The sequence below is a fragment of the Cricetulus griseus genome, chromosome 4, assembly GCF_003668045.3.
Source record: "Cricetulus griseus strain 17A/GY chromosome 4, alternate assembly CriGri-PICRH-1.0, whole genome shotgun sequence".
Lineage (NCBI taxonomy): Eukaryota > Metazoa > Chordata > Mammalia > Rodentia > Cricetidae > Cricetulus > Cricetulus griseus.
Window position 1 is genome coordinate 160,878,197 of NC_048597.1, and position 51,682 is coordinate 160,929,878.

At 45.4% G+C, this 51,682-nt stretch overlaps 1 protein-coding gene across 1 annotated transcript; it reads left to right on the forward strand.

The window, feature by feature from the left end:
* Window positions 1-7,480: 7,480 nt before the first annotated feature.
* Window positions 7,481-17,063, forward strand: LOC100768402 (transmembrane serine protease 5). The gene is made up of 11 exons (XM_035444215.1): window positions 7,481-7,577; window positions 7,884-7,982; window positions 8,483-8,602; window positions 10,490-10,625; window positions 10,824-10,937; window positions 13,162-13,205; window positions 13,845-14,007; window positions 14,918-15,096; window positions 15,923-16,021; window positions 16,462-16,604; window positions 16,893-17,063. The coding sequence occupies exons 1-11, from the start codon at window positions 7,502-7,504 to the stop codon at window positions 17,061-17,063; spliced, it is 1,344 nt and encodes a 447-aa protein (XP_035300106.1). The 5' UTR covers window positions 7,481-7,501.
* Window positions 17,064-51,682: the final 34,619 nt, after the last annotated feature.

Here is a 51,682-nt window from a genome sequence, read left to right on the forward strand (position 1 = left end):
CTGCTGGGCTGCCTTCCTCTGGACATGGGGCTCTTGGAGAGGGACAAAAGCCAGTGAGAATCCCTAACTGACATGCCATCTGGGTGGCAGAGAAGTCAGTCTTTGGTATTGTTTTTATTCACTACTTTCTCATCCTAGGGGAAATTGTCATTGTGGAGTAAATATGGACTTAATGATCCTCTCTTGGAAGGGAATTTCTACCTCCCCCCTTTAAAAAAATAATCATGTACTGAATACCCACCATGATAGTTAGTAGTGTTTATTAGCAGATTGTCAGATTGCATTTTATTTTTGTGGTCTCCTCATGATTGGTGGAGCCATGCGATACTGGAGAAATGAATGGTTTATGGCCAGAGGGAGTACTGAAACCTCTCATCATTGTGACAAGGAACATTCCAGATGGGGGCTGCTCTTTTGACTTGACTTCATGTGTGTCTGTGTGTGTGTGTTCATGTATTGTGCATACATGCATGCTCATATCCATGTTGCATATGTGGAGGCCAGGAGTTGACATTGGATGGCTTCCTCTATCTTCACTTTATTTTTTGAGGCAGGGTATCTCACTGACTCTGAAGCTCACTGCTTCAGCTAGGCTGGCTGAGCAGCAACCCCAGGGGGTCCTCTTTGATTCCACCGTTTGAGTTCTGGGATTACAGTTAGGATTCTCATGGGTGTTGGAATACGAACTCAGGTGTTCATGCTTGTACAGCAAGCAGTTTATTTACTGAGCCAGCTCCCTAGCCCAGCTTGAAGTCTTAATTGAGGATATGTGGAGAGAATGGTGTAGTTTGGCTCCCTGTGGACTTGAAGCATTACTAAGAAATAAACCTTTATTGGATAAGCCAATGAGTATTGTTAGTGTTTCCTACTGCAACACAGCCTGCCTTGAAGCAGACTCTGTGTCAGATGCTGCAGATACTGTGTCTCATTCCAGCATCCTCTGGAGCACCATTAGGTCATGCAACTGCTGATGAAGAAATAGAACTGTCTTGTTTATTTATTTGATTCTTCTGGTGCTGGGGATCAAACCCAAGGTCTCATGCATGCCAAGTAAAGCACTCTTAGCATGTATATCACCACTGAGCTATCTATAGTTCTCTTTGACCACTTTTTTCTCCCAGGAGAGTCTCTGTAGCCCTGGCTGTCATGGAAGTCACTCTGTAGACCAGGCTGGCCTTGAATTCATTGATCCTTCTGCCTCTGCTACTGTGGAGCTGGAGTGAGGGGGATGGGATTCCAGCCAGTTAAAATGCACAATGCTCACTATATATTGCATCTTTTGAATAACACTTTCCAGATTGCTGTAAGTGTCTGAGTAATTTCCAAGACTTTGGAAGACTTGATTCTAACTTGTTTTTTCTTCACCTTTGTTGTCTTACTGCTTTTATGGATGAGAGAATTTTTCTCTTTAAGTTTCATAGACATCACCTGGGACTATTTGAAATGCCCTTTTCTGTAGTTGTCATCTCTTTCCCCCTCAAAACTCAGTCCAAATGTCTCCTCCTTTGAGAAGACTTCTCTGCATCCTCTGGGCAAAAGAATCTACTAGTCCCCCACTCTCCTATACTTCTATGTTCACGTCATTGTAATTTCACTTTTTATAAATAACAGTTATTTTTATCAGTTCCTAGCCTAGCCTATGGATTTTGAGCCTATGACTTATTTGACTCTCATACCAAGGATCATTCATGATGCACAGTAGGTGGTCAAGTTTGTGGGCTGAAGAGTACTGCTCTAGGAGTCTTCAGGAACTATCTAGGGAGTCTCATCTCTGGTCACCCATTGTCTCCTCTATGTCTAAAAATCTCTGTCTCTTCATCATTGGGTGTGGATTCACTGAAGGTTTTAAGAAAAGAAGTGAAACGTGACAGCTTAGCTGGCATGGGTGAATCTAAACAGAAATAATGGTGGGGTAGGCAATAGTTGGGGAGTTGGGAGAGTCTCAAACAGGCAGCTCACAGTTTTTCAGTGATGTAATTTCAGGAAGTGATACTCAAACTGCTTGTCTCTACTTTACCACCCAGGCCAGGTGTGGTAATGCATGCCTTTAATCTCAGTACTCAGGAGGCAGAGGCGGGTGGATCTCTATGACTTCAAACTAGCCTGGTCTAAATAAAGAGCGGCAAGTCATTCAGAACTACATCCCTCAAAAAGCCCCCCCCTAAAAAAAAGAAAGAAAGAAAGAAAGAAAGAGAAAAAAAAAGGAGAGCTAAAAGAGCAGCTGGTGCCCTAAGCTGGCCACAAAGCTAGAGGGTTAAACTGATGATATAAATACAGTCAGCGGACCCTTTGTGACCCCGAGTTAGCAAAATCTAAAAGGAAAATACAGGGAAGAGTACAGTTAGGCACTGGAGAGATGGCTTGGCAGTTAAGAGTACTTGCTGCTCTTGCAGAGGATCCCAGTTCAGTTCCCAGCATCTACACGGTGGGGCTCACAGCCACCTGTAACTCCAGCTTCAGAGGATCTGATGCTCTCTTTTGGCCTCTGAGGCACCTGCATACACAAAGCATTCACTTACACAGACACATATGTGTGCGTAAATCTTAAAAAGAAAGATACACAGTTAGCTATCTCCTATCTCAGATATCCATCCCAAGCTTTGAGCCACAGGAAACAGCCTTTGACTTGCTGTAAAGTATGAAGCAAGAGTAATAAAACACAGCTAATTTACTTCCTTGACTGGCCTGTGGGAATGAAACACAGGTCTACATCACCCTGGGCAGAACGAAGTCTTCATGTCTATTTCAACAAAAGCCCCAACCAGCGAAAGTTCAGGGATATCAGTGTTCTATTCTTTTTCCAGTCTGCCAGCATCAGCCTTTGTTGTAAGGTGTACTGTCTTTCCCCTGAACATTGACTTCTTTAAGTCCCTGAGCTTTCCTTCTCATCTTGGTTGTTTGGTCAGGGAAGGTGCTCTAGGGTAGGTGTCCTTAACCTTAGATCACCTCCCCACAAAAACTCTTCCTTACAGTTTTCTAGCAACTATAATGTCACTAGTCTATCATTTGCTGGGCGTTGGTGGCGCATGCCTTTAATCCCAGCTCTCGGGAGGCAGAGGCAGGCAGATCTTTATGAGTTTGAGGCCAGCCTGGTCTACAGAGCAAGTGCCAGGATAGGCTCCAAAAAGCATAACAAAACAAAACAAAACAAAACAAAAGAGAGTTTTACAGCCAATATCTTATTTGGTTTGGACCTCAATTCTGCAAGGTGAGTAGTATGACCTCTCCTTTCACAGGGAGGCTGCCTGGGGCAAGTGGCAAAACTGTATTCAGGAAAAGCTTGACTCTTAAAGCCTGAATTACTGAACTGGTGCATCTGAGGGATCCTTGAGAGGCAGACGGCAAGAGAGGAAACCACTCCACTCCTTCCTTCACTGCCACCCCTCTGATTCTTTAGAGAGCCATTGCCACAGCCTGGGATCAGCTATGCTACTTTGAACTTTGAAACAAGATATCACCAAGAGACCACTCCTGGATCCCAGCGGTGAACAGGGTGTGGAGGCCTCACTTCTTAACATTCAGGTGAGAGGTGTAGCCATGACTGAGAGGGGTGACAAAGATTCTTTATCATTATCTATCAGCCCCAACATGGTGACAGCCCAAGACTGCTGGGAAGGGCAGCTCCTACCAGAGCTCAGAAAGATTTCCACAAATGCTAATATCCCTCTCTCTAGTGCAGCCCTGTCAGCAAGAAGGGGGAATTGTGCTAGCATATAGGAGGTACATTTTTTGGCACAAGGGAGCTGATTGCTAAGCAACCATAGTCCTGCTCATCCCCCCTCAACCCATTTTTCTGTTTCCAAGCTTCCAGTTAACAGAGAGGAGGGGCTGGGGCTGCCAGGCCCAGCCCAGCCCTTGCCTGATTCTCTATAACAAGAGGCCTATTCATGAGACCTGAGCATAGTTCATTGTCTCTCTGGAGCATGTCTATGTGTGTAGGGGTGGGAGACAAGGGAAGGGGCTGTGTGTGAACCAGGGAGACTTCATCCTCCAACCATGCTGGCTGGGTTGTTGAATCAATCCTAGCATGAGGACAGGAGCCACACCCTGCCCAGCAGACCTTACAGCCTTACATCAATGCGACTAAGTCACACGGTAAGGCTGTGTGTCCCATGCTATCTATCCCTCCATCCTTGCTCACACTCCTCCTCCCCGGGATGCTAGGTTGGTACAAGAGCCTGCTCTGGCAGCTCCAGTGCAGGAATTGTACCCTAGCAGGGGCTGCAGAGCTAGAGTTCTCTCCAGAGACTGCCTTTCATTTTCTTCTCTTGCTGTCCCTACTCTGGGCTGGTGATGCAGTTTGCCCTTGGCTATGCTAAGTAAAGCTTTAAATTAAAGCCTCATACTTAGAGCACCAAAGCAGTGTCTTCCCATTGAAGGTCCATGCTTTCAGGCTATGGTGTGGGTTTGGGCAGGTGCATTTGGAGGCCGGTCAGTGCCTGAGTAAGGTGACTTGTTCAGAGGCTGGCCTAGCTTCTAGGATATGGAGACAAGAGGAAAGACTAGGTATACCTTGGGATTCTTACTATAATGGGCCCTGGATCTCTGACTGGAGGTGGTACCCGTTTAAGAAGAACTGCCTCCCTGGAGAAGAACCACACATGCTGATGGCCACTTCTCCACTTTGACTTTGGTTTTCCCAAGTCTGCTGCCCTTTTTAGGCACAGATAGAGTATGTGTGCTAGGATACACGGTGTGCTACATTTCTCTAGAAGCATGGCCCACTTCTGGTAGGAGGCCCAGTCCTACCTTGACTGTGACTATGTGTGTGTGTGTTGGGGGCGGGGGGGAATGGGCTGGCATCTCACTCTGCAGGAAGGGTTTGGATTGCTGCCCTGGGTGTGCTACCTGAACTGGCATGGGGGCTCCTTGGTAGGTGAGGGAAACCACTTTTAGACAGTATACAGTGTCTGCACTGGGTGAGGCTGATAGGCTTTTCTTATAGATGGAAGGTGAGGAAAGTAAGTTTAGCAGGCCACAAAGGCAGGATCTGGGAGATGTTCCATTGAAAATCACACCTAAGATAATATTGCTTTGGAGTCAGTGGTTCAGGCTTTTGCCATCACTTGGGACAATTCAATGTGTCGAGAGGGAAAGGTGATATGCAGGTAGGAATCACTACAATTTGGTGTGTGTGTGTGCGTGTGCGTGTGCGTGTGCGTGTGCGTGTGTGTGTGTGTGTGTGTGTGTACATGGATGAGTACATTTGTGCATACACATGTGTAGTCCATAGAACAACCCAGGTGTCATTCTTCAGGTGCTATCCATCTTTATTTCTTTCTTTTGAGACAGGGTCTCTTGCTGGCCTGGAAATTACTGGTTTGATAGGCTAACTGGCCATCAAGCCGCTGTCTTTGGGATTAAAATCTTGTGCTACCAGGCCCTGGGTTTACATAGGTTCTGGGGCCAGAATGTAAATCCTCATGCTTGCATAGGAGCACTTTACTGACTGAGCTGTCTTCCCAGACGCCTCCTCTTCTTCCTCCTCTTCTTTTTTTTAAGACAGGGTCTTACTTTGTAGCTGAGGCTTGCCTTGTGATCCTTCTGTTTCATTTCCTAAGTGTTGAGATGCAGGCATACAGCACCACACTCAGCTAGAGTATAATTTCCAGACGTTATGGGATTATAAATTCCTTGAGAAAGGATTTACAGCTTACATGTATTTCATATCAATATTATTATAACTAGCATGTATCTTGTGTTTTATAATTTATAAACCCCATTGAACCACATTGTTTTCCTCCCTCCTTCTCCTTTCCTTCATCCCTTCTTTCTTTTTTTCTTTCTTTCTTCTTTTGTAAGTTTTTGGTGTTTTGAGATAGGCTTTCTCTGTGTGGCTTTGGCTGTCCTGGAACTCATTCTGTAGACCAGGTTGGCTTCGAACTCAGAGATCCACCTGCCTCTGCCTCCTGAGTGCTGGGATTAAAGGCGTGCACCACCACCTCCTAGCTTCCTTCCTTATGTCTATGCACTTTACCAGTATTGCTTTTTGTGCCAGTCTCTGGTATACACAGACCAGTATGAAAGAAAAGAGAAAGAAGTGAGGTCAGTGATAAGTTATCTACAGTTAAAGATGCTCTCCCAAGAAATGACCTCCACACTGAAGGGTCAGTAGGAGACAGCTATGTGGAGTGGGAACAGTAGACACAAAACCTCTGCAAGTGGGAGAGTATTTGAAGGTGCTGTGGAATAGCACAGTGCAAAAGAGTGAGCTGTTGCTGGCAGTGAGGATGGAGAAATGAGGAAGGATAAGATTACAAAACCCTAGTAGTGATGGGATGAAGGCTTATCCTGACACCGAGGCTGCAAAGACTACCAGGCACTTTAAAGATTGGACCACCATGCTCATAACTACATCTTAGAAAGATTGCTCTGGCTTGGTAATATGGAGAATAATGGCCAGGCCAGTGACCTAACCCCTTCCTGTGGGTTGGGATGCACCCCCCCCCACAACTTACCAGCTGCAGCTAGGGGACACTAGGGGAGGGAATTTGCTCATTAGGAAGTAGGAATTATCACTCTTATTTTATAAATGCTAAGATTGAGGTTTGGACTGATGGTCTGAGTTATCGAAGTTCACATGGTAGGTTGTAAATCTAGTTATGAACTGTTCGGTGCTTGCCAATCATGTTATTTCACTGCTCTTCATGGCTCCAGAGCTTTGGGCATACATGTGAGCCACTCTGCTCTTTGATTTCCTGTCTTTGACCACCCTGTCTTTGCTTCATCAGCATCCTTTGTCTGGACTACACAATGCCTGATAGAAACACATTAGCTCCAGCCCTACTCTCCCAGGGGACATTGCCTTAGAGACTGCTCTCCTCTAGAAGCCTTCCTTGATCTTGTTGGTGAGAAGTCACCTCTTAATCTGTTGAATGTGGTGGGAGCTTTAGTCCAACTCTTTGTGGCCATTTAACATGTGCTATGACTTGTCATTGGGACAAGACTGAGAAATCTTTGAGGAATTCCAATCCATGCTGATTTATCCTGAATTTCCTGTAGTGAGTGTCTCCTATGGTGTCTTATATACTTGGGCCAAATATTTTTGGGGAATGAATGATTGTGTGTGTGTGTGTGTGTGTGTGTGTGTGTGTGTGTGTGTGTGTCCTCCTTTTCTGAGATAGAAAGGAATGAAAGTGCCTAGAGTGGGATGCTGACAGACCTCAAGGGTTCCCTTTTGATGCTCTTGGGAACAGGAACAGGCACAGTTAATGAAGAACATAGACTTTGGAGTGTAGCAAGTCTGGGTTCCAGTTTCCTCCTTGCTATTGCCGTCATTTGAGAGTGAAGTAAATAGGGCTAGGGACTCTAGGAGAACAGAAAAAGCCTGGATAGGAATCTCCAAGTTGAATAGAGATTTATAGTTAGCCTCAGGGGCAGGACTGGAATTAGAAACTAGGACTTGGTGAGGGCTGGGTTTTCTTTTGGCAGCCCTGGTGTAGGAATGCTGGATTTCCAACAACTATTTCTTCAGAGTCCAACACTGGATGACCAAGGCCCAATGGCAGTTCGGTGCACAGAAGAGGGTCCTGGACCTGGGATCTTCGGAACAGAGTTGGGAGACCAGCGGCAACCTAGTAGGTCACACTGGGCCATTAGGGAGGGACAGGATGGGGTCAGCAAAGGATCATCTTCCTGCATTCCATATTCTCTTCTTGGGTCAGCGTGAAGACGAAGGAAATCTCATTCTTTATCCCCTATTTGCTCTACTCCCAACACCAGGACCAAGTGGGAGCTGGGCTTCAGGGACCACAACCTGCCTCTACCCCTTTGAGCCCATGGGGCAGGAGCAGGCTCCTGTTAGAACTTACTGGTGCCTCAAGGTTGAGTAAAGCTTGCTGGAAGAGGCAGGAAACCCAGGCAACTCTCTGCTTCTTTCATAGTCTCTCAGTTCCAGCGCTGGTGCTGCCTGCAACGCGGCTGTGCAATACTGGGAGCCCTGGGACTGCTGGCTGGAGCTGGTGTTGGCTCATGGCTCCTAGGTCAGTGCTGGGCCCTTTTGTCTGGAGGGGGGTGGAGGAAAGGATCTGGGGGAAGTTTGGAGACAGAAGCAGGTGCTGAACAGGCACTATATGTAGATGAATAAGCCCCTTCCTCATCTGTGCTGTGTAGACAGCAAGATGGAATGTGTTACCCATGGAACAGGAGGGATTTAGGTGTCAGAGGGAACAGCTTGGTCTTACAGTCCTGTCAAATGTGTGGATGATCCATGGTTTTAGTCAGTTTTTTTCCCCTAGAAATTGTTTCTAGTGAGATAGAGACAGACAGACAGACAAATAGAAACACAGGGTAGTCTGACACAGTCCTGTGCCTCCTTACAGATTGATTGGGATCTGCCTATAGGCAATGCGACTGATAGGGACTCTGTAGGAGGCAGGCCTACCCCTACTGCAGTACTGACTTTCTAGGCATCTTGACCTCCTCTAGGGGGATTTCCCTCCCTACCCCCAGACTCTCTGTGACTCTCTGTGCTTCCCTGAAGTATTGTATTTATGGCCGGCTGCCTCTCTACCCATCTCCGGGACCTTGCAGGAGGAGATGACTCTGAGCTGTCCAGGAGTCAGCAGTGAAGAAGAGCTTCTCCCATTTCTTCCCAAAACAGGTAGGTCACTCACTCAAAGCTACAGGAACAAGCCCTTCACCTAGCTCAGGACCCTTTACAGCTTCAGGACCAAAATGAAGGACTAGCAGTTTGCTAACCACCCATCTGTCTCTTCTACTGGGATGATGGTGGTAACAAGGTCCATCTGGCAGTATTGATCTCAGATCTAGGATTTGTAGGCCTCCCTGAGGAGTGTCCTGATCTTTAGCTGGGATGTGGCTAGGAGGTCAGGCTAGTAGAAAAAGATGGAAGCTTATAATTTAGGGTAGTGTGAGCTAGTATTATGGGGGAAGAGAAGCTATTATGGGTTGGCAGTATGTGAACAATAGGGCCATCTGGACATCTGGAGACATCACTCCATATTGTCCCTTGGCTGTCCCACTATCCCTTATTCCAGGTGAGAGTTGGGGTGTCACACAGTATAATGCTGCCCAAAGACTGGAGGTTAGAAAAAGTTAGAGACATTAGTTAGATCAAGGCTGGGTTTTCTTGTTTTTTCTTTTGCTAGGTGTATGGTCTTTGGTACATTATTTCTTTGTGCTTCCATTTCTTTCTATATACAATGGAAATGGAATGAAAGTATTTACTGCATGAAGTTGTAATTATAATGTGTGCAAATATATAAAAGAAGCTTAGTCCTGGACCTTTGCATTAGCCAGCTGGCCTGCCATAACAAAAAGCTACAGATGGGGGAGCGGAGCACATTTATTTTCTCACAGTCTGGATGTTAGAGATTCGGTTACAAAGATCTGGGCAACTTGGTTCCTGGTGAGGGCTTTCTTCCTGGCTCCCCATAGTGCCTTCTGTTTGCTGGGAGGTGGGGAAGGAAAGAATGATCTTCTATGAGGATGTGACCCTACTGGACCAGCACCCCTTGACCTCATTTCATCTTTTTATTTTTTTGAATTAAGTATCTAATGTCTCCAAACTGGCCTGTAACTCAGTATGTAGCCAGAGGGCTTGAGTGTGGCCTTCTGCCTCCATTTCCAGAGTGTAGGGATTACAGGCAGGTTCCATCACACCCACTTTATGCAGCAGCGGACATCAAGCCCAGGGCTATATGCATGCTAGGCAAACACTGTACCAAACCAAGATGCAGAACAAACCCCTTGTTTGATTTTAATTACCTTCTTCAAGGCTCTATCTACATTCAGTTATACTGAGGGATTGGAGTTTCAGTCTAGGAGAGAGAGAGAGAGAGAGAGAGAGAGAGAGAGAGAGAGAGAGAGGGGGGAGAGAGAGAATGCGTGTGAAAAATTCTATCTGTAACAACATGGACAAAAAGCAGTTGATAAATATTAACTATTATGGTCATAATATTTGAATTCAGGAAACTGGACTTATGTCCTGGATCCATCCATCCTGTGTTGGTCCTATGATCTTGGGCAAATTGCTTTCACCTCTGTGCTATGGTATTCCCTCTGTTGAGGGTGGTAACTGCCTTCTTGTAGAGCTGTTGTGATAAAGAGTATGACAGTATACCCTCATTTATTTACTTTGTGTGTGGTGTGTGTGTGTGTGTGTGTGTGTGTGTGTGTGTGTGTGTGTGTGTGTGTGTATGTGTATGTGTATGTGCATATGCCACTGAATGAATGTGTTGGCTCTCTTTCTATCAAGTGGCTTCTGGTGGTTCAGCCCAGGTTGTCAAGCTTGATAACAAGTGCCTTCACCTGCTGAGACATCTCACTTGCCACATGGCGCCCTTTAAAGCACATGGTCAAAACACAGAACTGCAAACATCTACAGTAAGGTGTTTTGCTGTGCTTTGTACTGACCAGACATGTGGGTAAGCAGGGAAGCTGACCACCTGGGGTGATCCATGTGTCCAGCTCCTCTTGTCTCATCCGTCTCAGCAGCAGCAGGTTGGTTTTCACACTGTGGTTTCAGTATCTTTCAGAATAAGTGGTGAGGATCTCCTGCTTGAAGTGCAAGTAAGGGCTCGGCCAGTCTGGCTCCTGGTCTGCCACGAGGGCTGGAACCCTGCCCTGGGGATTCACATTTGCCAAAGTCTCGGGCACCTCAGGTAACAGCCAGACACTTGCAGGGCTGGCTGGCTTGTAGGGGGACTGGAGTGGGGAGTGTGGATCGAACAAGTTACCATCATGGCCTTGCTCATTCACAATGCTGGCACAGCTCATGTGTGGTGTACTTCTGACTACCGGACCTCATTCATGCTACAGTTTGAAGCTGACTCCCTCCTGTTTTCTCTTCCTCTGCCAAGACTCACTCACCACAAGGCAGTGAATCTGTCTGACATCAAGCTCGCCAGATCCCAGGAGTTTGCTCAGTTGTCTACTAGACTGGGAGGCCGCCTACAGGAGGCATGGCAGCCCAGGTAGGGCTCTGTGGGCTAGGTGAATGGTGAGCAGTCTAGGAAGGTCTTTCTGCAGAGGAGCCTGATGGTGGGGACATGGGCAGTGTAATGAGATCAGAGAAGACTGTTTCCCAGTCATAAGGCACAAACCCGGGTCACATGCTCTGTCACGTAGTATTTATCTCACACAAGAAATGCAAGGCAGTGGGCTGGGCATGTAGCTCAGATGTTGTAGAGTGCTTGCCCAGCACACACAAAGCCCTGGGTTCAATCCCCAGTACTGTATAAATTGTTGTGTTGTTGCTTGAGTTCTAAGCAGGATCAGAAGCAAAGTCATTCGCAACTGTATACAGAGTTTGAGGTCAGCCTGGGATATAGGAGACCTATCTCAACTCAACCCAATCCAACCCCCCAACCCAACCCAAACCAAACTTCCCAACCAACAAAACCCCTAGGTTTTTAGTTACTGGTATACGATTTAGAATGGCCCTCCTACCCCCCCCCCCCCCGCCCCGTGCTAACTACATTGCTGTGACCAAATACACAAGGCAATGTAAAGAAAGACCTCTTTGCTCCATGGTTGTAGATGGTTCGTTCATCCAATGGTTGTTTGGCCCCATGTGCCAGGACAGAACATCATGCTGAAGGAATGGGTACAGGAGGTGGTTCACCTTGCATGGACAGAAAGGCCACGTTTAGGATAAGATACAATTCTTTGTTTGTTTGTTTGTTTTTGTTTTTGTTTTTGTTTTTTCAAGACAGGGTTTCTCTGTGTAGCTTTGGAGCCTATCCTGGCACTCTCTCTGTAGACCAGGCTGGCCTCGAACTCACAGAGATGCGCCTACCTCTGCCTCCTGAGTGCTGAGATTAAACGTGTACCCCACAGATGCCCATCTAAGACACAATTCTTAAGGACATGCCATGCATCCAGTGGCCTACTTCCTCTAGCTAGGCTCTACTACTTAAAATTGTCAGAACTTCTAAAAACAGTGCCATGGGAAAAGGAGCAGGTACCTGTGAACTTTTGGGCGGTCATTTTGTGTTCAAACCATAATTCACTTTTGCAGGTAGGGAAACTGAGGCTCAGTGAAGTTAAAAAGTTTTATTCAGAGCAGTGTGACCAGTAAGCAGCCAACACACGGTTGTGGCCAAGCTCATGAGTCCAAGTCAAGGGACCCGTGTGGCTGTGCTTTGCTTGGATAATTCTGGTATCACAGGAGAAAATCATATAGCATCCAAAAGAAAGGGACTCAAAATGGATCAAGCCTCTTACTATACTCTATGGGCATAAGCTGAGAGGTCTGCCTAACCTGGGGTCCTTCAGACTTCCTGAAGCCTCGGGGATGGAAGCAGGCAGAGGCCCCACCCCTGCTCTGAAGCTATCTTCGCCTACTCCCCTGAACCATTCATTCTTCCAAGTCCCAGATCCATTCTTAGGAATGTACTTGAGACAGAGTGACCCCAGCTGTCCCTTTCCCTCTGTGAGATTCCCAAGACCTCCAAGAGGGTAGAAGGGCTACAGGGTTAGAAAATAGAAACCAAATAGATCAGGTATTGGGCTGCTGAAAGGAAGAGACGAGAAGGGCAAGACAAGAATGTTGGGTCAAAAGGGAGCTGAGGCTTATTATGCTAAAGGGCAGCAGGGAACACAAGAACAAGAGTATGACTCTGTAGGCCCTAGATAAAGGGCCTGAGACAGAGAAGAGGTTGGGCCTGGAAGATGCCTGGGTATAGGGCTCTATTCACCCATTCATGCTGTGGTCATTCATTTACCCACTGAGCATCTGTTTACTCAGAGCACATGGGAACAGCTGGGCTTTCTCATCTGTCAATTCTGAGTTGGAAATATGGACCTTATCCAAACAGATTTTCCAGGATTGTGAAGGCTTTCTGTTTTCCTTTTGGTTGCTGGGGCAGAATGGGCAGGCATTTATTGTAGGATTGGCCTGGGTGTTTGTGAGGGGTGGGAAGAAAATGGCAAAATGGCAGTGTCTTAAGGTTGGGACTACAGCATGACCTTAAGAACTGTGAAGACAGGCTGGGAGTGGCAGAGCATACCTGTAATTCTGGTCCTTGGGAAGTTGTGGCAAGAAGATCAGGTACACAGTCATTCTTGGCTGTGGAGTGAGTTTTTGTCTACCCTGGGCCACACGATACACTCTCTCAAGAACACAAAACAAAACTGTGGTGTACATGGCCTTTGGGTGGCACTGCCTGGCTTCTTAGGGACACCTTTGTTTTACAGTGCTAACTGTCCTTCTGGCCGAATTGTTTCTCTCAAATGTTCTGGTGAGTCATATCCTGTGTCCAGAAAGTTGGTAGTGGGAAGAGAGAGTCTTCCAGTTCTCCTGAGTGTGGAAGAGCTGTATGGAGGGGCTCACTCTGGTTTCTATGTGTGTGCCTGTGAGTTGGGTTGGAGTGTCCTTGCCTAAAGCCTATCTTTCTGCTGACTCCTTGCAGATACAACCTGCCCAAATACAGTTCTTTTAAGTCTCTGTCATGTGCCCCACCAGCCACTGTTCACTACTGCCACCCTGTCCTTTCCTTTTGAAGGGTCCTATAGGTGGAATTAACTCCTGACTGAATATGCCAGTTCTACTAGGAGCTTCAAGAGACTAAGAGTGGATAGTGAATTAGAAGAGCCAAATGATAAACAGCTCACAGGGTCCTTCACCTAGGTTCCCATGCATCTGTCCATCTACTCATCAGTCCCTTCTCACACCTAGACACTTTGACTTGTACAATGGGGTGGGCATTAGAGCTCCACAGACCTGGTCCCAGCTCTCAGCAGGTGCACAGGCTGAAGTAATCAATACATTCATCTTCCTGTCCCCCTACTTAGAATCAGGAATAATAGATGAGATCTGTCTACACAGACTGCCCACACTCAGCACTTTCCCTTTCTATCCTACCCACTTCTGTTGGCAGAGTGTGGAGCAAGACCTCTGGCTTCTCGAATAGTTGGTGGTCAAGCTGTGGCTTCTGGGCAATGGCCATGGCAAGCTAGTGTGATGCTTGGCTCCCGGCACACGTGTGGGGCCTCTGTGCTGGCACCCCACTGGGTAGTGACTGCTGCCCACTGCATGTACAGGTAAGTCTTGGGAGTGAATGGGAGGTGAGTCACCTTTTCTCTTCATTCTTGGTATGTCCTGAATGAAATGTCTGCGGCTAGCTGTCTGTCTTCAAGGAGGCAAGGGTGATGTTCCTGTTTAGTGCCAAGTTCAGTTCTGCATGAAGAGCAGTAGCAACTCAAAGACTGCTGCTTTATGTCCCCCCTCCTCTGTGTGTGTATGCGTGCCCCCTTGTATATGCACAGGTGTGTGTCTACTTGTGGTATGTATGCACATGTGCATACATGATCAGTGTCGGGTGACTTCCTCAGTTGCTTTCCACCTTATACATTTTAAGATTTATTTTATTTTATTATAAATATTCTGCAAGATTCTATTTATTTATTTATCTTATGTGCATTGGTGTGAAGGTGTCAGATCCCCTGGAACTGGAGTTACAGATGGTTATGAGCTGCCATGTGGGTGTTGGGAACTGAACCCAGGTTCTCTGGAAGAGCAGCCAGTGCTCTTAACCGCTGACCATCTCTCCAGCCCTGATTCATTTTTACTTTTAATTACATGTCTGTGTCTGTGTGCAGGTATGTGGGTAAGCCAGAAAGCTCCAGAGATCTGCCTGTCTCTGCCTTCCTAGTGTTAGATTCTATAATGCAATATGGTGCCTGGCTTTTTATGTGAGGGCTGGGGATTCGAACTCAGGTCCTCATGCTCGCCTGGGGAAAACACTTTGCTGACTGAACTATCTTCCAGCCCAGTGTCTTGCCAGCTGCTGGGGATAATATTAAGAGGCATGGTTTTTGGGTCCTGGGAGCTCACAGGTTTGTGACAGTGGCCATTAGTGGTTTCCCTCCAGAGTTCCCTCCACCCACCACCTTCCTTGTGTTAATCTTCCCTGCCTCTGCCTCCCTGGGCTCAGGAGGTTTCTGTGTGCAGTTTCAGACTGTCCCGCCTGTCCAGCTGGCGGGTTCATGTGGGGCTGGTCAGCCACAGTGCTGTCCGACATCACCAGGGAACTATGGTGGAGAAGATCATTCCCCACCCTTTGTACAGCGCCCAGAACCACGACTATGATGTGGCTCTCCTGCAGCTCAGGACTCCACTCAACTTCTCAGGTGAGACTCAGGCCTTGGGATGAGCAGGCTGGGTACAGGAGTGACCAAGAAGCAGAGACCGGTGGGTGTGGGCGGAAGGGTGAACTGATTCCTGAGGCTTCCTGTAGTATTGCAAATCTTAAGCCCTTCAGTGCATCACAGAGTGTATGCATTCTTCTGAGACCGAATTGCAATAAGACTTATAAAGCTCTTTGGAGGAAAAGATTCAGGCTCTTTTCATAGTGGGGCTGCAGAGATGGGATTTGCTTTGAGGTCCCAACCAGAACTTCACTTGTGTCTTCTCTGCCAATAGCTGGTTCCACTCTTGTTCCCAGCCTGGACCCAGGTTCAGCCACTTAGTGATACATTGCAAAAAAGAGATTTGTTATTTGTTTAAATCTTTTCCCTCCTCAACCCTTGTAACAACTGTGATGAGGGAATCATGTTTATGTTGTGGAATGTCAATATGCTACCTAAAAATGTATTTGGTTCCACTCATAGAATATGTCACACACTTCTGGAAATATAATTCCAAGAAGTATCAGACATTCTGGAGAAAAGGACAAATGGGTGTCATTAGAATTTGGTATCCAGTGTCAGAAGAATTTCCCATTCTCCCTCTAGCCCCCACGTTGGGGCAGGGCAGTAAATATACTGCCTACCTCTAGGGGCGCCATACCTTCATCCCCAAGGTGGGACATTGCTCAACCTCTGTTTTTGTCTAGTAAGCTTGGTGGTAGAGGCCAGGTCCCAGGACTCCTGAGAAGGGGATGAGGAGGATCTACACCCAGGCTCTGGAGGAGAGAAGCCCAGCCTGAGTCAGGATCGGAACTGTGTCTCTCCACAGACACTGTGGGCGCTGTGTGCTTGCCGGCCAAGGAGCAGCATTTTCCAAGAGGGTCGCAGTGCTGGGTATCTGGCTGGGGCCACACCGACCCCAGCCATAGTGAGTGAGCTCCCAGGGCCCTCAGTATAAAATGGGGAGGGAGAGGTATTTTCCAAACTACAGCCCTTCCCCTTCCCCTAGTCACCCGACAATAGCACTCTTTTCCCTCCTTGGTAGTCGGGGTATTCAGTCTTTCCTACCTGAGTATTCCTATGCAGAACAACCACTGGACATTCCACCAAGCCCAGGCCCTTTCACTCCCCTGCTCTTGGTCCCAGGAGCACCATTACTTCAGTATTTGGTATACCGTGTCTTTCTCTTCCTCCCCTCGCTCCCAGCTAGGCACTGGGCAGACTCTTATCCTCTGCCCAGGTCCACAATGCTGCCCAAGCTTCCTTCTTAGGGTCTTTGTGTCCTCAGGACCTCTGACTCATCTTTGTTTTGATGCTCTGCCTTCTTGGCCTGGTTTGGTACCCTTCATCTTTTCTCTGTGTCTACAGCTTATAGCTCAGACACACTGCAGGACACAGTGGTACCCCTCCTCAGCACCCACCTCTGCAACAGCTCATGCATGTACAGTGGGGCACTCACACACCGCATGCTGTGTGCCGGCTACCTGGACGGAAGGGCAGATGCATGTCAGGTGTGGCCGGTAGTGGGGGGAGGAGCACGGGACTTGCTGGAGGTAGAAGGTGGGAGCAGGGGACTTGCATCAGCTTGGTTCCCTGGTTAGCGCACATGGGTTGGGGAAGCCAGACTCCCTCGGGAGTTCTTCCTAAGGGGTTGTGGAACATGAGGCCAGTAGGTATGACATCAGGAAGCAGGAGCCTCCCTCTCCACCAGGAGAGTCCATTCCCATGGTGAACTGGTGCTGATCTGCCAGATGGGTCTGATTGCTGTTTCTTTCTGTCTTCACATCTGGATTCCTCAGGGTGACAGTGGGGGACCCCTGGTGTGTCCCAGTGGCGACATGTGGCACCTTGTAGGGGTGGTCAGCTGGGGTCGTGGCTGTGCAGAGCCCAACCGCCCAGGTGTCTATGCCAAGGTGGCTGAGTTCCTGGACTGGATCCATGACACTGTGAGGGTGAGTGTGGAGCAGTAGAGCAGCCCAAGTTTCTGAAGGACCTGCCCCAGGACATTGGGGACCTTCTGAAGATCAGAAATGGGAGTAAGGGATGTTTGCCAGAGTGGGAGGAGAAAGAAAGGACACTTATAACACGAACCCACTGGGTTTCTAGCAATTTAAGCACTAGCTGGGAAAGGGTAGACTGAGTCTGTGACCTTAATCTGCCTTTTAGGAGTGACCTTGGGCAAGTTCCTACCCTTGGTAAACCCAGGCTTTCTGGTCTTAACCACCCTGGCTGTGTTTTACTCTTTGGTGGTGATTAAAAGAGGTAGAACTTGTGTTGAGCCTGGCTAGGCTTGGGGTGAGTAAACACAGTGTGATCTATTATCTGTTCCAGCATCATTCACCTCTGGTCTCTAAAACAGTTACTATTGGCTACATCCATACTCTCCAGAGAGAGTTTCAGCATCTGGCGGTTAAATTCTTGCATGACCCTTGGTTGAATCTGTTTAAGGAGGCGACTGAGTGTGACAGTGCCCATCAAAGCATAGTATTTGGCTGGGCAGGATGGCAAGGTTGGCAAAGTGCTTGCCATGTAATTGTAAGGAGTTCAAATCTTCAGAACTCACATAACCTGTGTGTCTGTGTGTGGGTGCTGGGGAGTGTCATAGGAGAGTGTAGACTGTATCTGTCTCCTACAGCAAGATGGGAGGCAGAGCCTAGTGTAGTCAGCAGCTAATGAGACTGTGTGAATGGTCAAGACTGACACCCGAGGTTGTCCACTGACACTCACACTCATCCCCACATGTCCCAATGTGCACTCATATTCACCCCCCAGCTCCCCCACCACACAAAAGTTTGAAAAAGTAGGGTATTTGTGTTAAGTAGTCTCCCACAAGCTGTGGTAGTAGACAGCATCTTTCCCCAAGGTTGAGTGAAGGGCATTGGCACACTCTACAGCAGCAGTTCTCAACCAGTAGGTCGCAACCCCTTTGGGGCCCCATATCAGATGTCCTGCAATGTATTGAATATTACATTACAACAGTAGCAAAATTGCAGAAGTAGCAACAAAAATAATTTTATGGCTGTGGGGTCACCACAACACAAGGGACCATATTAAAGGGTCACAGCATTAGGAAGGTTGAGGACCACTGCTCTAGAGCTTATGGAGTGTGCATTCATAATCAAATCCTATTTAAAAAGCCTAGAGCAGCAGAAATGTGTAGGTTCATTCGACAGACACAAGTCTACCTTCTGAATGTGATGTGTGAATATGAAGTCATGGGGAGGGGCTAGAGATGTAGCTCAGCTGGGAGAATGCTTGACTAGCATTCAAAAGGTCCTGGGTTTGAGCCCCAGCACTTCATAAGCTGGGCGTGGTGGTGCATACGTATAATCTGAACACTTAGGATATGGAGACAGGAGGATTAGAAGTTTAATGTCATCTTTGGCTAGAGTTCAAGACCAGTCTGAGCTCTTGTCTCAAGGAAAAAAAGTCACCTTGCTGGCATGAGGTAGAGCCATGCTGTGATGCCTGGCTCTAGATGCTGTTGTTTTCCTCAGCCTCTTTACACAGAAGCCTATGTCTCTTGGCTCCCTGGCAGGTCCGCTAGCCACAGGAGAAGCAGCTGCCACCTCCGATGCGGAACTAAGGATCTCCCATGGATCGTCCCAAACTGAGGGCCAGCAGCTGGGTCACTGGGCCTCTCCTAAGGCTCTGATTGCTAGTTATTCTTTCTCATCTGAGAGCCTCCACAGCAGGAGAGAGGCTGGGGCTGGAGTGGGAATGATGGGGAGTGGAGGGGATAAGCGGAGAAGCCACATCAGAGGCTTCTGGAAGCACCTGGGAGACCGTCCCTCTGCCCTCCCCAGACTCCATGTGCATCTATCAGGAGGATGCTGAGGTGCCCGAACCCTGCTTTCTCCCGGGGTCCTCTGGAAGATTAAGTCCAACTGCAGAGGATACCCTATCCCAAGAGTTCCTGGGCAGATGAGGCCAAGGTTGGACCAGCTCAGGTAAAGACATGGAAGTCAGGATCCCTGCCCCCACCTATTCCACTGGGCCTGTTCTGAGCTAACTCTAGTAGCCCTGCATGAGGCAGGAGTCTATGAGGCAAGTAAGATGGAGTTGGACCAAGATGCCATTTTTTCAAATGACAGTTCTGTAAACTGATTGAAAGAGTTTTGTTATTAAATGGAAATTATGTGTAGTCTTGGTCACTTCCTCCCCTCTCTTTGTGTTAGCTACTTTTGTCACCGCTGTGACAAAATACATGACCAAAGGAATGAATTTTGGCTCAGAGACAAAAGATACAGTCCACTGTGCTGAGCAGTGTGAGGCAGCTTGTCCTACAGTGTCAGGAAGTAGGAAGCAGGAAGCAGGAAGCAGGGAGAGATGATGTTGGTACTTTTGTCTTGGACCTCAGCCCATGGCGTAGCGCCACGCACAGACAAGGTAGGTCTCAGTTACACCTCCCTGGAAATTCCCTCCTTCACAGACATACTTAGAGGTGTGCCTCCCAGGTGATTCCAAATCCAGCACACTGTCACACACGTTACAGAACAGAAATACAGTTTTCCTTCTATAAATGTTTCTTGAGCCCTGGATACTGACTCCAACTCATCAACTCCAGAATTTTGGCAGGTCCCTAATTATTAAAGTATTTAAGTTAGCTAAACCTATATATTACCATCTGCAGAAAAAAAGAAAAAAAGACCAATTGTCCAGGGTCTCTGAGACTTTGAGTACCACTGAAGTCAGTGCTCCTAGGAAGGCTGGACTCCCCACGGGGTTCAGCTTTTTCCCTTAGCTCTTTTCTTGGGGATCTGAACCCTTTCAGTTTGGGGAGATTTCTTCCTGAGTTTATTCCCAGTTAGCATTTCCCCAGTGAAACCTCTCTCTTACTCTCTGGTCTCCAACAATTAAAATGCAATGGCTATCTTGTTTCCAAAAACCTCAATGAATTTTTTATGGTGCTTACCCAAGGAAATGCAATTAGCACTGAGCAATAATAAGAACTTTGTGAGTTTATCAGCATATTTGTTGAGGGTTTATCCAAGTAATTATTCTTCCTGGAGGGTCTGTCTTTTTTTACATGCAGTGCACTGAGACTCAAAGGACTCGATTTACTCTTGGCTTCATTACCTGTAGAAAAAATGTCCCTGAGAGTCAGCTTTCACATTGGCAATGTAAAGAGAGTTCTGGTGGGTGGCAAAGTGCCTCCAGCCTGAGCCCAGAATTTTCTATGTGGCTCCTCCCCTAAGGAGGCAGTGAGGGGACAACAGGTCCCTCTGGGAAGGGAGGAGTTAAAAGCAAATCCACAAGCTATGATCATTTTCATATTACCCAACAGCTACAAACATTTGGTTAAATGGAAAAGCATATCATCATTATTATAGCCCCCACGACCTTCCAATTACCAATGACATGTGAGCAGTACTTGGAGGTTTAGAAAGCCTACTGATGTGTGGGATCTCACAGCACCCATGTGGTAAAGACATTATTTTATCCACCTGATTCTGCAGACAAGAAATCTAGCTCAGAAAGACTTCTTGGCTCCTGTATCTACTAGCTCCTAAGTACTAGAGAAGTAGGATGTGATCTTTGGGTCCTTTTACCACCAACCCACATCTTTACCCTGCACGTGGATGAGTGAAATGGTTCCATACTACACAGAAATATCGGACTGGAAGGTACTTTATCAGATCACCTGGCCTAGTCACCTGCCTACCTACAACACCCTGTAGGATCCTGGGGGCCAGCAAGATGGATCACAGGGAAAGGGTACTGAAGACTAACTAAGCCTTATGGCCTGAGTTTGATTCATGGAAGCCATGTGGTGGAAGGGGAGAGCTGATTCCACCAAATCATCCGGTCTCTAACCTCCACATGTACACTATGGCACCTGTAAATGTAATTTTATAAGATTTGTGATGACGACGATGATGAGTGTGTGTGTGTGTGTGTGTGTGTGTGTGTGTGTGTGTGTGTGTGTGTGTGTATGCCTACAGATACCGGAAGACAGCGGATCCCTTGTAGCTGGAGTTGCCTGATATATCTGAGCTGCCTGATGTTGGTAAATGCAAGCATGAGGATCCTAGTTAAATATCTACCACCCACGTACGAAGCTGAGTGAGGAGGCTCATGCGTACTGGGAGGTAGAGATGGGCTCCCTGGGCCTAGCTGATAAGCCAGTCTGGCCTAACCAGTGGGCTCCAGGTGCAGGAAGAGACCTTGTTTAAAAAAAAAACAAGCTGAATAAAGATTGAGATTATCTGATGTCAGATAATCTCCATATGTACACATGAACAATTACATATGCTGGTGTATGTACACGCAGGCATATGGAAAGCTCCTGCCAGAGACCTTTGGAACCAACCCCTGAGTTCAAGATGTGACTTAAACCTTACAAAAGGCCACCTTGCACAGGAAAACTCTGAGGAACATGCAATGGACAGAATTTGCTGCTATTGAAACCCTGCTTATCGACAGAAACTCTGGTGGCTTTTGCCAGGCTGTGAGTCCCATCCATGGATTCAGAAGCTTCCACCCTCCTTTGTTAGCATCTGATAGCCCAGTTCTTGGGAAAGAAAGAGAAGTGAGTAGCCTGGGCCGGCTTTGTTCCCTTGGGCCTCCCTTTGCTAGAGTGCAAGGTGGAGGTGGCTGCAAAGAAGGTTCAAGTCCAGAGAAGGAGTAATGAGGACTACCTGGGAGCCCAGCTGTGCTCTGCTCTGTAAGGAATTCAGAAGCAGAGAAGCCAACTCTCTTTTTGGAGCATTGCGAATTATTTGCAATAAATTATTAGTGACCAGCCAGACAGGAGGCTGAATGGGGAGGACATAATTGCTAAGGGAACACCAAGGGCTTATTGTTGAATAAATTGGGAAACCTGTGCCCTCCTCCCCAGGGATTAGCATACTGCCTGGGCAGAACTTTGGAACCTCCTGAGACCTTTAAAGAAAGTGGGTTCTGGCCACCTTTATAGGGAGGAGTTCACCCATCTACTTCTTCGTGTTTGTGGGATCTCAAGGATGCCATGGCATGCAGAGCAACTCTCCCCTGTCACACTCTCTTTGTCTCTTACCTTTCTAGAATGATTGCTGGGAACAGTTGAGTTCTGCTCTTCCCCAGGGACATTAGTGGGTCCTTCCCTGCCTTTTCCTTTTGGAAGTGCTGGGCTTTTCTGCAATGGAACAAAAGAAGAAATAAAACCCTGGGGCAGCATAGCTGCCAGGAAGCAGGAAGCACCCCTCCTCCATCCTTCTGCTGTCATGTGCTTATGACCCCCTCACTATTTCATGGCTGCCAATCTTCTGCTTCCTCCAGTGTCTCAGCAGCCCAGGGCTGCTGCTCTGTTAGATGTAGCAAACAGTGCTCTCAGGTCTCTGCTCCCTTCTACACAGACCTGGGATAGCTAGGGAACAATATTTCTGCCAGAGTTAGATCTGGATTTCTGACCACATGGGAATGTGCTGACTGGAACTAATGACTTGATCTTCCTAGATTTTGGTCTCCCCCTGTCAGCGTAGCAATCTGAACAAGGTGATCTTCATGGAATTGCCTTTCTCACAATAACTCAAACCTCCCTTGCCTCTTGAACTATTTACCCTACAACTTCCCTTGGAACACCTTTGAATTGAGTCCATTCCTTGGGCAGATCCAAAGAAACCACCAGCTTGCTTATAGCTTGACAGCATTTCAAGACCTCTGACCTTAGGTCTGTTGGACCAGAAGGTACCAAACAAATTCCCCCCCCCGCCCCCTCACCATTTTCAGACCTCTTCTGATCATGTGCCCCAATGCAAAGTATGCAAGGATAGGTGCGACCTTTGACCTGTCCCTTAATGCACTCATTCTCCAGATCACTCCATGATACCCCAGGGGCTCTAGGACCTTCAAAGACAGAAGAATGGGCTTTCTGCATAAAGACCACAAATACTTTCCTTCTCCCTATTTCTGTTAGTCCAGCCATGAGAAGGAGGAAGGGACTTTTGCCCCCATAGGAACCACATGGGACTCTTCCCCAGTCTTCTAGAGATAACCAGAGGGAAGGAAGAAGAGGCTGCTAGACTTTTGGGGCCCACAGGGATTTTTGTGGGGTTTGTTTTTCTCAGCACTGTCTGCAGAGGTGAGGACATGAATAAAAGAACGAGCAAAGATTTACTGTTCTCACGTCTTGGCAGCACGTCTTGTATTTATACAGCACAGCCAGAGAGGAGGCGTGGGTGCAGGTGAGAGGGATGCTGGCCTTCAGGGAGAGTCAGGCCCTGCATAGTGTGTCTGTGGAGACTTGGAGGTGCTGTTGGAGGTGAGTTAGGAGAGGTATATTTAGGCCATCTTTCCAGCTGCATCACCCAGTCTGCCTACAAGGGAGAGGGATTTGGGGCCAGTGGAAACATCAGCAAGCCCCTGGGGTCTGGATTTCAGTGGGCTCGAAGTATGTTGCCAATGAGATCCAAAAAGAAATGATGCCAGGCCAGGAATGTCATTGAAAGTCCTCATAACAGACACGTTTAAGAATGACTTGGTTTTAATTTTTTTCTTTCAGATTTTTTTTTAAATTTGAATTAGAAACAAGATTGTTTTACATGACAATCCCAGTTCCCTTCTCCCTCCCTTCTTCCCCTACCACTTCCCCCCAACTAAAACCCTACCTGTCACATATCCTTTCTGCTCCCCCTGGATGGTGAAGCCTTCCATAGGGTGTCATCAGAGTCTATCATATCCTTTGGGATAGGGCCTAGGCCCATCCCCGTGTGTCTTGGCTCAGGGAGTATTCCTCTATGTGTAATGGGCTCCCAAAGTCCACACCTATGCTAGGGATAAGTACTGAACTACTACAGGAGGTCCTGTAGATTTCCCAGGTTTCCTCAATGAAACCCATGTTCCTGGGGTCTGGATCAGTCCCATGCTGGTATCTTAGCTATCAGTCTGGGGAGCAAGAGTTCCTCGATGTACAGGTCAGTTGTTTCTGTGGGTTTCACCAGCCTGGTCTGGACCCCTTTCCTCTTCCCTCATCCTTCTCTGCATCTGGATTCCAGTTCAGTTCAGTGATAAGTTGTGGGTGTCTGCTTCTACTTCCACCAGCTGCTGGATGAGGGCTATCCAGTGGCATATAAGTCAGTCATCAATCTCATTATCAGGGGATGGCATTTAAGGTATCCTCTCCTCTGTTGCTTAGATTGTTAGCTGGTGTCATCTTTGTAGATCTCCAGACATTCCCCTAGTGCCTGATTTCTCTGTAAACCTAAAATGTCTCCCTCTATTATGGTATCTCCATTCTTGTTATCTTCTATTCTTCCCCTGACTCAACCTTTCTGCTCCCTCATGTCCTCTGCATCCCTCCTCTTCTCCCCTTCTCATTCTCCTAGCTTCCTCCCCCCTCTTCCTGTGCTCTCAATTTGCTCAGGGGATCTTGACCCTTTCCCCTTCTCCAGGGGACAATGTATGTCTCTCTTAGGGTCCTCCTTGTTTACTAGCTTCTCTGGCAGTGTGGATTGTAGGCTGGTAATCCTTTACTCTATGTCTAAAATCCACATATGAGTGAGTACATATCATGTTTGTCTTTTTGTGATTGGGTTACCTCGCTCAGAATGGTTTCTTCGAGTTCCATCCATTTTCCTGCAAATTTCAAGATTCCATTGTTTTTTTCTGCTGAGTACTACTCCATTGTGTGAATGTACCACATTTTCTCTATCCATTCTTTGGTTGAGGGGCATTTAGGCTGCTTCCAGTTTCTGGCTATTACAAATAGTGCTGCTATGAACATCGTTGAACAGATGTCCTGGTTGTATGAATGTTCTTCTTTTGGGTATATGCCTAAGAGTGGAATTGCTGGATCTTGTGGTAGGCTCATTCCCATTTTCTTGAGGAGTTGTCATACTGATTTCCAAAGTGGCTGTACAAGTTGGCATTCCCACCAGGAGTGGAGAAGTGTTCCCCTGTCTCCACATCCTCTCCAGCATAAACTGTCATTGGTGTTTTTGATTTTGGCCATTCTGACAGGAGTAAGATGGTATCTCAGAGTTATTTTGATTTGCATTTCCCTGATGGCTAAGGATGTTGAACACTTTCTTATGTGTCTTTCAGCCATTTTAGATTCCTCTGTTGAGAATTGTCTATTTAGTTCTGTACCCCACTTTTTAATTGGATTGTTTGGTGTTTTCAAGACTAGTTGAGTTCTTTGTATATTTTGAAGATCAGCCCTCTGTCAGATGTGGGGTTGGTGAATATCTTTTCCCAGTCTGTGGGCTGTCGTTTTGTCTTGCTGACTATGTCCTTTGCCTTACAGAAGCTTCTCAGTTTCAGGAGGTCCCATTTATCAATTGTTGCTCTCAGTGTCTGTGCTACTGGTGTTAATGTTCAGGAAGCGGTCTCCTGTACCAATTCGTTCAAAGGTATTTCCTACTTTCTCTTACAATAAGTCTAGTGTGACTGGGTTTATGTTGAGGTCTTTGATCCATTTGGACTTAAGTTTTGTGCATGGTGATAGACAAGGATCTATCTGCAGTCTTCTACATGCCTTGAATCCTTGGCTTTCTGCTACAGAGATGATACACAGGGGAATGCTGGCCTTGGCCATCTTGTCTCAGCAGCCCTTGTCTCACTTGTCTCCTCCAAAGGGCCTCTGTATAATTGTATGGTACCCCATGCTGCTTTGGTGAATGTCCACTGGTTACATCTTCCTTGGGGAAGATCTATATGCAGCCTTGGTAAACAGACTCAGCACATTTTGAATCCCAAGGTCTAGACCACAGACCTAGGTTCTGGGTAGCCACATGATGCCTGAGGTAGGGCTTACTCCCCTCTGCTTGGCAGCGGGGCTGATAATGGCTCCTGCCCAAAGAACAACACAGAATGGCCACAAAGATCTTGCCTGTGACTCCCAGATGCCTAGCACACCATAAAGCATCCCCGATTCCAGGGAGCTGCATTTCCACATGAGCCCCAGCCTCTTAACAGTCCCTGGATTCATTTTCAGTGGAAAAGTACCCAGAGTGATTCATTATGATCTCCACTCACATGGCCGCCCAGAATTTAAATGAGATAAACACAGAGGAAACCTCTAGTGTACAAATAGATTGCAATCCAAAACTCTCACAGAGCAGACTTCAACAAATGCTCGGGTGAGTGAAAGCTAATGAGAAAAAAACAGACATGTAGGGTCCAGGAAGGGGGTTGAGACGAGAAACCACGTGCATTTTGAAGAAGTCTGGGTTAGGGCAAGTCACCAAAGAGGAGAAAAAAAAAGCAGAGAAAATATGAGAGGCAGCCAGAGTCAGGTGGAATGTGGAGGAGGCTGTCACTCATGTACTAGTTGCTCCATGGCTGTGTGTGTGTGTGTGTGTGTGTGTGTGTGTGTGTGTGTGTGTGTGTATGGGGGGGGGGTCAGAGGGTGCTGGTGAGGAGGAGAGAGGGGTGTTGGTGCAGGAGTCTGAAAGCTTGTGTTCCAGCATGGACTCCTTTGCTTACTGACCAGCTCTATGAAGCCCTTAGACTTTGCTGTGGTTCTTAGTTCTCCTTTGTTTAATGACACTAAAAGCACATGCCTTGCCTAACTTACAGAGCCTGTGGAAAAACAAGCCCATTTAGGGTTATTATAACAGTATAACTGAGATTTATATATAAAACTTACAAATAAAAGTAATTCTGGGCTGGAGAGATGGCTCAGCAGTTAAGAGCACTGACTGTTCTTCCAGAGGTCCTGAGTTCAATTCCCGGCAACCACAGGGTGGCTCACCACCACCTTGAATGAGATCTGGTGTCCTCTGCTGACATACAGGCAGAAGACTGTATACATAATAAATAAAAATAAAATCTTTAAAAAAAATTTCTCAAAATAGTAATTTCTTCAGCTCATAGTCATGTCACTGGGAAGTCTAAAACCAAGGGACAAATTTGTCTTTTTCTCTTCGTTTTCCTAAAGACAGGTCTCATGTAGCCTAGGATGGTCTCAAACTTGCTATCTATCTAGTCAAGATTGACCTTGAATTACTGATCCTCCTATCTCATTTTTTGAATGCTGGAATTACAGGCATACTCTACCATGCTTGGTTTATGTGAAACTGAGAATCAATCCTGAGCCTCCTGAAGAGAGATTTCTAGGGGACAATTCTGGCAAGACTGTTCTTGCTATGTCAATCTGTGGCAGAAGCTTGGGAGGCCATAGAATGTGACAGACTGAGATGGACCATACATTCACAACTACTTTTCTGGTAGGCTTTAATCCATTTGTAAGAAAGGAACCTTCTGGACTAAACTCCTCCTTAACATTGCTCATAGAAGATTAAGTTTGACACACATACTTTTGGGAGATTGGGTGGGGGATTCAAACAATACCAAGAGCAAAGTCAAAAGTAACGAGAAAGGTTTAGAAGTAGAGTAAAGCTGGACAAATACAAAATATGGTTGTGTTCAGCCTCTACTAGAAACACTTCCATTTACCTTGTTTATCCTGGAAAACTCGATTTGTTCAATGTGTATATCTTGAGTGTCACATCCCACCTAAGCCTTGAGCACCACAAGTAATAAAGTAGCTCTGCTTTAGGGAGGGCAAAGGGATTGAGAGATGAAATAAATAAAGTATGACATTTATGTAGGAAAGTATCATAGTAAAACCTGTTATTTTGTATGCTAACTTAAAAATTAATTAAAAACTAACCCAGGCATCAGACAACAGAGAGTTGCACAACTGTCAAAGTCCCGAGAAAAAAAGACTAAGTGCCCAACCCTACACAGAACACCTGTGCCAACTCCCTCTCCCCAGGCCCAAGGAGAATTGTGGAAGAGGAGGCAGAACTAATGTAAAAGCTGTAGGGTAGAGAGAAATGCTGTCTTCTGGACATGACATGGCTATTGCATCTTTCACAGCTGCACAAGATGAAGCCAGCCAAAATCTCAGCATAGATGGGGTGAGTAATCTTCAGGGTCCAGCCCTTGCTGAGGAATTATTAGCATTGGCTGTTAGAGTAGGGGGAATCACTCTTTTCTGAGGATGCGACAACTGGTAGACTCCCCATGCTCCAGTGGGTAGCCCCATACATATGGGCAGCACTAACTGGTGTTAGTGGGTTATTTAAAAAAAAGATACAAGGTTGGAGGAGTCTTGAAGAGGTTATAAGGGAGGAGGATAGTAAGACCAGCCTGGCCTTCCCAGGGCTAGCCATCAAGTGGGAGCAGATGCCATGATCACATTGCTTCCTTGCACGAAGAGCATGGCCATGGCTATTTTCAGACTTCATCAGAACTACTTTGCAATTATTTACAGAGAAATGCTTGTTGGCAACAAAGACCCAACACGGTAAATGTGGAAAATTTCCACTTATTATCAGTATGCAATACTTCAAGAAAGCCTATAGAGATAAATAATGTTTCAATCTTAACCTCAGAAGTTTATTTCCACACTGGTATATTTGCACAAAATAAAAATCCCTAAGATAGATTGCTATCTCTAATCCATGACTTTGTTAGCCTAGGTGGGACTGTTTTTAATAAGAAGACTAAAAGCTCCCTCCTGTATTGTGGTTCCTTCCAAAATGTGTTTCTGTGTGTATATGTATGGGCACACACACACACACACACACACACACACACACACACACACACGGAGGTGTGGGGAGAGGAAGACAGGGATAGAGGGACAGGGAAGAGAGAGGGAGAGAGGGGAAGGGGGAGGGGGAGATAAGTTTGGTCCTCAGAGACAAAGGCTCAGACCCTCAGCTGATCCCTAGATGCCAGCCCTGGCCCTGGCTCTTCCCTACATGCCTCTGGGTCTTGGGGTCCTCATCTGTACTATATAGCTAATATTGCCTCTTAAGTATTATTGCTGTTACTTCAAAAGCACAAGGAACAGATAGGTGATTTAGAAATACAATTTAATTTGGAAGGGTGGCCTTTGTGTTTCTGGGAGGTGGGTAGTGATGGCCACCCAGTCCTCGTCCCTCCCTCCCTCCCTCCCTCCCTCCCTCCCTCTTTCCCTCCCTCCCTCCCTGTTCTCCTTCCATTCCTTTTTATATTACTGAATCCTAGTGTGTACCAGAGCATGCAGATGAACTATCTCAACAGGCACTGGCAACCTGCTGAGGAACATGGAGACATATATCAATAACTTCAGTACAAGACCAGGTAAAAGGTACCACAGGGACTTAATAAGCTGTGGAGCTGTTTTGAGACACTCCATTGGATGTGGGCTTTGAGAGATGAAGGTCAGATCTGAGCTGGGTTAGTAAGTACACTAGGGAGGGAAAGACAGAACCAAAGAATTTGGGGACAGCTTGCAAACTCCTGGCATTTTCTGGAAAATAGCAGGCATGGACGACATGGGGCAGAAGACTAGGAATGGGTGTGTGGATGCAGGATTGCTTTGCCCCATCCGCTATGCTGAAGCTTGCTTTCTGTGTTTTATGGGGAGTGAGAGGAGTCCCTGGAAGCTTTTAGGCAGAAGGGAGGCCACGGTGATGGATATAAAATGGACAGCTTGCTTGAGGAGAGGTTCACAGGGCCAGAGGGACACAAACTTGCCATGATCACAGCTACAGAGGGTTTCAAACATCACTCAAAAACAACATCTTTGCTTGGAGTTCTTAATATGTAAGAGATAAATATAATTTTTATTCCTATGCTTTTATTTTGTAATTACTAACTGATGGACTGTCATGTTAGTATATGCTTGTAATCCCAGGACTTGAGAAGTAGAGGCAAGAAAATTCTGAGTTTGAGGCCAACCTAGGCTACACAGATATACTCTATTTCCTTCCTTCCTTCCTTCCTTCCTTCCTTCCTTCCTTTCTTTTTTTTTAAACAGCAACCAAATAAACCAACAACAAAAAAATAAAACCTTAATCAATGATAATTATTTTGTACCAGTGTGAACAATGAGGGTGATATGGAGAGCACAGGAAGTTGTAATTGGGGGTGACAGGGCTATGTATCAAATCCCATAGTTGCATCATCCTTGGTACTCAGTCAGTCTATTTCCTGATTTGGACTCTGGTTGCCAGGCACCAAGAAGTTCTGATTTACAAGTTAGGTAGCTTCTGTAATGGTTTTAGTCTCAGGATACCCTATCATTGAAAGGGAACCCTGTGTTCAAAACCCTGCATAAGGATGAGCTAATTTCTCATCTTAAGCTAATGGCCTGGTGATTTCTATGTATCGTGGTTCAGATGATGAAAACACAAGTTACAGGAAGTTTAAATCAAATAGTTGAGAAGCCCCAAGCCATATATGGAAGCTGAAGATAAGTGAGCTTTGTATTCCTTTTGTATTATTGTGGCAGAATCGCTGACACAGATTTTAGAGAGGAAGATTTATTTCAGTTTCAGATTTCAGAGGAGCTTTAATCCATCATGACTCGGAAGGAAATATGGGTGGGGCAGATCTGTCCACCGAGGCAGATGCTTAAAGCTATTGCAGTGCTCATAGCCACTAAGCCATCTCTTCAATCCTGAGGTGATTGATAGTCTTGATTTTATTTTATTGATGAGAAAATCAAATCACAAAGCAGTTAAGCAGTTGCTGAAGTCACACAGCTTGGGCGTGGTCAAGCTGGAATTTGAATCTAGCAGTTTGCCTGCATCTTAATTGTTGTGCTCTGCCATTCTTTGTCGTGGTTCGAATTAAACCCCCACAGGAGTATCTTGCATTGGGAACGAATACTACATTTATCTTTTATTTTGTCCTACAAATATGACCCCAGAGCTAGTCATAAATTTGTGAATTTTTATGGTAATATGTAGGAGGGGATTCAGTAGAAACTGTACATTCTGTAATAAACAAAATGACCTTCCTGGAGCTGGGTTTGAGCCACCTGTGGCCTAGATGATGCTCTTAGTGTCACGAAGTCAGTAACATCTATGGGTCTGTGAACCAGGTAGTCTTTTTTTCTCTTCTAGCTACAGGATCCAAGGTACTATGAGACAGATCTGGCACACAGAGTAATAGGATGCTCTGGGTGAGGTGTGACCCTGGGTTCTGAATCCTGCTTAGGATTTAGTCTTAGCTGCCATGGGTTCTTCTAAGTTAGAGAAACTTTCCATTGAAGCATCCACTTCAGGAGGATGGGAAGCATAGGGAATGGGAATGAAAGTGAATTAATTAACAGTGTAGCTGAGTAGCTCCTGCTACACAGCAGTATGTTAACAGAAAGTTAAAGTGAGCAGATGGAGTAAATGAAAACATGCCCATCAGGTGAAGGGACCAGCTCCCCATTTCGGCAGCCATAACAGCTGAACACGTGCTTGTCTGACCTTGTCTTAGTCACTAAGAATTCAGATGCCTGCCTCGTGCAAGGAACCAATCAGAAGTTAGCTCGTGGTGCTATGCTTTACGGCTCTGGGTGTGTTTTACGGACAAGCGCACAGCAATGATGCACAGAGCATAGCAACCACCCTGGAAGGGCCTATGGGCCATAACAACCAGTTGACCAATCAACACAGGGCAAACCCTCCAAGCCTGGAGGCACATCAATCCTGAGCCTGTGTGTACTCCTAGACACTCCCCTTACGCTGCCCTATAAGATCTCTATGAAGACGGTTCGAGCTGTCTTTCCTAGCCATCTGCCATGGTGGATGGATGGAAGGCCCAAGCTAACATGGGGTTAGCTCATTAAACAACTATAATAAAGCCTTGTGCTGTTTGCATCAAGCTTTTGACTCCGCATGGTGATTAGGGTGGCCAAGGCCCTGGGCTGAGATCCTGGAGGCCTGAGCTTCCGGGGGTCTTACACAGGAAAGTTCTGACTGGCAGGAACAAGCCATTCTAGAATCAGGTAATGGCTGGGGTGAAGGCTGACTTGGCCACCAAGCCTTTGAAGTTGAAGGAGTTTATTTTCAAAGTTAACAAAAGGAACCTCCTGCTGGGAGCAATTTATGAAGCTTGTTTCTCTGGTGTCGAAGCCATGGAATGAGAACAGTGTGCCAAGAAAAGCTTTAATGAGTTCTTGGAGAATTAAGTCAGACATGATTACTAAAGGAAGTCAGACAGGTGAAGGGAAGTTTCCCCACGTGAGATTTTACAAAGTTCAGTGGGCTTTCCCATCCCTCGGTGCTACTGCATGCCCATGTCTATAAGCCATGATTTCCAAGCAACCTTTAAGGACTTCCTCTTGGTGACAGCCCACTGTGGCCCTTCCCATTCTCACATTTGGGGTTTCATTTGAGTACCATGTCCCCAAATATTATACCCTCATTCACAGCCCAAGGTCTCAATGTCTTTGAAACTGGTGATCCTGCCCAGCTCAGCCTCTCCATAAGTAAGACTCTGGTTTCATGCTGCAACTGCCACGTGGCTCTGGGAATGAGTATTTGGCTTGTATCCCACATGGCCAAACTCTCAGCAATGCACAGAAAAGCAGAGAAGGAAGCAACAATGCTTAGACAGCTTATCTGTATCAGGCTCCAAACAAGTAGTGTTATGGAAATTGGTTGGTAGTGTCTACAAAGACCTTGACAGGGAGGGTGTCGGGGATCAAAATACAAAACAGTTATGGAATGTCTCAAGGTCCAGCCTCCGGTTTCAGTAAACGGGAGCTCCCTCCCGGCCCACTATTGTATTGCTAATGCTAGAAGGTCTGCTATTGTTTACCATAGCCTCAGTATAGAATGCCTCCCAGTTTGCATCTCTACAGGACTAAGCATTTGAATGGGCCAGCACCTGGGCGGGAGGCTAGGTGTGTAAGTAACATGTGAGGACAGAGAGTTAGGAGCGAAGGGGCAGAGAGAGGAGTCAGAAGGAGAGAAACGACCTTGTGGCCATGGAAGCATGGATAAGAAACAGCCAAGAAGATGGTAAATAAACAAGAGACTCTAGTTTTACAACATGGAACTGAGAGCTCTCTAAAGATGACAAGATGCCTGTGTTTGGTCTTTATCGCTGTTGGGTTGCTAGGAGCTTTCAAGTCTGCCTTCCCCCACTCAGGCCGAACCTCATGGCTGCAGTGGCTTAGGGCTGCGATGGCCGGGGACACTACAGGATGGCCTATTTTACATTGTACAAATAAAGTGAAGGACTTTAGAATTAACAAAGAAATAACTAAGAAGAAAAACAATCCTCTCACCCTAAGAACAGGGAGACCTGACTTAAAACCTAACCAAGGTCACAATGACCCAAGCCCCTGGAATTTCTTAGCTGGCAGATATAACTCCCTTACAAGGCCACAAGACAACCTAACTGAATACCAAGAATTCCTAGAGGGCCACCCTGCCCTAGGGTCATGAAGATAGAAACAGACTATCCCACTGAGCCAGGAGACCATCCGGCCCCAAAGATAAGAGATCTCCAAAGGATCTGTGACTCTGGTCACGTACCCAAACCCCTAAAATCCTATGGTTTTTTCTCCTATAAAAGGAGCCTGCTTTAGAGGAACAGGGCTTCTTCTTTGTCTGTCGGACTGGGAAGCCCGTTTGCGCAAACGTCCCATAATAAACTTACCTCTTGTTTTTGCATCAGCTGGACTGGACATTGAGTGTTTTTGGGGGGATCGTCCGATTTGTAGAGACTCCTCGGTCCGAGGGTCTTTCAAAAGAAATGGAGTCTCAGAGAGTTTAATAACACACCCAAAGTCACATAGCTAGTGATGGGAGAGGCAGCATTTTTCTGACGCAGTTTTGTTTTCTTCCATTCTTTCCCTTTCCTAACAGAACATAAAAAGTTCCTCTCTTCTAACCTGAACTCTGGGGTAGTGTTTCCTAGCAGGGTAGAGGCTGTTGTGTAGGCAGTCTCTTCGGTGATGAGCTTTCCATCATGGAGGGAAGCTCTGTAAGATGTTGTATATTCTACCCTTCAGGAAAGTTTAGTAAAACTCAGGAAGTGAACAACTCAATAGCTTCAAGAAGTTACTGAAACTGACTAGATTCACTAAGCCCCTCTCCCATCAAGCATATTAATCAGTAAGGACTGCTAAGAGACACTCTCTCACAAGATAAGCCACCCAGAGGAAGCAGAGATCAGACGAACTGACCAGAAGGGGCAGAAACCAGCCTAGTGTGGGAAGAGAAAGAGACCAGCCAGTTGAGGAATACAAAGAGGCTCAGGCTATCTGAGTTGCCTGGGAGAGATACTCACTAAGCTTTTGAGTTGCCTGCAGGATGAGCAGTGTGCTCCAGGTTTGCAGTTTTTGTGAGATATCTCCCATGCTGGTGTTTGGTGATGCAACTGACTTTGAGTCATTGCTGCTTCTATAAGTAACCCCTCACTCATATTCCTATAACTGACCCCATTAAAACTCATTGGTGCACCAAGTTGGACTTTCTGTGGTATTTTTACTTTGGTCTGTTGTGGGTTCCTATCTGGGATGAGTAGATATTTGTTCCCATATCCCCAGGAAGAGTGTCACACAGCAGGAGCCAAACATCCACCCCCCACCCCATGACTTTCAGAGGCCCTAATCCTGACCTTGGATGATTTATTTGATCTAAGTCTCAATTTTCAACACGGATAAAATGGGAAGAATGCCAAGTATTCTATCAGGGTCTTGAATGTAAGACAAGACAGCATACAAGTGCTTCACCTCAGTCAGGAATATTCTCAATGGCAGAATAATCAGTGTTAAGCTGCCTATTGAGATCGCTCCATCCTTTCTCCTTTGTGGCCCACTCAGGTTTCCTGGGTGAGTTCTGGTCCCAAAGATACCCGGCCTGAACTGACAAAAATTTTATTATGCACTTAAGGGTAAGTCTTTGGTAATTTCTTTGAATCTGGTCATTGTGGGGAAGCATGGAGACAAATCTAGAAAGAATGCACAACTTTCCTTGGTGCCAACTCAAGGAAGGAAGTATTTTTTAGATTTAAGCCCTGGGCTTCCAGCCAAACTCCAGGAATAATGGAAACTGCCAGGGATCGAGGGGAAGTTGGAAGATGAGTCACTCACTTGGGGTGAGTCTGGCAGCCAGAGTTCCAGACATTTCAAGGTGTCTGAGAGATGAAGTGGGGAGAGGCTAGAGACAGGAAGTGCAGGTGATGATGGGATTTTATGGAAGGTCTGTGACCTCCCCTCAGCCCTACAAATAGGCCACATGCCTCTTGAGCCCACACATTCCCTGTGTCACCTTTCTTCTTGTGTGAGGGTCCTCCTGCAATCTCTGCTCTGAAGCTCTGCAACCTATCATTAGAATGCTGCTTTCCCTCTGACTATCTTCCAGACCCATTGTCTGCTACCTTCAGGAATGGAGGAGATTGACTAATGCCCACCTTCGCATCCCTCTGGAGACAAAATCGCTTTTTTCCTCTGTTGCTCCTCATGGCCTTTTTTTTTTTTTCTCTTAAAAAATGTTTAAAATTATATTTATTTATCATGTATTTGCACACATATGTGCTTGTATATGTCTATGTGTGTGAGCCATGCGTGGAAAGATTTTAATTACATTTAATTTATTGTGACTGTGTGCACATGCCATAACATACATGTGGGGATCAATTCTTGCCTTTCACCATATGGGTCTAAGGATTGAACTCAGGTCATCAGGCATGGCAGCAAGCACCTTTATCCTCTGAGCTCTCTCATGACCCCCTCTTGACATTTTTCTACATACAGCCACTGGACTGTGCTAAGTGTACTCTGAATGCAGGGAGAGGAGAGACAAATGAATCGGTACTTCAGTTAAATCATGCCTTTGTTTTCTGTATACTTGACCCTCACCCCTCATATCCAGGAGCATGTGGATGGAGTAATCCAAATAGAGGTTGGAAGTATTGGGAGAAATAAACTTCTATCTGTATTGAACTTGTATAGGCTATCATTTCTTGTTATTATTATCTAATGATATTCTATAACCAACATTTCCACAGCATTTACATTGCACTGGGCATTCTAATTAATATGCAAATGATAACAAAATATACAGGAGAATGTGCCTGACTTCTATATTAACACAATGCCATTGTACATAAGAGAATTGAGCATCTGTGGATTTAGATCTCCATGCAGGTTCTGCAACTAATTACCTGTGGAGACTGAGGGGCAACTGTATTTTCTGTTGTTTTGATACTCAAGGCCTTGCTGATCCTGAAGACTCTGTTCCTAGTAGGGCTATCCAATCCTAGAGTTCAAGAAACATGCTACAAATATTTACTGAATGATTGGCTTGAAAAAAATATTGTTAAATTAGACTCTACTACGGGTTGGGCAGTCTCCCAAAACTCTGTCTATGATCCCTACAGTGAGTCATTGTCATCTAACTGTGGTATTTAGGGGTGGAGGAGAGTTTGGGCGATAATCAGGATTAGATAAAGTCATTAAGGTAGCGCCTCATGATTGAATCTGAGTGGCTTTTAAAGAATACTATGCCCCCTCCATGTCTCTCTCCCTTCATTCTGGTCCTTATCTCTTGTCGATTTGATACTCTGTACCACCTACCTGAGCCCATGGCAGCAAGAAAGCCACCTGCAAATGTGTTTCCTTATTCTTTGTATTCCAGAACTGTCCTACAAAATAATCCTCTTTTCCTTATGGAGTAGCCCATCACTAATATTTTATTACAGTAATGAGAAACAGGCTAGAAGACACTTTTACCTTGGAATAGACTGGGGGAAACTGGGTGTCACAGACGTTACCAGGTCCCCAGGTCCTACAGGTGCTGGCAGCACTCACATCTCAGTGGGTTAGTAGGAGGTTCCCAGGGAGATTCAGAGGGGATGGACTTTGGAAGGGGAGATGTTGAGGGAGGTTCTTAGGGGGAGTTGGAGGTAGGCAGTGAAGGGGTGGATATATTTAATAGACATCGTATACTTGTATGAAATCCTCAAAGAATAAATAAGATTTTAAAGTGCTTGTTATGTGGAGTTTTGCTTTTCTCCCATTTCTGAAGTCCTTCTCTGTCTGCCTTTGTTAATGATTTCAAGCTTCCTAGACTATTTTATTACTTGGATATGACAATGTGAATTCTGGGCCTGGAATGTCCTTCCTGTTATTCTGTCTGGATTTTCTTATTTATTTATTTATTTGCTTCTCTCAGTCCGAAGAAGCAGACGTTCGCTTAATTTAATTTCCTCTTAAAGTTCCCGAGAGAAGCCCGGGAGATCACAGCAACAATCACAAAAAGCACATGGCTCTGATTTCAAGGTGACAAGATGGATACCAAGAGCTGGAATTTGTAGTGTCACTGAGACATCCATCAAATCTGGATGCATGCCTGGTTCCATCTCACTCCCACCGGCTGGGAAGCTGCAGCCCAGCCCAACCCAGCCCTGCCCAGTCCCCCGCAGCCCAGTCCAGCACCTCCCAGCTCAGCCCCGCCCAGGCCGGTTCTACCTGGACCCCAGCCAAGCCCAGTTCCCCCTCAGCCCCGCCTAGCTCCGCCTAGCCCCGCCTGGCCCCACCTGGCCCCGCCTGGCCCAGCCCAGCAATTCTCCATTTGTTGTTCACTTGATGGCTTCTGATTGCTTTTTCTCACTTGACTCAAGAGTCTCTTTTCTTATAACCTTGTCTTGCCATGGCATGGTGTCTATAATACATCATCGGCATTTTTTGGGACAGAACTGCCACTAGAGTATTCAGGGTCCCCTGTTTATATAGACAGTTCAAAGAACCTTTAGAATCACAGCCCATTGACCCGGGGAAATCTTCATAAATATATCAAGAACAGTAGGAAAACCATCAAAACCAACTTTTCCAAAATCATGAGAATTAACCCTAGGCTCACAACAATTTGGGAGTCATTATTCAAGAAATGGTTAAAGGTCAGTGAAAACAGCATATTTTTCCTGCATTTTAACTTGATCTTTCCTCCTAATTAGGCAGTAAGTCTGGCAAACAGCAGCCCCATAACTATGCTACAGAGTTCACCGAGGAGAGCAGTCTGAGTTTAGAACTCTTCTGAAAGCTCTTACCTAACTGATGCTTCCTTGGGAAGATTCATTTTCAAAACTATCATTATTTTATCCACTCAGCACTCTAACCTTTGAGTTATCATCACATTACTAGTCTATGTAAATGGCAGTCCCAGAAGAAGAGGAGTGGGAAAAAATGGTAGAAACAATATTGAAGGAATAATAACTAAAACTCCCCCAAATTTGAGGGAAAATACCCATTAACTTATACATACAAGAAGCTCAAAAAATTCCAAGCAGGATAGACTAAATAAATTTATTCTGGATAAAATGTGGGAAAACTGTCAAAAGGCAAAGAGAATGAGAAAATCTTGAAAGGAGCAAGAGAGGTAATTCTCTCACAGGAGATTATCAGCCAGCATCTTGTCAGAACTCTCACAGGCCAGAAATTAGAGAGATGATGCTTCCAAAGTCCTAAGAGCAAGAGACAATCAACCAAGAATTCTATACCCAGAAAAACTATCCTTTACAAATGAAAGCAAAGTAAGCCCAAGAGCACTACAACGGGACAATATCTTGCAAGCAGATGAATTCTGCAAGAAATACTCGAGGGGAGGGAGTCTTTCAGGCACAAAAAACAAAACACACTAACCCATGAAACAGCTAAATGGCACTGGTGAAGGTACCTACATTAATGTGTAAAAAGAGAGTAAAATATATATCATGTCTCTAGTTCTTTTTCTCACCATCTAATTTAAAGGACATAGCACAAACCAATAATTATAAAACTCTGCTTGATGGTTTTATTACTCAACAAAAACAGGTTGTATTTTTTCATGTTGTATTTTATGCTCTCTCTCTCTCTCTCTCTCTCTCTCTCTCTCTCTCTCTCTGTGTGTGTGTGTGTGTGTGTGTGTGTGTATGCACATGTGTGGAGGTCAGAGAAAACTTCTGGGAGTCAGTTTTCTCCTTCTACCATGTGGAGACTGAACCCAGGTCATCAGGCTTGGCAGCAAGCACCTTTTACCTTTTGAGCCATTTCACCAACCCTGAGCAGTACATTAAGAACATTTGGAATATTTTCCAGGATAGATCACAGCCATGAGACAAGTTTTATTAAAAAAAAAACAGACAATAACAAGTTTTGGTAAGAATATGGGGAAATTGGAATTTCACACACTGTAGGGAAGTAAAATCATGCAGCCATTTTGAAAAATAGTTTAAATTGCCTCAAAAAGCTAAATGGACTTACCAAATGACCTAGAAATGCTACTTCCAGGTATGTATGAACTCAGGAGAGAGAAAATTAGATGTCACAGGAGCTCTTCACATGGTTGTCACAGCAGTATCACTCATTGCCATGCCCAAAACAGGAGAATCCCACACGTTCAGTAGCCAATGAGCAGGTGAATAAACCATGATGGGCAGCTATGCAGTGAAACATGATCTGTCAGAAACAGCAACTAGAAAAAGGCTATTTATTGTGTACTTCCTTTGGCAAGAAATGCACAGCACAGATGAATCATGGAAGGAGACAGTAGGTCAGTGTTTGTTAGTGGCTGGAGGAAAGGACATGGGAGTAACAGTTTTTATTTTTAGCATGGTTAAAATTCTGTAGTTGGTGATAATGGTTGCATGCCTCTGCAGTATGCTTTGAGAACCACTGAACTGCACAGTTTGAAGGATAAACATAATGGGATATGAATTACTTCAAATAAAGCTATTATAAAAAGGCATTATTAGTCAGTATGGTAGCATATACCTGTAGATCTAACAATTAAGAGACAGGAGGATTATGGTTTTGAAGTCACTTATGGCTACAAGAAAGACCTCATTTCAAAAATTATAGTATTATAACATTTATGGGTTCATGTGAGGTGTAGTCATTTATCAATGAAGATTTGTAATAATGAGAAAAATATTTGTTGTCAAATCTTGCAATGTACAAATTCTTCATAGAATTTTTGTTTGTTTGATAAAGTTTGACTATATAACCCTGGTTGGCCTGGAATTTGCTATGTAGAAATTGGCTGGCCTCAAACTCACAGAAATTCACCTGCCTTTGCCTCCGGAGAGCTAGAATCACAGGTATACACTACCATGCCCAAGCTCTTCATAGTATGTTGACACTAACTGTTCTGTTTAGGTCCAGGAACTCTTACTGTTCTTTATTGTTAGGTACCTAGTTGCTGGCTAGTCTGACTGAGAACAAGCTCTCAATGGTCCTGTCACACAGAATGCCATAGGTCTTAGGAATGTGTTCTTTAAAAAAAAAAAAAAACAACCGATACAATCTCACTTCTCTAGTTCTGTAACATGCAGTGAGGGCTGGTGTGTCATCACCACACTGTCATATTTCACACCAACAAGGAGATCCAACTCTACTAACTCTCCCAAAGGATGTTCTTGGTGATGACCACAGATGTAAGTCATAACCATACTATACAAAATATGAACAAAACTATATACCATGACCATAATAAATTGATGCTTTGGAAAGTTGTAGTATGAACATTGAAGGATGCATTTTTCTGCAACATCTCTCTATATACTGCCACCTGCAGGGGAGGTAGATGAAAGACACCCAATGGAGAAGAGGGCAGTATTTGCTTGGAGATGGTTTGAGATTAATGAGGAGGAAGGTTGGGGGTGTGGTTTGGAGGTAGAAAGTGTGCCTGGAATATCCTAGGCCATGAGTTTGATCCATAGAACCATAGTACAGAATGTTAACAAGGAAGAACAGGATGTGGTACTTTTCATAGAATCAAGAGGAGACATTCACCAGGGACTGTTGGCCCAGAGGAGGAGATGATCCAACTGCACTCAGGGATGTCTCACATATGACACAGAGCTTCCAGAGGGGATGGAATGTCATGCGTGAGAGTACTTGAGTATCCATACCACTTTTGAGTACTCTAGAGTGAAGGTTGGACACAGACAGTAGTGGATGCTTAGGTCCATACATATCATTTAAACCAAAAGACAGGTGGTGTGTCTTAGGTAGTCTAGAGTTCTAAATTCACTTTGTATCTGACATGAGTGTCACCAAAGTAAGTGTGAAGACACGGTGCTGTCAGCCCAGTCATGTGTAATCTCTTGAAATATACTGCAACTGTTAGAAGAAGCCATTCACCTGACAGGCGGACTCCCTAGACCCAGGGTCCACTTGTGAGAGCTGTGGGCAACCACATTGGTACAAGTCTTTGGGGCAGCTGGTCAGGGTGAAGCAGAAGAATATCTTGAAGGAGAAACAGGCTTCAGGGGCCCCACTTGGAGGATAGTGCTAGCTGGCCTCAGACACCTGAGAAGATGCGTTGGTCCTCAGAGATGTGTGGGGTTTGAGCCAGGGGGCCTGTGAGTTCTGATCGAGGGGCAGGACTGTGTTCAGGCCCACTTCTCATCACCACTTGTATTAGTTTTCTCATCACTGTGACCAAATACCTGACAAGAAGCAAATCAAGTAAGGAAGGGTTTCCTTTGGCTCACATTATAAGGTACAGTTCACCGGGGTAGGGGAGACATGGTATCAAGGACAGTTCAAAGCTGTGGTGGCAGGAGTGGCTGCTGGTTCACATCTCCACAGAACAGAAAGCAGAGAGAGGACAGGATGTAAGGCTAGACTACACATCTGGAGTCCCACCTCCCACTTCCTCTAGTTAAGCCCTTCTTTAAGGTTACAAATCTACCCAGACAGCACCATCTGTTGGATACCAAGTGTTCAAACCCAACAGTCCATGGGCAACATTTTACAAGACATAACACTACCTTATTGTTGGTAGTGTATTGAGTGTATTGAGTGCAGTGTGTTGAGTATATTGGTTTAACCAGTCTTGTCTGTGGTTTCTCGCTCTGAAGTCAAGCGTCAGGCTCCAGGAAGAGCACTCATGCAGCTGAGCTGTGAGGTAAAGCAGACCCTTCCCCATAAATGTCATTTTACTTGTGAGAATTTTTAGAATAATAAAAAACCCTTGATTATCTTGATTCAGTTTTTATATGATATTTTCCATTAATGCTTGGGGCATTTCATATGTGCATACAAGATTTTTTGATTGCAATCACCCCAATTTCTTCCTCTAATTCCTCCCAACTCTTCCCAACTTCACGCCTTTGTTTGTTTGTTTAAATAAGCTTCTGAGTCCAGTAGTGCTGCTTGTATATATGTGGGTGTAAAGCCATCCACTGGAGCATGGGTAATCTACCAGGGGCCCTAGAGAAAACTGAGTCTTCCTCCTTCAGTAACCATCAACTGTCTATGCATCATCAGCTAGGTAGGGATGGGGGCTCATAAACTGATCCAGTTTTAAAAATAACATAATGTTTTAATTGGTTCTTTGGGAATTTCACATCATGCACCCCAATCCCACTCATTTCCTAGTCCCTCCACATCTGCCCCTCATGGCTGTAGCATCCTCCTCAAAAGGAAACTTAGAAACTGTTAACTAAAAACAAAACAATTCATCCTCTCTCTTCAACAGGACACCCGGAGCTCAGCCCAGTGCTTGGCTGTGGATCTCTGCATCTGCTTCCATCAGTTACTGGATGAATGCTCTCTAATGACAATTAGGATAGTCACCAATCTGATTTCAGATTGTATGAGTCAGCCAGGGGGTCAAGGTCATGACAGGAAAACCCACAGAGACAGCTGACTTGAGCTCATGAGAGCTCACCAACTCTGGACCAACAGCTGGGGAGCTTTTATGGGACCTACCTAGGCCCTCTGCATGTGTGTGACAGTTGTGTAGCTTGTTCTGTTTGTGGGGCCCCTAGCAGTAGGAGGACAAGTCCCTGGCATTTGAGCTGGCTTTTGGGAACTCAATCCCCAAGCTGTGTTGCCTTGCCCAACCTTGATGCAGGGGGAGGAGCTTGGTCCTGCCTCAACTTAATGTGCCATGCTTTGCTGATTCTTGTGGGAGGCTTGCCCCTTTCTGAATGGAGACATAGGAGGAGTAGATTGGGGATAGAGTGGGGTGACAGAGGAGAAGAGGGAGAGGAAACTGTGGTCTGTATGTAAAATAATAAAACAAAATTTAATAAAAAAGTTTAAAGTCATTCTATATTCCAAACAGTTACGCGCGCGCGCGCGCGCACGCGCACGCACACACACACACACACACACACACACACACACACACACACACACTCTATGTTTTACAAATCTTCCTTTCCATTCACTGGCCTATCTTCTTTTCAAAAGTATCTGGAAGAGTAAAACTTCTCAATTTTGTTGAAGTACAATTTGTTAATTGCCTCTTTTATATCAGGTTTAATGCCTAATTTATGAAAGACTTAGTTCTACTGAAATTCATTATTTTTATTTTAAAATAGATTTTGTGGTCTATTCTAAGTATTCTTCTAGCATGTATTGTTAGGATCAAGATTTATTTTTATTTTGCTTTTAGTTCGTGAAACCAGAAAAGGAACAATGAAAAAGGGAAAGAGGACTCTGCAAGACATGAGAGTGGACTCTTGGAGAGGAAAATTACACATGCTGCTGATGGGGAGGGCAGAGCACATTATCAAAAATTATGTATAAAAATGTCATGAGGAAAACTGTTACATTGTTTCTTAATTAAAAAAACAACAACAAACGTTTAAAAGAATAAAAAACTGAGCACCGGCATCCATCTCTCTCTGCTTCCTGAGTGTGATGTCATGTGACCAGCCACCTCATGCTTCTGCCACCGTGCCTCTTCTACCTTTGGACTGTGAACCAAAACAAACCCTGCTTTCCTTAAGTTGCTTTTGACAGGTGTTTTATCATAGCAGCAAGAAAAGTAACATGGCAGAGCTATGGAAGTACAGGGCAGAACTGGATGGGACGAGGGATTTGGTGGGTGTAGGATATACTCTAGGATTGCTGTGAGGGCACTAAGTGAGCAGAAGCTGCCAGGCTCACTGCCAGCCTGAGCAACCGAGGGACTGGAGCACCATTCTCAAAGTGGGACATCTCAGTGAGAAGAAGATCCAAGGACAAGATCAAGTATTCTACTTTCAGCCTGGTGGATGTGAGGCAACCTAGTTGTTGTTTGTTTTCAGCCCTCTTGCTCTTTACTCTTTTGGGGAACCCACCACCCAGCTCCCAAATAAATCACACATGGAGACTTATTCTTTTCATAAATGCCTGGCCTTAGCTTGGTTTATTTCAAACTAGGTTTTCTTAACTTAAATTATCCCATCTATATTTTGCCTCTGGGCTTTTCCCTTTTCTTACTTCTCTACATCTTATTTTCACTCTTACTCTGTGGCTGGCTGTGTGGCTGGCCCCTCGTGTCCTCCTCTCCTTGCTGCTTCCTTCCTTCCCTACCACATTTCTCCTCTATTTGTTCTCTCTGTCTGCCAGCTCTGCCTATCCTTTCTCCTGCCTTGCTATTGGCCGTTTAGCTCTTTATTAGACTATCAGGTGTTTTATACAGGCAAAGAACTACAACTTCACAGAGTTAAACAAATGCAGCATAAACAAAAGCAACATATCTTTACATAGTTAAACAAATGTTCCAGAGCATAAATAAATCTAACACACCTTAAAATAATATTCTACAACACAGCTTTGCTGCAGAGTTCCTTGACTCTAGCTGCTGAAGACATGAGGCTAAACTGTGCCTGGACACACAATCACTTGTGGCCTCTGTCCTTTGAGGAACTGCCCAGTCTATTTCTTCCTGTGGCCTGTGTTTTCTAGATATTTACTCATATTGTCTAACAAGTCTGGACTGGGAAAGCTTAGGAGAGGCTGGTACTTGAGAGTGGACTAAGTATCTCCCCCAGGGCTGGCCACCATATTCTTGGAGATGTTGTCTGTCTTGGAGATGATATCTGAGACTGAGAAGGGATCCTGCCTGTTCTACTTAGTCCCAGTATAACATGCTGATATCATTCGACTATGTTGAGCTCAGAATTCTGGGCTACAGAGAAGCTAGGCTGCCACTCAAAACTCCCTGTAACACACAAGACACCATTCTTTTCAGAAACCCCAGCTGAATCCTGGAAATGCTTCACAAACATCCCAAGCACAGATGTAAGGAAAGACAAAGAAATCTGAAGCTGACACCAACAGAATGAGTGTGTGAATGAGTGAGAGCAAGATATCAAAGTAAAGAGGCCGTGGGCTAGTTCAGTAACCAAATATCCAGAGATGAAAAGGATGTGTCCTGGGCCGGGGCTATGATGAAAGGTCACCTTCAATAGGAGACTTCTTGTTTAACCTTTTTCTGCATATCACATCCACCAGGTGAGGTGGTATAAAGCTTTATGTGGTCACAACAGTACACCCACATTGGTCTGAAAGAAAACTGTGATGAGGTAGTGGGGATGTTGCAGTATAGCATGGAAGGACCATGGATGTTGGTCCAGGGTCCTGTGGAGTTTTGAATGGGAGATTTTTTTGCATGTGAATGGATCATATTTATGTCTGTAGACTCTGCTTAGTGTTGGCTGGTGTAGGCAGCTAGTGATTGGAAAGCATTTGTGGCACCTTCCTGCGAACTGATTTGTGGGGAAAATATAGAGGGGAGGAAGAGAGGCATACAGGGAACCAGCTCCTATAGAGGCTTGGAAGTCTCCAGGTAGACTTTAGAGGGAAGAATGGGGGAGAGAGAAGGGATCATGAATAGAAAGAGAGGACAGGTGATGTCAAAGAATAGCATAGAGATGAGTGGAAGGTCCCCATAAGGATCAGATGGCTGTCCTGACAGGCATTCTGCAGGCCATAAAGAGAAATTAAAGGGCAGCTCTGCGGGTCTATACTCCTCTACCTGCCAAGCTCTTGCATGTGCACATTGATAATTATGGTAGAGATTGTGCCTTGAGCTGGCAACTTTGCCAGCATAATCACACGGCAATCATATGTTCACTGCTGAAGTATGGTCCTTGGACCAGTTAACATCAACATCATTTGATGTGCTAGTTATCTGTGGCTCTACTGAAACTAATCTCTGTATGCCATGACCTGCTATTACCATTCAAGGCTGCTGCAAGCTCTGACTTAGGTTCTGCCATGGAGTGACAGTGGCAATATTGGCAGGGGCTCAGTCATTTGAGTGGTTAGTTAGCTGGGCCTTTGGCTCTGTTGCTGAGGTAGCTCTGTCCCATGGCTTCTGGGAGGAGGATTCAGTTTCCTCCCTAGGGTCTCCCCACAAGGCCGTTTCAGTGTCCTCACAATATGACAGCTATCTTCCCTCCTGCAAAAATAATGATCTCAGAGACAAAACTTCATTTTCCTAGTCTTAGACAGTCATCACTTCCACACAAAGTATGGCCACACCAGTCAACTCTATACAGTGTGGAGGAAAGACTATGAATAGTCTACAATGCTATGAGTTGCAGGAAGCAAGAAAAATTACCAGATCCAAGCGTAAGTCTGAAAAACGTGTTTCACACACAATTTCTCAGGCCTAACCCAAGATCTACAGAATCAGAAGAAACCCTGAGGGGGATATTTTACAATTGGCAGCAGCATAAGCTCTGTGGGTGATTCTGATGGATGTCATGGTTTAAGAATTCGTGTAGTGATGCATGAAACAGTCCCTACCTTCAGATTGCTTGTGGCCTGTCTTAAATGACCAAGCATCATGGAACCGTGCTGGACCAGCATGAGGGGAGAAGGTAATGAAAATTTCCCTGGCTGAGCTCTTCTGGCTCCCTCTTTTTCATTTCTCTCTCACTCAGGCACTCTGCTGTAACCTAGTCTCTTTCTTGTTACTGTTAGCTCCCACCGTGCTTACTCCTGCCAAAGAGTGAGCTGCTAAATGGATATGACAATGTCTAACATGGTCCGGACCTAGGATAGTTGCACAGACAGAAATTCTTCATTTTCCTTTTCCTTGTACTGTGTTTCAAAATTGGAAGACCTAGTCCCTTCACTTAAACAAACTGGAACATTTCTACAAGGCCTGACCCAGGGCCCTGGTTCTCAGGAGCCTCTCCGAACCTTCATCTGCCTTGATGTCTCCCTTCTCTAATTCTCTGGATGCTGATACATTTTGCCTTCTGTTTTTCCTCCAGGTTCTCCACACAGGCTGATATTCATAACTTTCAACACAATGTGAAATTGCCTTGTTAATTAGGGTTGTCTCTGTTGTTTTCTTGTCTCTTCCCATTTTCTCATCATGATTGTAGCTCCATCTCTACCGATATATTTAAATCGCTACCCTGTCTCAGGGAGAAAACAATATCCAGTGTCAAATATCTTCATATTGGTTTGTTTTAGCTTATGACTGTTGTATATGGCCTCAAAGTATCCTCTGAACTAGTAGGACAGAGTACTGGTCTATGTTCTGATCTTTGAAGAACACAGCTCAGGGTCTGCACCCCATGGGCCAAAAGACAGTGAAATTTCAGGGTGCAAGATCTGGATTTTTTCCCCCTAGGTAAATAAACAGTTGCACAATGCTTTATAACTGACTCAAACTCCAGTTTTCTCATTTGTAAAATAGTGCACATTGCTGCCCACAGTGGAGAGGTCATATCCCCTATGTTAAGAATAGAGTGGCTCTTAACTTGGGAAATGCTGAGCAGGAGGATCATGAGGGCAGCCTGGGCTAACAGTGACACTCTGCCTATAAACAAACCCTCACCCAATAAACAAATATGAAAGGGTATGATAAAGTTGAACTATAAAATGATCCTGGAAACAATACTAATGCAGAAGGAAAAGCAATTAACGGTTAGGACCAGAAGCAGCCCCTGGATGGAAAAGACTGAAAGTGGTCCACTAACTATAATTTGCAACTTTGAACTGGTTATCAGAAAAAGCATGGGGACCTAGACAGACTGCCTTTGAAGAAGTGGGTGGAGATGATATGTGGAAGCAGGGCGGGGCCGGAGGGCGGGGCTGAATTAAAAAGGTGCCCATCAATGGGTAGAAACCTAAGCCCTCAGCTTTACTTCTTTACGCTCCCAAGGACCAGAGCCACATTGTTGGCTTGGGGCTTCCTGGCAAAGGAATTGAGGCAGGAAGAGAGGGGGGAGAGAGGGGCCGTGTAGAGTCAGTCCTTTGATTCTGGAGAGCCTTATCGTAAGCAACTTCCTCTAAGCCCTTCCTTCCTTATTGTCCTGCTCTATTTTTCTTAGACTATTTTCATCATCAAAAGTAGATATCAGCTCTCATTATCTCCAGGGGTAATTCCCCTGTACCAATGGCTTAGATGGATATGTAAACATGTTTAACCACCTCAGGTTGTTAGAGCTGCAAAGCTTAGACACAGAGGGATGGATGGGTCTTCAAAAGTGAGCTGCTTGGCAGGATCTACTTGAGGGCAGCTATCTCCCCCGGCCACCTTCTAGCAAGGGCTTGTACCTGCCCCTCATTTGCTAAGGGATGCTGGAGTCCCTCTAGTCTGCTTGAGGAGAGAACCAGTCATCTGCCTGCCTCAGATGGATTCATGTTCAGAGAAGGAGACAGCTGGTGTGGTGGGAAGCTCAGTGAAGTGGAATCAGGAGAGTGTCTTTTGTCCCAGCCCTGTCACTATTGATAGAGAGCCTTGACCAAGCGGTGGAGCCATTTTGTATGTTGTGTCTTCATTTGCCAGATGGAAGGCATGAATATGGCTTTGTGGATTTGTTAGGGGCTTGGGTCCTCCCCATTGTCTTCTTGAAGGAAAGGATTTAGTCAAGAGACACTTTTTTTTTTTTTTGCAGAAGTTTATTTAACAAACCAAAACATACTTCCATAAGGGGCTTTCTGTTCACAGGAAGATGCTGTTACCAAGATGCAACTGTAGTTTTCCTTGGTTCCCTCTAACTCCTTGCCTACCTGGGATCAGATTCTCTTGTTCAGTAACTCTCCTTTTCCTCACCACAAGCTGGAATTTCTTTGTATACCAACACTGGTCCAGACAGATGGGATTCACTATTGATTACACACACACACACACACACACACACACACACACACACACACACACACACAAATAGACCAACACTGTAATATGAACACCTAGCAGCCTACATGCAATTCGTTATATTCTAAAACCTTTGTCAACAAACAAAACACCCAAAAGGCAACCTCCAGGGCCCATGGAGTTTTAACCGGCTCTTCAGCCCAGTGTCCTTGTACAAATCATTTCCAGTATTAGTTTTTGCTGATATAGTTTATGCTTGGTCAGTGAGGGTTTTAATGTAATTTATCAAACAGCTATAGCCCCTACTGTGTGCAAAACCCAGTGGCAGACACTTCAGGCAATGAAAAGAACAAAACACTCTCATCCTGAAGGGCACAACGTTTTTCATGTATTTATTGGACACCTGTATACCTTTTCAAAACTATTTATTATTCTTGGATATTTTCATCAATTTATATAATGAATTTTGGTCGTTTTCATCCCCCACACCTCTCTGTCATCCCCTTCCACTCCTGTTGAATCTCTTCTTCCCAGCAACCCCTCCTACTTTCTTGACTTTTGTGTGTGACCCACTGAGTGTTATAAGGGTTGCCTACACGAACATGGGTGTAGAGTTATTTACTGGAGCATGTGAGACTGAGCAGTGTCTATACCACCGAAGAAAATGACTCACCCTTTCCCAACAGTCATTAACTGCAGAGAGGTGAGCCCTTGTGAGCCCTTCCCTAGGGAACATAATTTTGTATAAAGTGTGTCTTATGCAAATTTTCCCCAGGGGTCTTAGGCACACTTACATCATGACAAGAGTGAGGATGAAATTTTTTTTTAATGACTAAGTGCTGGCCATTGTTCTCAGCAGTTTCTCAATCTTTCTCCTTCAGTCTCCATAACGATTTCATTTTAGAGATGAAGACACTGAGGCTCAGAAATCTCAAGAACATGACAAGTGAAAGTGGCCAGTAATGACACAACAGAGACACAAGCTAAATCTAATTGCCTCCCAAATTCATGATGGAAATTGCTTCATGTAAAGTTGACAATTCATAAATATGCTTGAGCAATTCAGTCAGTGAAGAAAGAATAAACAAATGGGGGCTGCAGAGGTAGAGAAGTAGTTAGGAGCACTTAGTTAGCTCTTGCTTAAGACCTGAGTTCAGGTTCCTGCACCCGGGTCAGGTGACCACCAGATACCTGTAACTCTATCTTCTGGGAGGTACCCACAACAGAGTTAAAAAAAAACAAAACAAATAAATCTTATAAAAAGAATAAGCAAATGGAAGAACTTACGAGGGTCTCCTAGTGAATCATGAGAATTGTATCTTTCACCCATTGCACAGAACTCAGAGCTATGCCTGTTCAGTTCTGGTCATATTTTGTTTCATGGAAAACAGCCCACACCATCACTTGCAGTACACCTTCATCTACCCTTTAGTCTGAGTGGAACCTCAGCTTTGAGTCAACCGGATAATTTCATTTCCTTTTATCTTCACACCCACCTCACCCCAGGCCTGGTTCCGGCTTAGCTATTACCCAGTCCATTTCCTGGACGTAGATACCCTGAGATACATCCTCAGGATTACTTACTTATCTCCCTTCCAGATGGTCCAGTATGGGGACTAGCCAGAGGAGCAGGGAGGCAGCTCAATTTATTTATTGCTGGTCAGCCTGTTCTTGGCATCCTCATCCATCTGTAGAGGCGTGCCAAGCTGAGGTGACCCAGAGAAACCCTCAGAAGAGACCCAGGCCTGGGAGGCCCGGGCGGTGATATGCTTCTACTGAGTCCTTCAAATGTGTGACCATGGGAGGAGCCCTGCTTCATGCCCCTTTGGTGTCATTCTTCCAAAGATGACACGAAGGGAGGGATGTCTCTGAGTGCAGACCATGGAGGCTGTGAGCTGTTCAACTTACTCTCATAGCTAATGATGAAGCTTGAACTGGAACCTGTGCTGTCTTCACAGTGTGAGGTGGATTCTTTCCTTTTCTTTCCTCCTGCTTGCTGCCATTTTTGGGAACTGGCTCCAATCTGTACTTCTAGAATTGGAAGGCAAAGGCCCTTCTTGTGTGTGTGTGTGTGTGTGTGTGTGCATGTATACACATGCATATACTTTCACACACAGCTTACAGTAACATCGTGAGGAGTATGGAGTGGAGGTGAGAGGCTGGTGACCCTCAAGTCTGTGGCATGGTCTGAAGAGAAGCCTCCTCTTGATAATGTGGTCATTTCCTGTTCTTGCCAATGCTCCTTCTTTCTTTCCTAACTTCAGGAGAGAGTGTGAGGCTGTTGTGTCTTTCTTCAAAGAGGGACAATTGTAGAAAAACCCACATGTGGTACAAGCTCAAAACCAACTCGTTTTATTCAATCCCTCTTTTTCCATATGCTAAAAAGCTTTGGGGGGAAGAAAAATGCTCTTCCAGAAAATTACACCCTGTATCTCCTTTTCTGCTGCTCCTGGGAAGTCATTTAAGATGGAAATTAGAGCCCATTATTGCACATTTAATTACCCACAAAATGACTGGCATGTTTAATGGAAATGGCAAATCCTCCAACATGTGTGAGATTTCTAGTTCATGCATCTCCAGACATGTTACAAAATAATTCATTAACTAAAGATGTGAGTTACTGGGGCTGTCAAGGTAAAGACAGGACCAGGGAATGGGGCCAAGGATGTGTGAGTGTATTCGTGGGCACTCCTGCCCCACAGAGCTGCAACAATGCAGAATTTGGTATCAATGTGTTTTAAGGTAAAAGCTTCCTCCCCACTGAAGAAAGAGCATAGATGCCCAGTCTTGGGAATACAGGATCCTGGATGGTTGGTCCTCAGTTGAGTGGGAGAAGAGGGTGAGGTCAGCCCTTGTCCAGCTCTTCTCGCCATCCCCATGTTCCTGTCTCACTATGAAGTCCCAGACAGTATACAGAAGCAGGTGTCTAGTGCATGTGTTGAGGGTGGGTTTCAGAAATGCCAGGGATAAGGGAACAATTTTAGAGGCAGTTATGGAGGTGGGGCAGATGTCATCAATCCTATCCCCTGTCCCATGCTCAAGCTACATAGCTA

Bases quoted from the DNA above. Each gene is read 5' to 3' on its own strand.
- LOC100768402 (XM_035444215.1), top strand. From the start codon at position 7,502: ATGGCAGTTCGGTGCACAGAAGAGGGTCCTGGACCTGGGATCTTCGGA. The intron at 10,626-10,823 runs GTAACAGCCAGA...TCCTCTGCCAAG, and splicing joins CAAAGTCTCGGGCACCTCAG to ACTCACTCACCACAAGGCAG. The intron at 16,022-16,461 runs GTGAGTGAGCTC...CTGTGTCTACAG, and splicing joins CCACACCGACCCCAGCCATA to CTTATAGCTCAGACACACTG.